Source organism: Phoenix dactylifera, unplaced genomic scaffold (genome assembly GCF_009389715.1).
Source record: "Phoenix dactylifera cultivar Barhee BC4 unplaced genomic scaffold, palm_55x_up_171113_PBpolish2nd_filt_p 000612F, whole genome shotgun sequence".
Taxonomy (NCBI): domain Eukaryota; kingdom Viridiplantae; phylum Streptophyta; class Magnoliopsida; order Arecales; family Arecaceae; genus Phoenix; species Phoenix dactylifera.
Genome location: NW_024068008.1, coordinates 170132 through 242220, shown reverse-complemented (window position 1 = coordinate 242220; position 72089 = coordinate 170132). Strand labels below are relative to the sequence as shown.

Here is a 72089-nt window from a genome sequence, read left to right as displayed (position 1 = left end):
ATAAAATACTTAATAGATTGGGCAAAAAATCTTAAATGAACAAGCTTTCATACTTATTATTGAAGAGAGGTTAGATTTCCATTCGTGTTTTCCTTGAATATCATTTGTGGTACTTCTTGAATTAATTTAAGAAAGATTCCACCTACACTTGATTAGAAAACTATCTGTGGTATCAAATTAGAAAACTTCTTGAAATCACATTCGATGTGTTCTGCTCTGAAATTATCTTAATTGGCTCTGATCTATGCTCATTAATCTGATTCTAATATTATTGCCTTGAGTTATATGATTCATATCCTCGCAATAATTTGACATGCAAATCAGAGTACAATAAGAAAAAGAAATATATGAGCATTCTGATCTTTGTGCTTTATGTTTCACTATCTTTTTGATGTTGTCAAAAAGGGGGAGAAATATCTAAGTATATGCTCATAATGCTTTGTGTTTTGAATTGAATACAAATCAGCTTAAATTGAAATATGTTGATTGTGTTAAGATGATTAAATCTAAAGCAACTTAGCTATGTATTACTTCTAGAACACAATATATTTTATATTGCATATACTCCAAGTTTTGTCATCATCAAAAAGGGGGAGACTGATGACCCAAAGATATTGATTTTGATGATCACAAAACCTTGAAGTATAAATACTAATGTTTGTGTTGCAAGGAGAAAGATATTTATTTTGCAAGGAACATAGCAAGTTGAAAGAACACAAGAAGGCCTCCAAAGCTCTCAAGAAAAGTTGGAAGAAAGCTACAATTTATTGGCCCAAGTTTCAAGTTCAAAGGATTCAAATTGGAGGAGCAAATTCAAAGAAAAATTCAAAAGAATAGTCTTCGAGTCGACTCCAGAGTAGAACGAGTCGACTCCAATAACTGGCAAGTCAATTCCTAAGGAAAACAAGGCAAAAGTCAAAGAGCGATTTTCGACCCTGAGATTCGAGTCGACTCCTGTGGAATGCGAGTCGACTCCGATGGTTGGCTGGTCGACTCCAAAGAAAGTGAGAGTCGACTCTCAGTGGTACACAAAGAAAAAAAAATCAGAGAGCAGTTTTTCGGACTCTGAGATCCGAGTCGACTCCCAGACAGCTCGAGTCGACTCCAAGGCAGCGCTACACCAAAATGGCAGAAGGCTGTGTTTCGGAAACTGAGAGCCGAGTCGACTCCGGAACAGTTCGAGTCGACTCCAAGACCAGACGAGCCAAAATACAGAGGATCAGTTTGCGGGCTCTGAGAGCCGAGTCGACTCGAAGATAATCTGAGTCGACTCGAGGAAGAAAATCAGAAAGTATGTCCTCTGGATTTCTGAGAATGAGCCGACCCCCAAGTGGCCGAGTCGTCTCCAGCTATTGGCGAGTCGACTCCAGTTTGGTCCGAGTCGACCCGAGGAAAAGGCATGCACTTTAATTCAAATTTGGAACAGTGGCCGAGTCGTCTCCAGTGAAGCACGAGTCGACTCCTGCAACAGGCGAGTCGACTCCTGATCGCGCGAGTCGACTCCGATCCCAACGGTAATATTGTCAGGAGGTGCAGACTGTGTCCAACGGCTCTATTTTTGTCTCTAACGGCTAGATTCTTGTTTCCACGTCATCTAAAGCTATAAAAACAAGAGGAGAGCTAGAGGAGAAGGTATGGAAGTGGGAGAGAACATTTAGGAAAGAGATTTCAAAGAGATTACAAGGGAAATCTCCCATAAGCACAAAAGGGCCACTCAAAGTGAAATAGAGAGAAGAAGAGCATCCAAGTGCATCCCAAAGCTTCCTCTCCATCCGTGTGCTGCCTCGGTGATCCTCTACTTCGTGCCAAATCAGAAGAGGGTCAAGTAAAGAAGAAGCCGAGCTCCTTCATCTTCAAAACTCGTTTGAGGGCTTCTCTTTACTCTATTTGTTTATATTGTTATATTTGCTTGTTTAAGAAGCTTTGATTTGTTTTAAACTTTGTTTTTAATATCTTGTAACTTGATTCAATCAAGGGATTGAATCAAGGGGTTAAGGTTTGTTGGTGAGCCAAAAGGAAAACCAACGGTGAGAGGTTTGTTGGTGAGCCTAGGTCGAAACCAACGGTGTAAGGGTTTGATTGTGATCCCGGGAAAACAATCGGGGTGGTTCTAGTCGGTGAGCCTGGGAAAACCGACCGAGTTCGTTGTGCGCTCGTAAAACAACAAGTTGGGTTGTGAGCTTGTAAAACAACCGGCTGTAATCTGTAGGATTATAGTGAAATTCCCAAGAGGTCTTGGGGAGTGGATGTAGGTGCTGGGGTGCACCGAACCACTATATATTTGTTGTGTTTGTAATGCCTCTTGTCATTGTCTAACTAACACACTTACTTACTTAGATAAATTGCTTGCTTTACTGTTATCCGCGCATCCTTTAGTTGCAAGCATATTCAATCAAGTCACATTCTATACATCAAACTGTTGACTTTCACTGTGCATCCATACAACTTAGCATAATTAATCAAAAACTTTCAGAAGTAGGTTAAAAGTTTTAAAAGACCCAATTCACCCCCCCCCCCCCCCCCCTCTTGGGTTGTATCTACTGGGCAACACTCACATCCCAAAGGCCCCATTTCCTGAAGCTCTTACTTCACCCTCTCCATTTGGCAAAAAGGGAACTTCACTAGAGGAGATGATGGAGGTTTTCAAACAAGTGAAGATCAACCTTCCACTCCTTGATGCCATCAGACAAGTTCCCTCCTATGCCAAATTTCTCAAAGACCTTTGTACACAAAAGCGAAAATCTAGGACACATGTGCCTAAAAAGGTCTTCCTAACTGAGCAAGTGAGTTCTATTCTCCAACACAACACCCCTCCAAAATTCAAAGATCCTGGTGCTCCCACCATCTCCTGTGTCTTAGGAAATAATTTCATTGATCGAGCACTCTTAGATCTAGGGGCAAGTGTCAACCTTTTACCTTATTCAGTTTATGAGAAACTTGGTTTAGGTGAGTTAAAACCAACCTCGGTATCCCTTCAATTGGCTGATCGATCTGTAAAAACACCACGTGGGATAATTGAAGATGTTCTTGTTAAGGTAGATAAATTCTATTTTCCAGTAGATTTCATTGTCCTTGATATGGAACATGAGCCCAATCCTAATAGACAAATCCCCGTTATCCTTGGGCGGCCCTTTTTAGCAACAGCCAATGCGTGCATCAATTGTAGAACAGGGGTAATGAACATATCATTTGGGAATATGAAGGTAAAATTAAATGTGTTCAATGCGGCCGACCAACCCGCAAGGAAAATTGAGTGTTTTATGATAGACAAAATAGATGACCTCATAGAAGGAGATGCAAAAACTATCTCACTATGTATGGCTGAAGACAATAAACTTAGCGCTTGTTGGGAGGCAACCCAATTCTCTTAGATTATTTCTTAACATTGAGGACAATGTTAGGTTTAGGTTTGGGGGTATTCATCTTGATTTTCGTCAAAAAAATAATAATAATAAAAAAATAAAAAAAATAAAAAATAAATAAAAAATAAAAAATAAAAATATTTTTTTAAATAAAATGTATTTATTTTTATTTTTTATAAAATAATAAAAAAAAGTTATTAAAAAAAAAGTTTTTGTTAAAAAAAAAGCCCTAATTTATATACATTTATGCGAGAATGATGAACACACAAGGTATATAAAATCTAAAAAGCCCAATGACTAGTGGGAAGTAATACAAATTTAAGTTCTTTTTATTAAGTCTCTCTTAGGGAGTTGTAAGCTAATTAATACTTTGAAATTTCACTACACACTGGCCGACTTTTCTAAGGTCTAGGCTCGACATTATGTTGAGAGTATGGTAGCAACCTTGGACCCTGATGAATCATACTTATCTTATCCAAAAAAAAAAAAATAAAAAAAATAAAAAAAAAACAACAACAACAACAACAAATTAATCATAACAATAAATGATATTGAAGTTTGTGGGTATCTTCACTGGAAACCCTCACGAGACTATAACTCGTCCACTAGGGTAACCTAGGGGTTTAAAGCCTTGTTGCATATGGTAAATGCAATCGCGATGCCTGCGAAAGTGAGTTAAAGCTTTTCTTTAATTTCATTTTGCTCGAGGACTAGCAAAACATAGGTTTGGGGGTGTGATAAGTGCTGATTAATCTATAATTTAATATTTTTTTTCCAGCACTTATCAATGTTCTTAAACGGATAACTACTTGTTTTACCATGAAATTGAATAAACAATGAAATAAATTTAAATTATGGTAAGAGGTAAATAATACTTTTCTTAAAACAGACTCTGAATTTGTCTCTCTTCTGGTTGAGATCTTTCATAAAAATATATAAGGAGGAGATTGTGTTGACCCGAATTATTAACCTGATGGAGTTGCAATCAAGCTAAGGGTATAATTCAATGGGCTTTGGTCCTGGTTAGATTGAAAGTTATAATTATATGGAAAAATATTTGATTAACCCTTTTATTAAGTCACGGTCTGATCTGGTTGAGTTCAATCTGAAGCGGTATAGTAAGAATTAAATGTCATTGGGCTCGAGAACAAATTCAAGCAAATCAACAATCATGACCCACCTCAAACCCAAAGTCAATTCCCAACCAATGCCTTGCGTGCCTTCATATAAAATTTATAATTTTAAAATAAAAAAAAATAAAAATAATAATAATAATAAATAATAATAAAATAATAAAATAAATAAAAATAATTTCGGGAAGAATTACTGGAAACACTGTTCATATGAACAGTATCCCGTGAAAACACTGTTCATATGAACAGTGTTTTTACAAATATATATATATATATTTATGTATATATATAAATCAAATAATAAATAAATTAATAAATAATATCCACTGTTTATCTTCTTCTTCCCGATATCCCACTGTTTATCTTCTTTCCCCCCTTCCCCGCAGTGCATCCGGGCCGTTCCGCTTCTTCCCGTTGATCCCGCGTCGATTCGCCGCCCGTGCCAACTCCCAGCAGCCAGCGATGCAAATCCTCCACGCGGTACAGCCGGCGACCAGCTCCTCCGCGATCACCGTGCGTGCAGCCAGCACCCCAGCCCAAGCGCTCGTCCGCGTTCATCACGGATCCCGCATCCATCCGTGGGCCAAAGAAGAAGATGGATCTTCTTCCATCCATGAAGCATTCCTCCCGGCGATCCCGCAGGCCTTCATCTCTCCCATATCCGCTGATTCAAGAAGCCGTTTCAGCCGCCCGTGATTCTCCCCACCTTCCGCATGCGTTCCCCTCTTCCGGATTCGAGAGCCCCTGCATCGCGTCCCCTCCTAGCTCAGCCTCCTTCGCATGATCCGCTCGTCCGCATCACTGCCAGCAGCCCAAGTTCCCATCCGTACTCATCTTCCACGGATCAAGCCTCCACATCCAAGCAATCCCACAAATCAAGCTCCCGAGTCCGCCTCCTTTGAAGCCAGTGATGCATCCCACGCTTCAAGCCTCCGCGTCTGCAAGCACCATGATCCAAGCACCCAGCGGCTCATCCGAGATTGGCTCCTCCTTCCGTTTCCAAATCCCAGCCCCCAAGCAATCGGATCCCCATCGATCAAGCATCTGTTACCCCTCCATCAAAGGATTCGTCGCTGTCCATCAGGGGGTGGGCGACCTATTTAAGGAGAGGAAGAGGGAAGGAGAAGGGGGACTCGGTGGAGAAGAAAATAGGGGAGACCCCCTGTTTCGGTGAAAAAGGAGAAACCAGCCGAGAGAGAAGAAGAGAAAAAGAAATAAAAAAAAAGAAAGAGAAAGGAGGGGGGACTTGAGGCGGATGGCGTGGAGTATCTTAGCAAGCCGATCAAAGTCGCCAAGCATCATGAGCAGCTAAACCTCGGTTTAGGGGTTTGATGAAGCCATAGAGGAGTATTCGTTTCATTTTTGTTGATTTGAGTTTGTATTGTAAGATGGTTGCATGATGAAGAATTTATCAATTGATCTTATGATTTATCCAATTTATGTGAATCATTTATCTTGCATAAAATATTTTACATAGATTGATCTATTTCATCGAATCCAACACCTGTGGTTTGGAGGAGATATTCATGTGACATCGATTTCATGTTTAATGATTTAATTATCAGATGCATCATGCTAGGTTAGACAGATCATGCTTATCGTTAGAGTAGATGGTTTGTGCTAGACTTAGATGATTCATGCTGCGAATTAATCATAATTTTTAATGATTGCTTTGGCTTGTAGTCGGAAGCAATCAAGTCTTACATACAACTCAATTATTGAAAGCGTCACGGATATAAATCTATCGGTGGATTCTAGCCCTAAACATCTCTCTCCATAGATAATTCATACTATTACATCCATATTGATTTTTAGTTTTTATCATTCACTCTAGCTTATACCCTTTGAAGTAATTATTTAATTAGGACAAATAACTTATTCTCCAATCCCTGTGGACCGACACCCGTAATCACTATCCTACAGGATACGTGCTATTGCGTGGTTTATTTTTGAAATTGAAATAACCGATCAGCTCCCCAAAGCGTGGGTCCGATGTCGGGCAAGTGGGCGTGGGTCCGGTTTAGGCCGACGCGTCAAAAAAGCGTCGTCGCTCTATGCCGACGCTTTTAAGCGTCGTTCCGTTTCGAGGTATCCGACGCTTAAAAGCGTCGGCGTACTTTGACCGACGCTTCACACGGATGTTTCTATTGGACTATGCCGATGCTTAAAAGCGCCGGCTTATGCTCCCTGACCGACGCTATAAAGCGTCGTTAAAGGCGTGCAACATTGCTTGGTATTTCCGACGCTAGATAGCGTCGGCAATAGCATTTTTGTTAAAAAAAATTTTTATAAAAGCAATTTTTAATACTCTGTATACATTAATTCCTAACAAAACACATACACTAAATCACATAGATAATAAAATACACATCACAAACAAGAACTTTTCATTCAAAATATTCATATTATTATATTTGATTACATTGTACTTCAAAAATATTCTAAAAACATCCATCTCAAATTTCTAAGTACACAATCTACGATGTATCAAGAGTCGACGGCATCATCATCTCTACGAATAGATGAAGTATCAGCAACCTACAAGAAAAAAAATAGTTTAGAAACTAAAAATACGAAAGTCATCACGCTCATACAAGAATACATTATAATTATATAAAATATTCAAATATATTTAGTTATGTACCGGAGGAGCAAATCTCTGCAAAAAAGATGAAATATGGTCAAGCTGATCCTGCAAAGATTGTATCTTCAACTCTTGGCTCTACTTCAACTCCGCCATATCAGTCATATGACTCTGCCTCATCTCCTCTATCCTTGTCTCATATGACTGCTTTATCTGTGCCATCTCTGTCTTCAAACTACAAACCTCTGCAGTGCTAGTACCTTGTCTGGCATCTTGGGTATATCGGCTCACTGCAGACAGCTGAGTGGGGGTAACTCCGATACCGTAACCCCTCACGCGACCATAACGTTCTGGGCCCATCAATTCGGCATAGACCTGAGCCTCGACGCGACTAGCCGCGTCGGATGATGATGACTCCCCGACGCGCTCTGAAATAAGATTTGTAGCTCTTTCCTATATCTCTCTCAAAAAAATTAACAGTCACATTAATAATTTAAAAGAAGTAAAATTAATAAAAAAATATGATCAAATAAAAAATGAATACATACAACTATATCTTTCAACTCGTCCCGGACAAACTGCCATCTCGGTGAGTGTGGGTCATCTTATAAAACTCTACCTCACCAGGCTCCCTTCCATGCTCTACTATCTACACATACGGAAAGTATATTGGTAAACTATATATCATGATACGTGCTATATGTTAGTAGAGTTTCAAATAGTTTCAAAAGAACTTACGAATTCATTTCTACGTCTCGCATAACTTTTCGAGCCTGAAGTATGAGGAACTGCTTGAGATGCTCGTGCAGCTCTACCAATATTAGAATATGTCTGCCAAAATAAAAGCACACAGTATAATATGATTCAATGTATATATTTGCAATCTATATTAGTAATAAAGATAATAGAAGATATTGAAACAATATACATGACCTGTCCTCTTTCAGAAAACCAGTAGTGAACAAGCTCCCTCCACTGCTGAGGGTATACATCAGGAGGAGTCACACGAGCAACCTCCTCCTCTGTCATACCCTCGCGCTTGAAGTCCGTCTTCAATTTTGCTTTATATTCTTTCCATTTGCGGTTGAGGGACTTTAGCACCCAATCATGGCTCTCTGGAGGGAGTACAAACTTACCCTACTACAAGGTACAGAATGTTATAATAATATTAAACCTCTAAAATAAAATTATGGTACAAAGCAAATTAACATACAGAAGGTGTCGAATTAAAAAGAATAAATTCAATTCATTACCTGTATAAGTCTAAGAAGCTCAACCTTATATGAAGGAAGCATGTCATTCCACTTCGTATAGTTGAGCGGACACAGCTGACCCTTGCGTGCAACCGATCCTAAAAAGCTTGATAGAAGACTTCCAGCTCTATTGATGGGCTGCCCCAATTTGTTGCATCGGATGATGATCTTCTCACCCGGAGGAAGCTTCCACACATCCTTTGCTTGAGTGGGTCCCCGTCTCGTCCTCACCGTCCCTTGTCCATCTATTAAAATTAAATAAAATATGTCTTAAAAAGTTGAAGACAAATATGAACATAAAATATGAACTTTAAATCGAATTACCCTGGATCCGGAGCTCATCCTCCGAGCAATCAGCAGGAGGCTCGTGCTGAGATCCTGACTCGTGCTGCTGGTGCTCACATGGCTGCTGGGACTGTAGGGACTGATCAGAAGTAGATCTCACCTGAGAATGCTGGAACTCCACATCTCTAAATCGTCTCCCCCGGGGCATATTGTTACCTGGTATGCATAAAAAAGAATCAATATTTGGTTAAATGATAAATTTATACTAAATAAAGTTCCATTGCCATGGAGGCATCATCATCTTGCTAGAAATTTTAATGCTTTCATGGTCGTAAACATATTACTGCATGGTTGTAAGACTTGAAAAGAATGACATCAACTTTTGGTTGTTAGACTTTAGGAGGGTAAAGGGTGTGACTCTCATCCTTTAATTTAATATTGGAAGGCCCAACATAGTTCATTATGTGGTCCAAAAATCTTGAATAGGGCTGCTACCAAGATGACGAACCTTGCTAGACATAATTTAGAAGTGATAATCTTTGCATTTCAAAAAGGAATCAGTGGGTGCACCAACAATGTTGAGGATAATTGAAAGGATGAATTGAAGGGACTCAAGTTAAAAGAGTCTTCATGATAATCAATGGGAAAATTCCTTCAAGGTCAAATGAATGAATCAAAGATCATACTGTTTGAGAATATGGTGCATGCAAAAAGGCTTATGGCAGAGTTTTCACAGCCAAAATACATGGGAGATCTATAATCTTTCTTTTTTTTGCTTGTTTTGGAAATCTATGTTCCCAAAAAAAAGGTAAATAGTCCAAGCATAAAGCAAAATCAATTAAAGCATTCCTAGTCAAAACCAGATAGAAAGCAGGAAACTTTTTGATAGATCCTACTCAAAAGAGAACTCAATCACATATACCTAAAGACTGTCAAATTCCAAACTCAACTGGATTAAATATCCATAGAAGGTTGTGTGCTGACCTAAAAAATACATAACTATTAAAAAAGAAACAACATATCTGACATAGCCCAAAAGTAGCCTCTTAAATTAATCCAAAGCCTGCAAATAGTTAAAAAGCATACTGTCTAAACTTTAAAGTCTAAACTGCCCTAACTCTTCAAATTGTGTTGATAAACAGCAGAACTACTCTTTGTTAGGTGGTCAAAATTTGGTCCTTCCATAATTAAATGGAAAACGAATGTAATACCATTACAGAAGAATAAGGTTCAATCTTCAATTTGCCGCCACAAGATAGTCAAAATTTCTATCATTCCTTGATCTGGAAATTTCTATAGCATTACTTGATCCCGTATGTCAATCATCTAGTCTAAATCCTTGAATCTCGAGAGCTGCAGCACCAATCCATTTATATGCAATTGCTTTGGGATTTCTAATTTATGTATATATCTGTTCTTGTGTGGCGGGTGTATGTGTGGGTGTGCAGGGGGTAGTTTCGTGCAATAGGTTTACCTTGCACTGCACCCTTTCTGCTCCGAAAAAAATCCAAAGTGAGACCTACATTATAAAATTGACCCGGTGGACATTTTGTATTACAATATTTCTCTATATCCCTGAAAGAGAATCAGTAAATACCGGACTTGGAAGTGTGAATTTGACATAGTTGCACATCATTTGCTAAAGATTACAAGAATGCATTAAACAAATGTGACAACATCTGAGCTTAAATAACTTGGTTTTCTCCCTTCACAAGAAACATAATTCCTAAAGATAAGCACCAGAATCAGCCATGCTAGTTTAGAGTCCTGAGAGTACAATAGGTTGCAAGATTGACAACTTGTGGGATACTGGACCTTATATGAAAAAAAGAGACGTAATATTAAGTGTACCGAAACTAATGATTCAGTACAGGTTTTTCAGAAATTGCCAAGGTACCAGATGGCAACAAGCATACGTGGAAGAAAGAGGTTCCATCTTAGTGTTTCAATTTGATATTTATAATAATATTCATGCTGGTGCTAATACCAACATTAGGCCTCAATAATATATCAGCACATAAATAAATTAGTCTTAGTATTTCTCCGCTCCCATTCAGATGATACATGTTTATCGGTGAAAATTGGCCACAGTTTCTTTTAGTAGAATTTGTATACAAGAAAGTTCTAACTACTTAATATCCTTTAGATGAATAGTTGGTAATATTACACTCTCAGAATCAACCAGAGTATTACAAGATAACAGAAATGGTTTTATAATTATAACTGGGTTAGTATGGGTGTTAGCATTATTATGTATTATGCTCAATATTAGCATTACCAACATTTGGTATAAAAATCACCAAAGGTATCAGTTTCAGTAATAATCAGAAAAATCTTCAAATTACAACATGATTATTGCTTCTAAATTTCAAATACTTGCAATAATTTTCTACAAACTACTGATCAACATAGAAACTTTCTTATTGTAATTAGATTACAAGTCTTAGCATTAATATTGATATTGGCTGTCTTCATCCTGCCACTGATTCCTTCGTGGCACGGTTCTCTAATCTAGATGCTACAAGAATTATTTTGCAACCAATTTATCTATTAACACCTACATGCATGTATTTTGTTCAGTATGGAATCAAAATGATTTGTTTGAGTACAAAAAATACATCCATATCAGTTAAGAGAAAGAAGGAGTCCGGTGGAGGACTCGATGCTGGGGTCAAGAGGTGGGAGCCTTCCAGGCGGCGGGCCCAGAGGTAGACGGTGGCCTCGAGAGCGTCGGCCCAGCACCGGCCGGAATGGCGGCCGCCCCGGGCGGTGATCGGGATAGAAGCCCCTCCTCATACGCCGGGCCGGATCGGGCGCAACGAAACCCTAAAAATTCTCTTAGGAATTTCGCGAAGAAAGATGGAAGCCGAGAGAGAGAGAGGTCACGACGAGTGGGACTGAAGAGGGAGAGACGGTGGAAAGAACGGAACACGAGGGCTAGCGTTTTACTTGCCGAAAGCGGGAGGGAAACGGTTGAACAGCAACGGTGGGGAGCAGAACAAGCGAGAAGGAGGGAGAGGAGGGAGGAGAAGAAAACTACCTCGGGCGGAGCGGGTTGGGGTCGGTCGGTCGACGCCGGAGAGGAGGGAGGAGGAGAGGAGGTAGGAGTCGGACGATCCGCACCGGAGAGGAGGAATATGGGGGCTAAGGCAACGCCGAGAGGAGGAAGACGAAGGCCGCTGGGTTTGGTGGCTTCAGCGCCGGAGAGGAGGAGAAAGAGGGGGCTCGGGAGTAGCTAGGGCAAGTCTGCGGGCTCGGTGGGTTTTAAGGTGCCTTCGGCGACGCTTATAAGCGTCGTTTTACCGTTTGGATTAACCACGCATATACGCGTCGTCTTAGGCCATCAACAACGACGCTTTAAAGCGTCGTTTGGCTTCAGTCTACGACGACGTTTTTAAGCGTCGTCTAATCCTTCAATTTGCCCACACTCACTAAAAGCATCGGCAAAATTTAGCACGGGACAAGAATTTACCGACGCTTTTCCGTAGCGTCGGCGTTTCCCCCTTTTACTGTAGTGAAAGGACACTTTAAAATTTTTTTGCACAATTTTGTGGGCATGGTTACCTAAGAAGAAACTATGAAACCTGTACGTGCGTTGGCACAAATAACGAGACAGAAGGTGTGCTTGTCATTAAGATGAGGCTATTTTTACAGGTCACTGCGGCTAGTAGTGTCTATCAGCCATAACAAGCAGTTTTAGATAAATGTCAAAGGCTCTATAAACATTTACAGCATCATGCCATCATGCAGCTCAGTGTAAGGATTAATGTCTCCACTTAATTTAAACGATTTGAGTGCTCCCAATAGTACCAATAAGTTTGCAGAATTCAATGACAAAAAATCTCCATGAGGATTAACATGACAGTCAAAATGACAGACGTACGGTTGCCCAAAAGAGAATTTATGACAATTTTGAACTGAAAAATACCTTCCTGTTTCTCCATTGTCAATCAACAAAGCTTATACATTTGGACCTACAATTTGTTAGGGCCTGTTTGGCATCATATTGTTTTTGACTTTTTGTTTCTTCACAAGTTAATGGAATACCTCAAAGAGATTGATGTTGAAGACAGCATATGCTCAAAACTACTGCAATTTGTTTCACAAAAGAAAGATGAAATAGCTGAAAAGATTTTCAATTGCCAAGTGTATTAATTAGAGAGGTCGCACAAAGAAAAACCAAAGAAATGAAAATTACAAGGCTAAGACATTGCTTGGTTTGGCCAGAAAAAAGAAGGTCCAAAAATGTAACATGAGGTGCAAAAAACAGTGCCAATGCGATAGTACAGAATGAAGGCATGGCCTTTAATTCAATTCAGCAAAATGTGATAAACGATCCTTCTAAGATCACACAGTACATAGAAGTGAAGATATAAATGTTCTTATTTGTATGAAGGACAATATATAGCTGTAGTACAACAACACAATAACATGCTGAATACTACAGCGAAGGAAAACAGAAAAGTCGATGTATAAAACCATACAGGGTACCTTACTTTTTGGGGGAAAAAAACACACAGGGTACAGTAAACAACCAGCTGCAGCCAAAGCAAGTTATTTAAGTTCTGATCTCAGAATCAGGAAAGAGGTAACATCTCTAATTATTGAGAAATTTCAATCTCCCACATTGTTTTTCTCCATCCCTCATCTGCATTCTCACTGAAGCATTGCTTCATTTTGAGGACACGTTCAGCTGAAGGCCAGCAAAGTCAAAACAACTTTGGTTAGATAGAACCCCATCTCCTGTCCGAAATCTATTATCTTTTCTCAAGAATTTCAACATAACAAACATGAAGAAATCAATTCACTTAGCGATCAGAGTTTTGATCAATCTAAAATGCATTGCCAAAGACAAGGTCCCAATGCTGGTCATCTTCAAGGATGAGCAGCTGGCTTAAAGGAACAAATTAAAGGCGGACTTAATCATGAAAGCTTCATTCAAAAGAGAAGGCATGCAGGCAGTTCACCAAAGCAAACGATCTACCAGTAATACTAACAACAGAAAACAATAAAAATAAAATAAAACTTTTTAAATGGACAATTGGAGACAAACAAAACACTGTCAGTTTGGGTACTGATTGAAAGTTTGCAGACATTAAAGAAATGATGAAAAATGATTCTGTTATGTTTTTTTGTTTCTCTGATTGTTTCGTATCTTCCTTTGTTTTTTATGCAAAATGTAAACTGCATATAAGACAAAAAGTAATATTGCATGATCTTCTTTCCACCCGTATTCTTAACTCTTCTTCAAGAGCTATGAAGTAATTCATTCTTAATATACATGTAAGGATTTGAAGAATCCTACAATCAAGGAGTGGATTGGATCCTTCAAGTGAAGGAGTGATGTCTTTTTGAGGAGTAATGACAGTGCGACACATCTAAAGTTTTTTTTATGGTGTGCTATACATGATTAAGTATCAAAGGTCAAAAGAAGAAAGCTAGATGGTCATGGGTGACTAAATACATCTTCATTAGATTACAACAGAACTCTAAAGCATCTAAGATCAAATTGTGAGGACCCGTGCGGGCGTGTGTTTAATCCCACATCGATTATTCGCTGAGTAGATCTTGGGTACTTATACAGGATCAAGGAACCCAAATAATACCTTCCTGCTAGCCATTTTGGGTGATGTCCTAGGTTGTTACAAATAGTATCAAAATGGACCCGGCTCATAACCTATGTGGACTAGGGGACACTGCAGCACGGATCCATTGGGGCTAATCATGGGCCAATCGTGGTGTTTGTGATTAGATTTGAATAGATATGAATCCTTAGCCTGACGAGGACGTTAGGGCTTGAACGGGAGGAGTATGTGAGGACCCGTGCGGGCGTGTGTTTAATCCCACATCGGTTATTCGCTGGGTAGATCTTGGGTACTTATACAGGATCAAGGAACCCAAATAATACCTTCTGGCTAGCCATTTTGGGTGATGTTCTGGGTTGTTGCACAAATGTCCACTAGTAATGAAAGTATGAGTTGGGAGAGATGTGATCCTTCGGACATGTTGGTTTGCCTGAAATTGGGCACCTCAAACTAGGATTAGCAAAGACGTTGTCAGTTTGGGCTGATTGGTCAAGGCACAGTTTGGCCAAAAGGAGACTTCCTATGTAGTTCAGCTATTGTAGAATTATTTGCTCATTTGTGCTACTTTATTAGGGACGGTCCAAAGTGCACCTTAACTAAGGCACTTCTAACACTTCCTTGCAACTAAACTTGTCCTTAAGGGCTGTTAGGAGTCTTGTAATTGGAGCCACATGTAGCTCAATTTGCAGGTGCATGCCAACTTACTTTTCTGAATGCTTACATGTCAAATTGCATGGTAAATTGATTTACTCGTTAAATTACAATTCAAAGCTATCATTGTGATAGGTTAATTTGCAACCAAAATGGCAATTGGATGAGTTACAACTCAAGTAGTTATCTTAATTAAAAAAGATTTTCTCTCCTCCTTGTCATCTTCCTTCCCTTCCCCTCTCTTTCCCCACCCCTGCTTTTGAGTCTCACCTCGCCGTCTTCCTCGATGCTAACGTCAGCCCTAGCCACCTTTATAAGGCCCATGGCCATCTTCTCTGCCTCAGACTTCACCATCGTAGGCCTCTCCTCCTCCTTCTTCTTCTTATATCTTTCTCTCCTCTCCAGCCTTGCTCCTCTTCGCCAGCTCCCGTGATGCCCAGAACCATCTCCTCTACCTTAAACATCAAGACACCACCCTCTTCTTCTGCTAGTACCTATCCCTTTTGCCTCTCCTTCACCTTCTCAGCCATCCTTAAGGCCTGCATCATTACCTTCTCCTTCCACATAGATGACTAGGTCTACAACTAGGCCCTCTCTATTGGTAGCTTCGATATAGACCTCTTCATCCAGAACACTCTTCTCTCCATGCACATCGAGTATTTCGACATTGCATCCATTCACAAGGTGTTCAATAGAATGTTTGCTAGAGGCTCCCCTCTTTTCCCCATACTCTCCTTCAAACACAAAAAGTGAGCTTCCTTGTATGTCAATTGCTGCAACTTAAGTTACAATGTGACTTGATTTGTAATACAACGTCAAGGCTCCAAATGCCCCTTAATATAGATGAAAAGTGCTGACAAATTGAAGCAATTATAAAGAAAATTACATAGTATTATGCTCTAACACAGTAGCATAAGCTAGAAAAAGATTGTGATAAATTGCTGCACATCCTAAAAGCCTTAGCTCTATCAGACATATAAAGTTTTCCTACATCTTTTAAATCCACATATGAAATTCCAAAAAAAGTTACTATAATTATATCAGGAATTGGTAAGATTTGGATCGTCTAAAATGCTAACTTAATAATTTCAACATTAATATTATTTAATAATTTTGTAAATATTAAGGTTAATCATTAACAGTCTCTAAATCATCAATAGATAATTCACAATATTTTGTAATACATAAATAACTCAAAATAAGAAGATCCAACTAAACCTTATGCACTCCAGCACACTACCCATAATCCAGCTGCCCCTCAGTATCTTAAAAATAACAAAAAAAAGTAATGAGCTTATAGTCTAGTAAGATACCAACACCTCTAGTTGGATCAAAAAATAATAATATCAGTATTTAGATTAGTGCAGATGTCACTATTAATTCATCAAGGAAGTTGGTTATAAATCAAGATAAGATTTCCATAATTGGTTCACAATGTCAATAACTTAAGCAATTAACCTTTCAAAATAAGAGCAAATACTATGTTTAACATTAACTATCGAGAAACCATAATTTCATAAAATATTCAAGAAATATTTATCAAGATGGCCCCCTCTTAGTCTTTGTGATTACAACAACGATTAGCATCATGACAAGGCCTAAGATCACATTTGGCCCTTAGTGCAGGCCCAAAATCATATTTAGCTCTAGAATGGATGCCTTAAGGAATTAATATCTGAACACATATTTGCCAATGATCAGTCCCATTAGCTAGGCTAGAAGCATAGCTAAAGAGTGACGAAGAGTTTTTCCCAGCAATCCCAAAACTGAATTTTGTACCATAAATATAAGGTTTTGAAATACTCATAAGATTTTTTGATGTATCAATATGAAAATAGTATAATATTGCTACATAATATGCCAATCTAACATGTCCATCTTTAACACACTTACATCATGAAAAATCTGACTAACATAGTTAATAAAAAAATTTATTCTTGATCCATATTTTAAAATTAATTTCTTATATTGGGTTAAATCAAACATAATATATATTTTCAATCATTTTTATAAATAACTCTATAAATTTATTTATTTTCAAGAACTATTGTCATTTCAAGTGATGGATATATATTTGATACTAGGGATGTAAATATGCTGATTGAGACAATTAGAAATCTAGAGCAACAAGGTCCAGAAATATTTTATGGCAAAAGACTATACAAAACCAAAAATACCAACATCGATCATTAGATTTCCTTCCAAACATCCTAAAGTGTAATCCTTAGAATACAATCTTTCCTTTACTTTAGGGTTGTGAGATCCTCTCAGAGCCTCACAACCTAAGGTCTTTTGCGATCAAAAATGGTGATCCTAGATATGTAAACCACTAGCTCTACCTTTGAATAGTAGATTCCTAATATATATAGGTACACATCTATTGGCCTAACATATGATGATCTCTAACAAGTTATTTATCCTTTATAATACAAGAATATCTAATCTAAACATTCACCAACTAGCTCCTATATAAATAATTAAAAAGAGATATTTCTTGGAGATCATGTTCCCTAGCCTATTGATCTAAGAGAGAATGGCGAGATCCTACATATACAAATATAGGGAGATAGAATGGAAAGAGCAATATAGAGATAGAGTGTGGGGAGTAAACTATAGGTTGGCAGTGGCTAGTAGTATAGGGAGACATCTAGCAGCACTGCAAGAGAGATGTCTAGTGCCATCATAGATGAGACATCTAGGGGCATCATAGGGAAGATTATTGTTGGTATCACAGGAGTGACATCTGGCGGCATCACAATGTGGTTCTCAGAGAAGCTTTTAGACAAGGAAGGGAAAGAAGAAATAAGGAGGAAGTAAGGGGGTAAGGGTCAACAGAGAGAGAGAGAGATGTTCGAAAGAGAAGACTTGGAGAAAGCTGAGGGGTGCGAGAGAGAAGATAGAAGAGATGAGGAAGGCATGCTATGTGCATGGGATAAGTAGTAAAGATAGAGAGAGTATCGTTGGTAGGCTAGGAATAGATGCATGGGGTGAAAAAGAACAAGAAAATAGTAGGGATCGCGGGGATACCATATGTGGATTAAAAAAATAAAATTGTGGCACATGGTGATTGCTTGCTTAGGGAGAAGAATAAGAACACAAAGGGAGAGAGATTGTGCAGGGATTAATGCCTTCCGGATTTACTATGTATGGGAAAATAAAATTAAGAAAAGGCGCAGCATCACAAGCAGGCTGGCACGCAGAGTAGGAAGGAAGAGAGGAAGCTTGACTATCTCGATTTGCAAGAATGATGAAGGAAAGTCATTCTGAATCAATATTTGAAAACATGTTTTCAGTTGACTAAGTTTTGGTTTTGGTTGTTTCAACAATTTTGGAAATTCCACCATAAATTTTAAATTTTCAATAAAAAAGTAATAAATAATTTAAAAATAAAGATAAACAACTAAAATTATATTCTACAATAGTTTAGATTGTTTTTATTATATAACTTCTTTATTTATTTAGTTCTATCAATTTCAAGCTGAAACTAATATTGCATATACAAGGGGGGAGCCAGATATCCTTATGAGATGCTATGCCAGCCATCCCTCCCGCATGCATCCCCCGCCAACCCAACCCAAAAAAAAAAAAAACATTCCATGCTATTATTTGCATTCTTATGAAATAACAGAAAATTCACTTAGATCTAACTAATCTCCATGTTTACCCATGGGTCCTATGCACAAACAACCCCTAGTTGGGATGCAAAATTTTGAAAAATAGCCGACTGACCATTTCAATGATCAAAACAAAAATTGCAGTGGTTTTAGCATTTTAGGCTTCCTTGCAATTGTCGACTATAACCAACAACACCTAATTTTGATGCTATATTATTTTGAAAATTGACCAATTAACCAGCTCAAAATTAAATCCAAAATTATGGTGCTTTTGGTATTTTAGGCTTCAGTTATGGGTAGTTTTGGCATTCTAGGCCTCTAGCAATTATAAAAAGATGGATGGAAAAGGAGAAAATTGCGCAAAGGCACATCCTCCTCTTCCTTGCCTCTTTTCTTTCTTATTTTACAGTTTTATAGTTTCCATTTTCTCCTTCTTATTCAAGCATATCTGATTTCCCCTTCTCTTCAAGGGTGCGGCATGAAGGATCCTTGCCACTTTACTAGTCGACAGTCAAACCTATTCTAACCCTTGCACATCATAGGTGGCTCTTGTTATTGTTCTCCATTTTCTTCTTTTTTTATCAAGAAGAATTGATACATGTGATAAATATGATAGCTTTGGTTGTTTATTATTTTTTTTTTCCTCCTTTCATTTAAGTGGATCCAATCTTATTTGCCACATTCCAACTCCAATCTTGTTTGCCACATTCCAACTCCAATTCATATTTGGATCACAAAAAAAAAGACCATCTTTTTTTTTCTCCTTTTTTTGTTGGGAAGAGAGGGAAAAAAAATAGACCATCTTTCTGTTCTTGTTTTTCTAACTTGCATGAGGCCAATCTAACATGCTTTTTCCAAACAAAACTTTAAAACCTCGAAAACTAATGCCAAACCTACTTGAATGTCAAATTAAGTTTTTAAGTTTAATTTGGAAGAAGCCTATAAAATTGGGCATTATGCAAATCAGAAAGAGAAGAATGGGAAGGATGGTCTAATTTTTTTCCATCCCCCAGCAAAAAAAGAAGAAACAAAAATGTTCTTTTTTATGTGATTCAAGTATATATGGATTGGATCTAGGATGTGGCAAACAAGATTCAATCCACTTGAATAAGAGGAAAAGAAAAAAAAACTCAATAAACAATAAAAGCTATCATTTTTATCATATGTATCAATTCTAGTTGATAAAAAGATGCAGAGAGATGACTAGATATGCTTGTGATGAGCTGGTGTTTGAATAGGGCTGATGATCGACTGGCAAGGTGGCAATGATCCTTGATGCAGCACCACTAAAAAGAGCGGAAAAATTAGAAAAGCTTGAATATGAAGAGGAAAATCAAAATTATGAGACTATGAAACAAGCAAAAAAAAAAGTAGAAAAGATGAGGGGGATGTCCCTTTTCAAATTTCCTTCTTTTGCAACCAACTTTTTATAATTGTTGGAAGCCTAGAATGCCAAAACTGCCCATAATTGAAGCCTAAAATACCAAAAACACCACAATGTCAGATTGAATTTTGAGATAGTCAATCGATCATTTTTCAAAATATCACATCACAATTTGGGGTTGTTTATTATAACTTGTAATTGCAAGGAAAAATGCTACAACAACCACAATTTTTGTTCTGAACTTGGAGCTGGTTAGTCAACTATGTACCTTTCAAAATGTTGCATGCCAACTAGGGATTGTTGGTTATGGTCTATAGTTACTACTACTGTCGAAGATGATAATGAGGATTATGTTAATGATGATGATGATGATGATGAAAGAATCCAATTTCCTTGATCATGATTTAAATTTAGAAAGTACATTGTTTAATTTTGATTTAATAGTAACAATACAAACCTATTGATTTAAATTGTTTACTACATAGTTGACAATTAATTATCTTCACCTGATGTCTTGCTCATATCTTATTGTATACTCTTAGTTGCTTTATATTGAATATCTGAAGACAGGGTTTACTAATAAAGTTTATGCATATACAAGGGAAGAAAGGTGCACATGTAAAAAGCAGAAAAATGTTGAAGAGGTGCTTATGGAGACCGAATATATAGTATACTGCGTTCAAGAGTGAAAATATGGGGGTGGTGGTGGAGAGTGAGCGCTCACCACTTTATTTTGTGAAATGAAGGGACAATTTTTGGATTTTGTTTTAGCCAAGGGGGATTTGGGGCTCTATTATTTGACATAAAGGTATTAGACTTTGCCCTCTGCACAAAAATTCTTGCTCTACCCCTATTCATATAAGTGACATTTGAACATTATATACAAATATATATTTTTCATTCATTCTACATAAATATATATTGTTGTTATGAACTATCTTATAAATATTGCTATAATAAGAGTTTTTTTGGAGTCCTTGGCTCGTCAAGAATCACGGGTATTATCATCCTCTTCTTTAATTCGAGAAAACAAGAAACTTGAGGGAAACTTGAGATTATGTAGCTTATCTACCTAAATAGATAGACAAACCCATTATAGTAAATAGCAAAATAAAATATAAAAAAAATATTGAAGATTAGTTTTAGTTATGTTCAGTCAAAACTAGTTGAAACACTTGAAACTAGAGTGAGACTCATCAACTTCTGCCCGCATTTACTAGAACTGCCAAAACTAATTGAAACCCTGATGAGGGAAGGGGGGCAGTTAGTTTTGGTCCAGTCAAGTTTGTCAATCTTATAATGTATCTATACTATTTATCTTTAGTATCTTCTTCTTCCTCTTACAGTCCAACATCAAACCTTGAACCTCTTCACAACAACTTATGCTGGCCAGCTGATTATGTGTTATTAACAATTCTTTGGTGTTCTTCCTTTGCACAAGATATGTTGTTTAAGTGTATTGTTCGTTCCTTTGATAATATTGAGATCAATATTTTCTATTTATATGCTAAGGAGATTTTTTTTCCTTATAAGTGTATTAGGGTTTCTTTGGTGTTATTAACAATTCTTTGGTGTTCTTCCTTTGCACAAAATATGTTGTTTAAGTGTATTGGTCGTTCCTTTGATAATATTGAGATCAATATTTTCTATTTATATGCTAAGGAGATTTTTTTTCCTTATAAGTGTATTAGGGTTTCAATCAAGACCTAACACTTGAGCAGGATCTTAGTAGATGGTTGCCGACCACTAAATCAAATACTTATAATGAGATGGTTTTCTGTTAAACAATTACTAGCGCCATCTACCCATCAGTTACCTTGTATTCCCTTCTGACAGTTACTTCAATATTTCCATCAAATTTCATTAAGATCCATGATTATCATATCATATTCTTGTGCCTGTCGGTCCATATTGTAAACTAGTCAAGCAAATTTGGTGGACGTGGAGTTTCAGAATTCATGCTATATATTTAAGCAAAACTCCACATTATAGATAACTCGACAAAGAAACATAATCAATTTAGGAATAATTAGCACTGAAAAAATAATCAGATAACTCTAAATACCAATTATTCTACACCTTTACCGATCCAATCTGAAAACCAAATTTCACCATAAAAGAGGTCTTACTTTTTTTTTAATGGGAAAAGGAAGTCTTACTTAAATGCTGCAGGATGCCACAAGTCTTGACGAGACTACCTCAATTAGCATATTATGATTTGTACCATAGGTGAGGCCTTCCTAAAGCTTCGTAGTCCTTGAGCAGCTACTATACATTGATGAATCTCTGGAAGTGATGGACCCTTTGAGATGTCGACTATTATCTTTTCCAAAACTTTGGATTTTTCAATCAAAAACCTTAAAAACTCAACTTCATTTTCTTCAGCAGTAAATCCTTCGATCTTCACTGTCTTAAGATGGTTCTGAAGGCAAAGGAATGGCTGTGAGGTTAAAGACTCCCAGAATGCTCGACCATTTAGGACTGTTTCATAGGGATATTCATAATCCTGAAATTTGACATAATTATTCTTAGGTAGCAAGACAAAGTAAAATTAATAAGGGACAAGATTTTCATTAGACTGTTACATTTCAAAAGTCAAATTACTTACTTCGATTTCAGTTTTCTCTCCTAGTTCAATCGTGAGGGTTTCCAAGTCAATATAACTTCTTAGCAAGAAGGCAACTCCTGGTAGTTCATCCTGATGCAATTCTGCTGAAAAAAGATCCAGATGCCTTAGACCATTGATTGGTTCTTGTAACTGGAATTTGCTCACTCCACTAGTTACGACCTTCACATAACATCGACAGCAAAATATCAAATTGTGATTTTTGTCAGACTCAATGCAGTCTACAAGATCTAACGAATAATAGTTTCAGATCAAATGTGATTAATGTACATAGAAAAAACTAATCTCTTATTTACTAATCAAATTATTTCAGATCAGATGTGATCAAATATGTTCATTATACATACTGATTTAAGAACAACAGTCTTACTCAAGGATTAAATTTAATATATTCAATATGGTATATAATCACAAAAATTAAAACAATATTTTCTCATGGAATAACAAGCTCAAATTGCTAAGCATGCAATAAGCAAATTGATTCTCAGTACAATATATTCTCGAAGTTTAGCTTAAATAAAGACATTGAAGCATGAAGAAAAGTTACTATTGGCTGTCGCATAGACAAGTAATTGTATTTAATTGTATAAATCTGCAATACGAAACTATATAATTTGAAACCTAACCTGAAGGAAATAGCTGCATACGGTCAACGATTTGGCATTGCGAACTCCAGGAAGAAGATCATTGCATATAGCATCACCATCAGGTTGGAACGGTGCCCCTGTACTAAAGTTGAACTCTACTTCCTGGAGACTTGGTAGGTCTCTAAATTCGATAGGATCTAAATCTCCAATATAGCTAAATCTGTTTAGTTTCGGTGTTTCAATGATGTATCCCATATTTGATGGCATGCAATCCCGGAAGTACAAGGTAGTTAGTGACTGATTCTTATCTATGATTTTGATAAGACCCGTTACCTTCATCTCCACCAATGATAGGTCTTTCAGACATCGGCTATTTGCCATCAAGACCACAAGTGTCTCTGAGTCTAAATCGACACGTTCTATGTAAAGCATCCTAAGGGCAGTGAATGCGCTAAACCGATCGGGTTGGAACTCACAGCATAATAGTTTCAAGGTGTGTAATGAACGACACATTTCATAGACATCATGGGGAAACTCACCGCGATTAAACCCAGAAGCATCCCAACCAACTTTATCACTGTCCAAAAAATCCACCTCAAGCTCTTCGATATGCCGTTTGGCAATAAATTTGATCCAATTATTAACTTCTAGGTCATACCTGCGAGGTTTAGAGAAATGAAGGCGAAAGCTCTGAATTTTTGGCTCATGGTATCTTGCAAAGAAGCGGCATGCATAGTTGACGAAGGCTTGCCGGCCTGTCTTCTTGATCCCTTTGGCAAGGGAGTGGCGGCCATCACACCTTAACCGGTGGCGCATGTTATCAAGAGTAAAGGCCGTCTCATCGAGTTCAATATTTGAAGAGCATGGCCAGATGCTTCTGTATCTCTTACCAAGGATTGTTGTTCTTGCACCTTCTTTGAAGGGTAGTTTCCCAAATATGAGAGCAAGGATTGGATCAGGCAGATCACCGAGTCTGTCCATCTCCACCATAGGGTTTTCCAAGATTGAAAAGTAGATTGTGAGGTTCTCTTCTTTTTTCTGTGACAATATCCTCTAGAGAAAGGGCGGCTTTAAAACATTAACCCAAAGAGGAATCCCAGCCAAATCTTTCCTTGAGAGAGAGATGGGGTGGGGATTGTAAATGCATGAACCAGTGCGAGAGAGAGAGCACATGCAATGAACCAGAAAATAACACTAAATGCGACCAATCATAAAATGACACTTGTTGATCAAATGCAGCAAATGAGGTTGATGAGTCGGGATTGCCTGTTTTAAGGACATCATTGCACCTTTTCCATCTGCATGTAATCGTACATCGGTGTTTGGGCCCTGTTTTTTGGAACCAGCTTTGGGCTGGTTGCTTGTTCTCTATGCACTTTTTGCCATCTTTTGTCTCCCTTCTCTTTTGTTTCTGTAAGAGCCTATAATGGCATATGTTTGGTCTCATATCGGTAATTTGTCAGAAAGAACTAGGATGCTTATATAGAGCCTAAGAATCCAAATAATACTTTCAACTAGCCTCTTCTTTATGTGAGATACTGGATTGTTACAATTTCTTATACTATTCATAGTGAACATAATACAACTTTTTCTTAGCTAGTCAATAGAAAGTATAATGCTACTCCCACTAGCATGAGCTAGTATGTGACAGATGGCCGCATGCCGTACAGGGTTTGATTGGTAGGAGAAGCACGGTCTAAGAAAAATTCCCTATAGTGTCAGTTGAGGTAAATGAAGATTCTAAATTTCTTAAAATGATAAAAATTCACAAAACAAGATGCAACATTATTTTAAACTTGATCAATGTCGACTACACAGTGTTTTATTTAAAAATAAAAGGATCATTCCTAGGTCCTAGTTCTTTTGCTCATAGCCCAGCGATCCCATCCGTGCTATTAGTCGGCATCTGAAAAGGAACAAGAGAAAATAATGAGCTAAAAGTCTGGTAAGTCTTCTTTACCTCTGGTTCAATCAATCATAATATGCATAGAATATTATTTCTTGTAATATAAGATTTTCAATTATACCTAATTAAAAGCATGCTGAAAATATAAAAATAAATATTTCAAAGATATTTAATGGTTTTTATTAAAAGATATATTTTCAAATTAATGTATCCACACTCTCTCCTAGTCTTTGAAACTATGGCCACAATCGAACTGTGGTAAGTGCAAAATGAGACTAGATTCTGACTATAATATAGCACCCATCAGTATCTGCCAATAATCACCCCACTAGATGCCCAAAAGAAAACTAGCTCTAAAATTATATAGCAAAAATGTTAGCAGTAGCATGTACTAGTGATCGCCCCACAACGTAGCGCAAAAAAAAAACTAGTTTATGATTACAATATGCTCTCAACCAACATGTGCTAGTGATCACCCCACTGGTAAGAATTAACTTGATGCCCCCACCAAGATTCACACTTGGGATCCCTTCCATATGGAGAGCAATGCCAAGTAACTAGATGATTTAAATCTAGTTAGATGTACTTTATTTTTATTTTCTTCTATGTTCATAATAAGAGTATCTAATTGATGATATATGTGTTATCAACATAAGTTGGGAAATTTGATAAATGTTAAAAGATAGGTAAAAAATGAGAGAAACTAGGTAGCCATGTCTTGATTCCTCATGCCATTTTCCATTCCCTAAAAAATCGATGCCTCTCTACCCCCAAAAAAAAAAAGCTTGATGTCCCTAGTTATATTCATCATTTTCATATTATAAGCTTCGTTAATAAGGTTTCTTTGGCTCCTTTGACATGTATCTCTCCACTCTGCCTTGATTCCAAATCACCACCCTTTTTCCTTTGATCTTTGTTGCCCCCATTCTTGCACTCTCTTGCAAAGAAACATCTCCAATCTTAGCTTCCTCCTCTCTTCTATTTATTCTTTGTCATCTTCTCCTCTCTGCTCCAATTATATATGACCAATGAAAATTCTACTCGTAACAACTCAAAACCTCACCCAAAAGACTAGCTAAATAGTATCATTTGGATTCTTTAGCTTTGTATAAGTATCTAAGATATACTCAGTATATAGCTGATGTAGGATTAAAAACATACTAATTGAGCCCTCATATACTCTCCTATTTAAGCCCTACCATCCACATATCCATTCAAATCCAATTATAAATGTCACAAATCTAATGACAAATATCATAATTAGCCAAAAATCAACCTAAATGGACATGTACTCCAGTGTTCCGTAGTCCATATGGGCCATGGATCGGCCCACTTTGATACCGATTGTAATAATCTAAGACCTCATACAAAAAGGCTAGCTGAAAGGTATTATTTAGTTCCCTTAGCCTTGTATAAATGCTCAAAATCTACTGTATGCATAATCGATATTGGACCAAAAACATACCTACATAGGTCCTCACACTACTGTTATTCCATTTCATATTTGATGTCAATATCTATCATAACTAATTGAGACTTTCTAGGCTTCTTCTCCCTTTCTCACTATCTTTTTTCTTTTTGTTTTTTCTTTAAGTCATTGTCCAGTCAATGTTTTGGATTTCATGGACTATGATCATCCTTTATCTAAGAATTTATATTTCAAGTTCCTTTTTTCTTATAAACCCAAAAAGAGGGTTTTTTTCATATATGCCCCTATAAACATCTCATTGCACAATTACCCTCCAAAAATCACTATTTCCTCCTATATTAGATTTTTGTCTAACAATATCAATAAATAACTATTCTAAGTATGAAGAGACATTATTAAATTTTATATTAATAGCCCTAAAAAATGTATAAAAAAGATATAACTCTTTACATATATAGCAGTTGTACAATTTTTTTAAAAAAACATAATACAAAGGAGTGAAAATTATTTTGCATTTAAGATAGTTATTTGTTGATACATTAGTAAAAAATCTAACAAGATGATATCCTTGCAAAAACAAGAAAAATAGAATTGTATAATAGAAAATCCAGACATATTATTTTTTTGATCCTACATTGCTAATTGGAGTTGGACGGTAATAGGGTGGATAGAAAGAGGAAGAAGATTGAAGAAAGATAGCTAGTCAGAGAACCGACCACATTTATCTTGGAAGGAAACATATACAAGAGTAGTGAAAGGATGAGAGAAAGTTGGGGAGCAGAGGAGTTGGTAATACGTAGAAAGAGGAATAGGAAGAAGGTTGGGCAGAGATGGTTGGTAAATTTGAAGTGATTGGATTAATCTAGAAAAAAAGAACACAAAGAAAGGCAATAGATTATCAAGAGAGAAAAGGACCCTAACCATTATGCGACAATAGCTTCACTTCTATCTTTGCCACTATGATGAAGGTTGGTTATTTTTCTCTTTACTTACATGATCGATCTGACTCTCCATCATTGCAACAAAGTATAGTCACCCAAATTAGAGGTAATACTACTACCTTTACTTCAAGAAAAGGAGATAATATGAGTAATCAATGTTAAGATAATATGCATACAAGATAAACCCCAAACTAAATGCAAGAAACAAAAAAAAAAAGGAAGAAGAACAATGTTATACAACTGCCTTCTTATTTTGAAGTATGAGATTCCATATTTCTATTTCTTGATTTCTTTCTCTTTCTCGTTGAAGTTTTGTAGTTATAGGTGTTTGATTGTCAATCAAGAGGTTATGTTTGTTAATTGTCTATAAGTTTCCTGAGATAAAATCACTATTTATTCCCAACCAATTCGTCAAATCCATTAACTATTGATAGAGAAATATAGTTCCTTATTTGAAGGTTTTTAATATCAAAACGAGATTCTAGATCTCTCCAAAAATTTGTTTCTCCTAATTGAAACAAATATGCCTTTATTTTTTCCAGATAACCAAAAAAATTGTAAACATATTCAAAAGGTTCAAAATAAACAAGCTTATTTATTTGTTCTCCAACTTACTTGGGCCAAAAGACATAGTCTCCTTCGCAAATGCCAAAATATCTTGGTTGGTAAAAATAGTTTCCTACTTGGTTATAATAGTCTTTGGAAGGCTGAATTTGCGAATTATCTGATGCCTTGTAAAGTTAATAATAGTACTTTGTTAATAATAGTCTATAGCCATGATAATAAACTCATGGCCTATTGATGAAGGTGGATGGATTTGATTGATCAGGTCTTTTTGCCAGCGTCTGAACACCCACAGTTTGATGATAGGATGTAATTCTTCCATTGAACCCTCTACAACATATCTTGGACATACTTGGCACCCCTTAGCATGTCTTATATAATCTTTCAATATTTTTGGCTAGTAATACTTGTGTCTAGTAATTAGCCATCGTATCTTTGATCCTACTTAATAGGTTCCACATATGTTTTCACCGACTTCACATATTACTAACATGGATTTCTCTTCACTAAGACACCTCAACATCAATCTATCTAACTGCCTCCTATATAGCTTATCACCTAATAGAACGTAATTGATGGCTTTCAGCTTTATCTTTCTTCCGATCCTGGTTGAAGGATTTTAGATACTGAATAATAAGGTACTTCCAGTCATTTTAGCTAACATTTGAAGCATACACTTCATATTGCGAATTGGCATGCCTCTTGAATACAGATGGCAAAAGTCTCTTCTCAGTCATAATGAATTTAATATAGATATTTTTATGAATCTTCACTCTTGATGCTTTTTATGCTAATTCATTCACCTCTTGGTTCTCAGGCCAAGGGATGAACTTCAAAGCCACCTCAGTGAAGTCTTACAATAGCCACAAGGCATTCATGTGTTACCACATAAGTGCTTCACTATTGCACTTGTACGCTCCACAGAGCCGTTTAATCATGACTTGAGTATCATCCTCAGCTTCAACTATTGTGAATCCCATGTCAAGCAGTATCTCTAGGCTAACTATTAAAGCTTCATACTCGATCTAATAATTTGAACACAATTGGAAAAAGAAGGTCGTCCTTTTTCTAATAGGGGATTTAATGATAAGCGCTTGCTCATAGGCTATCAGCTAGATCATTGAGAAGGGGTGTAAACACTATCATAATTCACATGGGCTAATCTCTTGCCACTTATTAGTTGTATCATGCTTAAGAGTCTGATACCTGTAACAATTTCTAACAAACATTATAACAAGCTTGTTCACTTTCCTACAATACGCTTTCTAGATGCTTTATATGATTATAAATCTCCATGCTATTAAACCCAAAAAAAATCCTCTATTTGTGATTTATGAATAAAAATAACATTTTTCTTCATATGTTAAGCACAAAAAAAACACTACTTAGAGAAAGAGAAGAACTAGAAGATGACGTGACAAATAGATCACCAATACTTTTGATAGGATAAAGTAAACCATTAGTAGTAGAAATAGCTTAAAAACTGTATAATCATGTAGGGAATCAAATACCTCCCTATAGATAACAATCAATGATCCAATCATCAATATAAGCAATATCAATCAAATGAGAAGAAGAAGAAGATACCCATGCATGTTGCAATCAAGACAACTAGTATCAACAGTAAAAGTAATGAGAAGCTAACTCTCAGTTCATTTCTCTCTTTCAAGCTTTGAATAGAAGGATATAACATTAGACTATTGAGCTTCACTCTAGAAATTTGAATTTTGCAGCCAAATTTTTCACATCAATGACAATTCCCTTTGAATTTGTATTTTTCTTCTAGGAAGGATTTTTCTCATTCTTGCAATCATCAACCAACCTTTTTTTCATTCTCAAATTGATTCTTTTACTTTTTATTCAGAAAGTTAATGTTTCTTGTTTTGGAGGGCATGTAGTCAAAACACTTATCTATATATTAAGTACTTCTTTGTGTAATTGGTACATCTTTGTGTATTCAAATTGTTTTGGAGGGGATGTAGTCAAAAAGGAGGTTAAGATGGTGTTATGTGCTTGGAGATCCATGCCCATCCTATGGTTGGGGAGGTGGCCGATCCAACCTATATCCAGTTGACCATCTCCAAGTATCTCTGTCTGTATAGATAGATCGATGGATGGATAATGGATTTTGAATCTTAGATCCAGTGATCCATAATATTGAGATCATTAGCTTGAATATTTATTTAATTTTTCAGTCCATTAAATGTTAATTCAGGATTAAACAAAGCTTGAGTCAAGCTTTAACTCAAACTTAAACCAAGCTTGGTTCAAGCTTGAGTTAGTTTCTAGCTTGATTAAAGGTTTTCAAGCTATTCAATTTGTCCCATGTTTGGGTCAGCTCGAAATTAAACTCAAATTGAGCTTAAAATGTAGTAGACATGTCAATCTTGATCTCAACTTTTCAGATTAAAATTAATTTCAAACTAAACTTGATGAAACCAAAGCTCAGTAATTGGCTCCTCCCCATTGCTAGTTCTAAGTGGTACAAAGAGCCTTTGGCCAAAGGTTTGTGATATTCCCGATAGGCCGGATATGGTGAAATATGGATGGCTTGGACGTGAAGACCAAAGTTGGTTTCTATCTATTGGAGATTTTGGATTGTCAGCCTGAATTTATCCACTAATGTTGGTGGCATATTCAGTTATTAGTAGGCAGTTCATATTGACAGAGAAGAAAAGAAATGAAGTAGCTGATCAACTTACAATTTAAGATACTCTCATTTTAGCGAAAAAATGAGCTAAACTCAAGAATCAAGTTTTGGCTAGGATTCCATCTCGTTTCATTTGATGCACCATGTATATAGGGATTTAGGCCCCGTTTGGCAGAGCTTTTGGAGGGGCAGAAAGCTTCGAAAGAACTTTTAAATAGAATAGGGATGTTTGTAAAAAAAATTAAAAAGATGTTTTAGCTTTGCTAGAAAGCTAAAACAGCTTTTTGGAAGAAACTCTATTTTGAAGATTCTCGAAAAAAGCACTTTTTGCCTCGTCGAAAAGCTATTTTGAGTTATAAAATATAATAATTACAGAAAATAATAATATTAATTTATAATTATAATAATTATAATATTTTATACCTTTATTATTGTATTATACTATAAATAAAATATTATATTATATTATATCATAATACATTGATATATTATGTTATATAATATCAAATTATGTTATATTATTATGCTATAGTATACAATATTATACTACTATATTATAATAATATTATATTACATTACAGTAATATTATATTATATTATATATTTATGTATTTATACATATTATATTTTATTATGCTCTGTTTTATAATACTATGCAATGTCCTTTATAGTCATTTTGTTATACCAAAAATACTTTATCAGTTTATTTACCAAACATATATTAAAGTCTCACAACACTTTAGAAATGTAGTTACCAAACAGCAAATAGCTTATTTTAAAAGCTCTACTTCAAAAAGATCTACTGCCAACAACTCTACCAAATGGGGTCTTAGTTTGAGGATGTGTGAGGGAATGTAACAATATACACTACCAGAAAATACGCGTATAGTGACGGAAAATTAGTGACGGACCGTTATCAGTCACTATTTGTGACGGATTAGTGACCGACAGAAATTTGGTCACCGTGGTGTAAACTTAGTGACAGATTAGTGACAGACCGGTCACAGAATGCGCAGGTAGGATGGGCGCCAAAACTTAGTGACCATCATAGTGACGGGATATCTGTCAGCAAAATGATAACCGAAATTGCAACAAGACAGTGACAAATTTAGCCGTCACAAATATCGTAACCCAAGTGTTTATAAATTTTAAAAAATTATTTTTGGCAGTGACGGGTGTTTGACAAAAATTTCCGTCACCAAATTTAATTTTTAATTCTAAAAATATTAAAAATATTATTTTTGAGTAATTTTAAATTTTTAAAAAAATAAAAGGAAGAAAATCCAAAATGAAACTAAGTGTACCCGCCATTCCGCCCAAATTCCTTCAATAACCCAAATTCGGCCATGATCCATTTGCACCCCTACTGCTACTTTCATGCAATGGGATTGGATTTTGGAAGAAGGTGTGGGATTTTTTTTTTGTCCTCATGAGTGGGGAGCTGGGAGACATCAAGTTCCGTCCAATCAGCTTTATAGATAAAAAATAGTTTCATATGAAATTTGGCTTGCAGACGGACTTACCCAGTCCCGATTTGGAGCCAATTCGAAGCACTTCCTATCAGCCCGGTCAGTATAACACATTGGCATCGCCCGATTGGAGGTTTAGGGATTTTGGCATCGCGGCTTCCCCTTTCTTCTCCCCTCTCCTCTCCTCCACCTCCGCCCTCTCCTCTTCGGCTCCCCCTTGCCGACCATTTCTGCCTACCCGTCGACGGCGACCATGGATACATCACGCCCCGCAATCGGCCGATCCAACTCTCACCCGGGACAAGATCATCGCGGCTACATCACCCCGTCGACGCCCCCCTCCTTCTTGCTCATCGGCTAGGATTTTCAGAACCCACATTTGGTTCTTCCCGGAGCGAGGTAATCCCTAACCCTGTTTCCTTTTACCCCATTATAACAAAATAAAAGAAACGAAGAAGAGGAAGAGGAAGGGGGAAGGAACCTACCGAGGGTCTCCGCCTGTGGATCCGGCGCCGCACTTGATCGCCGCCGTGGCCGCAGTTATCGACGGCCGCGCTAGGGTTCTTCTTTCCCTCCTTGAGGGGTTCTTTTCCTTCCCCTGCCGCAGGTAGGCAAGGCAGAGAGGGTTATTCCTCCCCCCTCTGCTGCGGGTAGTCCCTTTTCAAACTTCTCTAACTGGAAGGGGGAAAAAAGAGACAGAGTGACATTGGTTTGTGCTCTGTATCTGATCTGATCTATTGTTGGAAAAAAATGCAAAGACGGTTGACAGGGTTTGTGCTCTATATATTCTTTGCCGATATAGTTGAATATTTTTGTAAATAATACTATAATAAAGATCTTAATTTTCTTTTGGATATATGGTCTTGGACCTAAACCTATTCTAGTTTTAGAAGGAGGTCACTGTTAAATGTCTTGCAGATGCTGGCTTTTTCCTTGATGAGTATGTCTCTAACAATATTTTGTGCACTTTATGACTAATTCTTGCACAGCACTTCATGGCTATCTCTTGCATGCACTATTTTAGAGTGGATTTCTCACGTCTTCTAGTTGGTTACCTTAAGACATTTAAGTTGTCCACCTCAGGGCATCTAAATGCAGGTAGATATTGTGGCTTGTGTAACTTGGACGCATATGCACCTCTCTTTTGAATACATTCCATAGTAACTTTTTGAAGAGTTGAATATTGCATTGTTTATTTATTTCTGTCTGGCCATAGTTGGCCATGGTTGACTGTGACATTATTTTGGTTGGTGATAGTTGACCATATCTAGTCATGTTGGACCTTAACCTCAGAAGGTTACTAAAAGCTGACAATATCACACTACAAAAGAAGGAAGAACTCCCGACGCTTTTTTTTGTCTTTACCGACGCTTATAAGCGTCGGCGAATTCCCAGCCCACGCATCGCAAAGCGTGGGTCAGGCGTCGGGCAGGTGGGAGTGGGTCGGGTTTTTACCGACGCTTTTTCTTAGCGTCGGCAAAAACAGGACTTTCCCGACGCTAATGAAAGCGTCGGAAAAATAGTCAACGCCGACGCTTATAAGCGTCGGCGTTAGCAACCTGTTTTTAAAAAAAAACAGGTGAGGCGCTCCTGTCTTTCCTCCGGCGCCTCCTCTCTTTCCGGCTGGATCTCCTCGGGGTGGCCCAGGGACGGGCCGCGCACGTTCTCGTCCATGGCGAAGAAGTCCGTCCATAGGGGGCTGGACGGCGGAGGCGGTGGAGACGGCGGTGGGGGGTTGGACGGCGGTGGCGGAGGAGGAGACGGAGGCGGGGGACTTCGCCCTGGCCGAACTCGCTGAGGGCGGCGCCAGTGTTCTTAAGGGCGACTGCATAGGCGGAGTGGGCTGCAGCGAAGGCGTTGCGTGCGGTCACCGCCTCCTTCATCCACTGCTTCCGCTCCCGGCATCGGAAGACCGCCTCCTCGTTGTCCACCCGCGACTGCGCGCACCCCATCCCCTTCTCCCTCGGTTCTTCCTCCTCCAAATGCCCCGCTCTTCTAAGAAGAACGGAAGGTGACGGGATCCAGATGGTTGCAGTGTGGTCACCGAGGGTTTCGAGGGGAAGAAGGGTCTAAAGTGGAGGATCTGGTTCCGCAAAAAGCGGCAGAAGCGGCGGCAGAGGCCAGAAGGGAGCGCGTGCCGGCACCCTCGTTGCTTGCCGCCGCGCAACGAGAGTGTGAAAGGAACGGACTCAGAAGAGAGTTTGTGACGGCGATCCGGAGGAGCCCTCGAGTGCCCCTGCTTCGAAGCCCAGGCGGCGGCGGATTAAAAGAAATTAGGGGAGAACGGGTGGGGTATCCGGTGTGGGATTAAAACAAAGAACCTCCGACGACGATGGTGGGGTGGGCGGATGGAGCGGCAGAAAAAAGGAAGGATCGGGGGAGTTGGGCCCTTTTGGCCTCCGACGACGCTTTAAAGCGTCGTCGTATCTTTTGGCCTACGACGACGCTTTAAAGCGTCGTCGTCTCTAAGATCAGGGGGCGCTGGGTGAAGGAGGGATCGGGGGAGTTGGGCCCTTTTGGCCTCCGACGACGCTTTAAAGCGTCGTCGTATCCTTTGGCCTACGACGACGCTTTAAAGCGTCGTCGTATCCAAATTTCACCCAACACTAAAACAAAGCGTCGTCGAGTTTCGACCGCGCTCGTTTTTCGCCGACGCTTTTTGATAGCGTCGGAGGGGAAGAGTCGGGAAAGCTATAATTTTTTGTAGTGTCAGTATTTGTTATTCCTAGATACCCAAAATTTGAATCCACTTTCTAGAAACTAACTTGAGATGAACACATTTTCAGAGCCTACCAGAACTTGACTCTAAGCTTAGTTTTCGTCTTGGTGGCATTCAAATCCTAGAAAATATTAAATAGGGAGACATGCTTGTTTGTTGGATCCAATCTTGTAGTACATGAATTACAGATGTAACTTAATTCAATTATGCTTACTGTTTTTCTATGTGACAGAGTGTTCTTCTTTCTAACTAAAAGTTTATTTTAGTTCAGATAGTGAATATGGGTAACTTCACTCATTCTGTACTTTATGTATATGTATTAATCAAAGCTTGACAAAATATGTTCAGGTTAACCTGCCTAAGTCAAACTATTTGCATTTTGATCTGATTTTGAGTTCCAAATTTTTGAATCATGGAAATTGTCTGTTTCTTTGATCATTTTTCATGAAGAGTTTCAAGATAAAGTGCAAATATTACTGGCCAAATTGATACATCTGAAAATTCAAAGGTGGTGTTTGTGTTCATATTGACTAGATCTACTTTACTTGTTTTTTCCTCTCTTCTTGCAGGATGGATATTAAGAATTTCTTTTCAATTTTGCATTTTTTTTTTCAAATTTTGCCTCGAATTTTCTTTTCAGTGTTTCTTTGCACATGAGATTATTAAGAACATAGACACCCCACTCTTTATTCTCAACCCAGCATACGATGTTTGGCAGGTAATGCTTATCCATTATGCTTTCTTTTGTTTATCAATATGTGTAATTTCTCAAATATCATTTCACAATATGGTTTACAATGTATTCAGATACAACATATATTGGCTCCAGAATCATCTGATACTCAACAATCATGGCAAAGGTGCAAGCTGAACATTCACAATTGTGATTCCAACCAGATTGAATCTCTCCAAGGTCATAACTTGCAAAGTTTCATTTTGCATGATTTTTAACTTTCTATTTCTGTTGGCACTGATGATTGGTACAAAAAAATATCTCCCTTGCATTTTTTATTGGCAGGATTCAGGGTTGCCTTGCTTAATTCCTTGAGTGATTTTCAGCATAACAGGAATGGGGCCATGTTTATAGATTCTTGCTTCATACATTGTCAGACAATAAGCAATATCACATGGCACTCTCCAAATTCTCCAAAAATTAATAATAAGGTAGATATCGTTGCCTTATTTCATTACTTTGTCCACTTGGAAATGCTAATATAACTAATTTTAGACTTATAAATTATAATTGTGCAGACATGAGGAAGAGCAAAGGGAAAGCAACAGGTCCACTGATTGTTCTTTACTTTGATTGGATTTGTTGACATTTATATTGTGAAATAACTATAACTTTTTATTGTTGTGCAGCTATGGCCAAGAAAAAAGGAAAACCAAGAGGTAATGGAAAAGCAGCTTTAATACTGGCTGCTACTCAAGTTCCTCCTCAACCTCCTAGGTTGCCTGAGCGTGTCGAGGAATGTCATGATGATGATGATTACATTCCTGATGGGGACATGAATGAAGAGGTGGATACAAATAAAGAAATAAATGATGAAGAAATGAATGGTGCAGTGCAAAATTATGAAGAAATGGCAAGAGAAGGTTCTTCAAAAGATGAGAGAAGAGATTGGCTTTGGACCAAGGCATCTAGATCAGGGGAGTAATGGTGATTCTGGTTCTGCTGATCATGCTTCATTATGATTGCTTTTGCCTTAGATGATAGGTCTTTGCATTCCTAGGAGGAATGAAATCTCTGTTGATCTCTATGATATATTTTTAGACTTTGATTTTGATGGATTTAGGATATGTTGATGCCTATTTTGAATGATATTTTAAATAACTTTTGCGTAATGTTGAATGCCTTTGCTATTAATGATATTATTATTATTGTTATTATTATTATGAGCCAATCAATGTACCAAATATACCAGGATATTACATTGTGATTAGTGACCAAATTTTTGTTACTAAATTGTTACCAAGTATTGTGACGAGCAGTCATAAACTTAGTGACAGGATTTTGGTTAATAAAAATTAATTTTGCTCAGAGCGTTTGTAACAAATTAGTGACGGTAACCTTATCTTGAGGGTCAGTGACGGGATTAATGATAAATATAGTGACAAAATGTGTGACCATATTTGTGAGGACTAAATCTGTCACTGAAGGTTGTGACAGATCAGTGACCAAACTTGTGACCGCATTTTGTGATAAAATCAGTGATCAAGTTACCTTCGTTACTAACGCCGCAACTGGATAGTGACGGAAAATACGTAATTTTTTAAATATTTAATTCTTGAATTTGTAACGGCTTAGTGACAGCGGTTCTGTCACAGAGGTTAGTGACGGAAATCGTCGTCGTCACTGAGAATTTAGTGACGCGTGTTTTTGTAACCAATTCAGTGACGGAAGCTTCGGTCACAAATTCCGTATTAGTAACCGGAAACACGGTATAGTGACGGAAATCGCCGTCACTATACGCGTGTTTTCTGGTAGTGATAGTTAGTCAATGCAATTACAAAAAACAGAGATAACTTACCCCTCTAGTAATAGGCTATCGTAAATGAAATTTATTAATAGGCTATCGTAAATGAAATTTATTAATACACCGTCAACACTGCACTCTAAGAAAGGTTTCAGCTGAGAATATGCACCACCATCAACTTCCACGATTAGTGCATCATGAAGCAGATGGAACTCATCAATTACGATCAGAATGTTAACAATGAAAAATGTTTATTATGAAACATCGATCGGTAAAAGGCCGTCCGAGATTTTTACGAAACAAAAAGGCCATTCTAGATGAAGTTTATTACATACACCTCAACAGTCCATTCTAAGAAAGGTTTTATTTTAAAAATGCAACTTCATCAGCAGCCATGCATGCTTTATGTTCTCCCCTTTATTAAGAAATCACGATCTGCACAAATGGCGAAGCCTTATAAAGGCTTCGCAGTCCTTGAGCAGCTTTTATATATCGTTCAATATTCACTAACGATGTTGCCTTCGAGACGTCTCTGCTCATTTCTTGGAGAACCGCTGATTTCTCTAGCAAAAACTGCAGGAATGATACCTCGTTTTTCTCTCCCTTGAGATGGCTCTGTAGGCACTGGAAAGGCTGTACTCGTACAGATTCCCAAAATTCTAGCTCCTCTAGAAATTTCTCATCCGCATAATCAGCGTACTGAAATTTGAGAAAAGTTATGGCTTTAGTAAATGATAAACAATAAAATTGTAAAGAGTATGTATTTTATACGCTAAATTCAGTTTATTTACCTCAAGGACGTGCAAATTTCCCATTTCAATTGTTAGGTTTTCCAGTTCTGAGCAACTTCTCAGCAAAAAAGCAATTCCTCGTAGCTCATGACGATGCATCGCTATCTTCTTCATTTTCAGATGCTCAAGTCTATCGATCGGCTCTTCTAAATGTAAAGGATTGGTTCCAGTGTCTATAACCTTTTACATATCAACAGGTGTAAGACATTGATAATAACAGTAAATGCAATCTGGATATCATAGTTAACAGACAGTTTCAAATTGAACACAGCAATGGCAGATTAATAATCAGTAATTGGAATCTTAATTAATCAGCTTAATTATCAAGAGATATATATATATATATATATATGCTATATTAGTCTACTTAGTTCTTCATAACCTAGTAAAAATGTTATCAAGCTAACTCCAATATGATGAACGAGATTATGAAATGGTAGCCCTTGGTCATCTGAGTTGGTCAGTGGATTACAGATGGATGATAGTCAATAATCAAATTGATTCTCAATATAAACATTTCTTCGTATATATATTTAAGGCGTGTTTGGATGAACGGATGGACAGAAGATACATGGTTGGATGCTTGGATAAGAATTTTTAAGGCAGCAGAAGAGGTGGCTTGATACTCTTTATCCCTGAAAACTAGGATAACGCATTCAATTAACGGGCAGGGGTTGTAGCTTTGGAAAGATGTCCCTATAAATTCGGGATAACGAATTCCGCAACCACCTTCCATCATCGTTCAAGTTCCCCATGCAGTAGTTAACTTCGGGAGGTGCGTCCAAACAGGGTCTTAGTATAATCACTACGCTATGAATTAATTCCAAATTAATGCAACACGTTGCAGCATGGAAAGAAAACCAAACTATATATTCAACTGAATCAAATCCAAACCTGAAGTGTAAAACTGCACACGGCCAAGGTCCTTGCACTGGCCACCCGACGCAAAATTTCATTGCATATAACATCACCATCGGGTAAAAATACCCATTCTACACCGAAGTTAAGCTCCACTTCCTCCAAATTCGCAAGCTCTCCAAGCTCAAATTCTTTCAATGCTCCGGAATACTCGAATCGTTTAAGTTTTGGCGCTTCCACCATGACCTCCATGCAGCAATAGCAATTCTTGATGGTCAAGTGTGTGAGCAGCCGATTCTTGTACTCCAAGATCCTTATATCACCAACGAAGGATGAGCTCGCTAGCTTGAGTTCCTCGAGACATCGACAGTTGAACATCAAGTACTCTAGTGAGTATGGACCTAACTAGACCTTTTCAAATGCAATTCTCTTGAGATAAACATATGCACCCAGCCTACTGAGGAAGAACCGATCGACAAGCTGATAGCTTCAACGTGCGCAGGCATCGACAGTGTTCATAAACAAAAGGGTTCGTGTCACCAACAGAAAAATCGAAGGGATCGCAGATATCACTGAAATCAATCTCAAGCTCTTCCACGTCCCTCTCAACAGCAAACTTGATCCATTCCACGATTTCAGCAGCATACTCCTGAGGGTAAGAGAAGTGGAGGCGGAGGTGTTGATCTTTGGCTCTTGGCATCGGGCAATGAAGCGGCGGACGTGGTTTACGAAGGCCACACGGCCAGTTCTCTTGATTCCGTTGGCAAGGGAGTTCCGGGCATTGAGTCGCAGGTAGAGGACCTTACTGTCGAGGGTGAAGTCGGCCTCGTCGAGCACGATGTTCAGGGAGCAGGGCCAGATCCTTCTGTATCTCTTACCAAGGAGGTTCATTCTTGCACCTTCTTTGAAGGGTAACTTGCCGACTATGGTAGCAACAAGAGGATCTGGAAGATCGCTCAACCTGTCCACCATCTGCGTAGGGTTTTCCATGGCAATCGATCGAGAAGTAAAGGAAATGAAAGGAGGAGGAAGAAAGAAACCTCTTGTTGCACTGTCGGTTCTCTTTCTTCCCGGCAACGATTTTACCTCGAGCTACTGCATGGAAGAGGCATGCAACATGCCTTGCAATCCTATCTATAAGCCTATTCCACCAACTTTTATGGATGACTGCATGAATAAGAGAGAAGAATTAAACTTGTCATTCCCTCAACGCTTCTCTTCCATTTCTCAGTCGCAAAAAGGAAGACGGCCCTCCAAAACCCTACCCAGAGTCAGACAGCGGCAAAAGGTGAGAGAGAGAGAGAGAGCGCTTGTGCATAACATGCATTGCACCATAAAACGGTACTTACGGACGGTGGCAATGAATTGCCGAAACTGGGTCCACATAAGCTGTTTTGCTCATAATACAGACAGCTTTTTCACATTCCACTAGAAAGCGACATACCATGTATCAGTTTCTCGTACCCACTCAATGTTGGACACATCAGCTTAAGAAGGAAGTGCTAATTCTGGAGCCCACACTCGTTGTACAGGTGCACGTGGGGACACGGAGATTGCGTCGAATGAGAAGTCTCAGCGAGTCGGGGTTGCATCATTCCCGCCAATCAACCGTTGGATCATCCACTGGTCCCTTTGAGATCTGTGCAGGCGGTGAGTCAGGGAATTCGTAGCGCTTTGAGAGCTGTACGATAGGTGATCGAACGGTGATTCAAGCGAAGGAAGGGGATGCGCAAAGGATGTAGCCCAGATCTCCATTCAGCTGACGGCGCCTCAATGAGGCCAGTCTGACCTTAATTTATGGCTCGGCAATTGGCATGGCTTTAAGGCGCTGTTTGGTTACGTAGTTTTAGTAAAAATATTTTATCAAATCAATATCTGCAGAATTTTATGAATATTTCTAAATAATGTTAGATAATCTAGATATCTTATAATATCAGAAAAATATATTTTATGAGACGCATGACATTTCACGTTTTCTCAAAATGGGATCTCCCAATTTTATTAAAAACTATTTTTCTCCGAAACTCTTAAGTCTTCTGAAAATAATTTTTATAAACCGGCACCCAAACAATATCTAACAGCCAAAGCTAAACCAACTACTCGAATGTGGTCCATACCCGTAAAGTATGAACCAAAGTAGATATTGCTTTTCTGGTTCGAGCGGCTATTGGGTCCACATTTTTTTTTTCAAACGAAGCTATATAAGTCGGATGCATGGAACCGTGCTGCACCGCCGGAGTAGCAGTGGGATGGGGAAGGGGAGGGCAACCAGGCTCGATGCGGCAAGAGTCCCACTCACCGGAGCGTGCTCCACCGGACCGACGAACGCCGCCTCATCACCATGCCCACACGGATGCAACATCGACAAGAGGGGACTAGACAGGGACCGAGGGCCAAGAGCGATTGCTCGACCGGACCGACGAACGCCCCGTCTGGACCATAGCTCACACGCTGACATGGCGAAATCCGAGCACCACCACGCACTAGATAATAGAAGGCAACCAGGGACGATGTATGCACATATCCAAGCAGTACCAAGAGGGTCGTTGGGGGAAAAAGCATGTGCCACCCGATTGGGCACCTCGGAGAGTTGGGGTGGGGGGAGGGAGGTGCAGAGGAGGGGGGCCAATCATGCACTGCGTGGCATGAGTCCCACGCCCGAGAGTGAGCTCGGCCAGACCGACGAATAACGCCATGAGTCTGCACGCAACGGGCACCACCACGCACTAGATAACGGGAGGCAACTAAGGGCGATGTATGTGCACATCTGAAAAGTATCGAAAGGGTCGGGAGGGGCAATCATGTGCCGCGCGATCATGTGGCACTCGGCTGGGAGCAGGCTGAACCCCCAAAACCAACGAAGGGAGGCACGAGACCATCCTAGAGCGGATGAAACTTTGACTGCAGGGGACGGGACGGAGCCCATGGAACATGTGAGGGGGATGGATCGGAATTACAAAGAAGGCCAATCCAGTTCCGCATGCGTGCGGCAGCAAAAACATCATTAGGGTGGGACGAGCCGATGACCTTGGGACTTGAACCATCTCGTGCGTCCCTTTCACACATTTCGCGGGTCTTGGCCCGCACGAGGGCCCGTCGACAATGGAGCACCACCATGCAGTAGATAACCAAAGGCAACAAGGGACAATGTATGCACACATCCGAGCAGCACCGAGAGGGTCGAGGGGGGGCAACCATGTGTCGCGCGACAAGGTGCCATGGCTGGGAGCTGGCTGAACCTGCAAAACCGATGAAGGGCCACACGAGACCGCACTATAGCGGAGTTTGACTGAAGGGGACGTGAAGGACCCCATGGAATATGTGAGGGGGATGGATTGGAGACAAGAAGTCCAATCTAGCTCTGCGCGCGCGGCGGCGAAGGCATCTTGAAAATGGGACGAGACGACGTCCTTGGGACCTGAACCATGCCACACGTCCCGTGCGCATCTCTCACTTAAAATGTCATCCTCTAGAAATCTAGCTTTATTAGATTATACTATTTATGGTATATGAGATGGACAATAGAATGAATATCTTTTTGATCTTTCTGGATAACCAACAAAAAATCCACTAATCATTCTAAGATCAAATAACTTTTCTTACAAGTCGAACACCTTGGCTTCAGTTGGACGTCCCCATAAACATATATATCCCAATCTAGGTGCCTGCCAGTCCATAGCTTATAATTAAGGAGTCTTTTGAATTGCCTTAATAAGGATCTATTTAAGATATACGTAGCTATCTTTATAGCCTCTCCCCACAAGGAAATCCCTAGGGTAGAGTAACTTATCATAGCCCGAACCATCTCTTTAAGCAGCGTTCAATTCCTTTTTTTAGCTATACAATTTTGATCTAGTGTGCCTGGTATTGTGTATTATGATACAATACCATGTTTCTTTAGGAATTTTGTTAATGTCCTAGCCTTTGTTTCATCTATGTGTCTACTGTATTATTTGTCACCTCTATCTGTTTTAACCATTTTAATCACGTTTTCTAATTATCTCTCTACCTCTGTTTTGAATTCTTTAAAGGCCTCAAAAATATCGGCCTTATCAAATAGAATATACAGATATATGTACCATAAATAATCATTAATGATGTGGCAAAATAGTTCTCACCTATTAAACATGGGGAAAAATTCCATCTACATCAGTGTGAATAATTTCCAAAGTTTCTTCACTCCTCCCAGCACCTTTTTTAGATGCATATGTCTAACTTAACTTTATGCAGTCAACAGAGGTCATAAAATTGGTGAAGTTTAATGATCCTAAGACCCCACCCTTCTCTAACTTTTTGACCCTTTCCTCTGAGATATGCCCCAATCTCCGATGCCATAACATAAAGGAGTTTTCATTAATTCTGCTTTTTTTATTGCCAATAGAAGAGTTTAAAAAGAAAGATTGCTCAAGCGAATGATCCAAAAAAAAGTTTATAAAGACCATCACATAACAAACCAGAACCAACAACTATAGAGTCCTTTATTAAATTAAGTATAGTGTTTCCAAAAGAAACATAAAAACTAACTTTGTCCAAAGTAGGAATAGAAACTAAATTTATGAAAAAAAAAGAAGGAACATAAAAGGTCCTATCTAAATCTAGGAAAAATTCAGAATCCACAACTATCCTATAGCATCCAACTACCTTGACATACAAATATGCTTGATTTCCAATGAAAAATAGATCATTCACTTTCAGTTGGAGGCCTTCTTAATAGAAAGCGCTACAAGTCGTTGGCAATACACATAGAGTAAAGGGTACCTTTTTTATGCAACCATTATTCATACTTTATGCAGTTTTTCTTTAGGTATCCCTGCTTTTTGCAGAAAAAGTATTTGATTACCTTATTGCTGACTTCACCTAATGTCACAGCTAATGCTTTCTTCCATTTTGCTTTGGATGCATCTTTTTCTTTACCTGCTCCTCCACTAACTTGATGTGAAGCAAAATTTACATTCTCTGTCTTCTTCCCACTCAATCTCTCCTCCTCTTGCACTCATTGGTTTAGTAGTTCATTAACTGTCCAATCCTCATTATGTATATTATAGTAGAGCTTAAAGAGATCGCACTTAGATTGGAGACAACTGAGAATAAAGTGGGCCAAGAATGCATCAGATATGTAAACCTTAATATCATTTAACTACGATGCAATATCCCTCATATCCATAATATGCTCACGTATACCAATTTTACTTGTACATAAAGACTAATCTCATCATTAGGATGTTGGCCTTGGTCTTATCAGAGCTTATAAATTGCTACTCCACAACATCCAAAAATTCACATGCCTTGTCACATGAAGGGATGGATCCCCCTAATATACCTCTTCATGTTGGATTTCATGGTGCAAATTGGAGCGCTCCTATTTCTCAAAAAAGTTTTTCTGCTCTGGTGTGCTTTCATCCCTAAATGATGAAGGTTCATCCACTCAGAACACCAGGTGAAGGTCAACACATCCTAATGTGAGCATTATTCTTTTTTCCATTCCCAAAAATTTGATCCATTAAGAAAAAAAATTCTTCCTACGCTGCTATCAATAATTGTTGAAATAACTGTTGGACATAATACATGCTCACATTATCATCAAATAATGAGACTAAATGACAATTAAACTATCTAAAGTAAATTCAATTTCTTTATATTTAACTTTAGTGGGCAACCAAATGCATCATTATGTTTCTCCTTTGGGCTAGTGCCATAACATGCTAATGGCTATACTTGATTAGTGATATATCAACATCATTGGTGAATATAGCAAGATATGCACATTGAGTATAAGCAAACATCACACTTTTAGGCATTAAAGTGCGACTCAATCCAATGCACACTCTTGCGGTCTCACCCATTTAAGCATCAAACATTGCGGTCTCACCCATTTAAGCATCAAATAGGAAGATGCTCTTTTGGGGACGACTCAATATTTAAATAGTTTAGACACAATTATGATAGTATTAAAACTTTCTTGGATCAATTATATTTACCCATCATTATATATTATAGAAATTTTTGTTTATTTAAAAATGATTCAAGGCCCAAAAAAACTCCTTTACTATGGCCATGGAGACTAGAAACGGTTCTTCGGCCATGGAGTCTGGGAATGGTTCCTTAGATGTACCATGAGGCCAAGATGGCTAGTCGCGGGTCTATATCTATAAAAGGAGCTTTCATGCCTTACAACTCCTAAGCTCTGATACCACAATATTAAACTATATGGGGCAATAAATTTTACATGAAGACAAAGTCATTGATGCTTTGACCTTTGAAACCAGCCTGCAATTACCCCTGCCGCCCACAAATAGCATGTTGATTTTCCAAACCCAACTCCAAGTATTTCCAATTAGGAGGACCTCACAAGCACTCTTGTATGACTTAGAGGCTAAGTTCCGTAGGATATCCTTTTATAATGTGCCTCACCCATCAGAAACATATTAGAACAAGTTACGGAGACTAAGATGGGCACTATCTCCACTATGGTTGTGTAGAATTTAACTTTATTGCAACCACCACAAAATATATTCCATATAGGCTTATCTTGAATCAGACTTCAAATCAAATTAAAACAATTAAAACAAATCCCGATGTATGTTAGTGTGGGCCACATTCGGATGGGCTCAATCAGATAAATTCCAACAATAACCTCCTAGTCTTTAAAAGAAAAGTGCCTAATTAATGTATTTTTTTCATGGTAATCCATTCATTTTGATTAGAAATCTTATATTAAAAAAAGTAATCGTCAACAACATAGTTTCATGGCATAATTAGATACAAAGAATGGAGGGGTGGCTTGGGGATGCTTGTCACAGCCACCACCATCATATCTCCAAATTGAGGCCATGTTGCACCCATTATCTACAAGCTTGGACGGAGGTGAGAGTGGATTGGTGATGGTGAATGCTTGACTACTTGCCTTGCCCGAATGCAATGTCATCACATATCAGGATGCGGCAGAGAAAACTTCCTACAATATCCTGTGCACACTACAGGAAATATGGGTTTTAACGACGCTTTTTTGCCGACGCTTGTTCTAAGCGTCGGCAATTTTCCAACTACCGCCGAAAATAACCGACGCTTTTTTTTCAAGCGTCGGCTAATTACGACGCTTATTAACGTCGTCGTAGAGTTGGGATAAGACGACGCTTATTCGCGTCGTTGAAAACCAAATCTCTTTGAGGAGTTCACTAAAATGGCTGCAGGAAGAGCCATCCACCAGCTACGCAGGGAGGAGAAGAAAAAGGGTAGAGAGACAGGGAGGGAGAGGGGCGGAGAGGCATTCAGGCAGCTCCGTGTCTCTCTCGCGCGTGCTCTCTTCCCAGTCCCCATACTCTCTTTTCTTTCGAAGCCCACAAGTAGAGTAACCCTCGTCTCCTCGGTTTCGACGTGCGACTCCGTTCGATTCCGGCAGCTCCTCCGCTGTCTCGGGGATCCAATCCTCCGTCGGAGCTCGGTACTTAGCTCTCTACACCTCGTTTTCGATCTTGTTCCTTTTTTGTTGTTTCTGATTTTCCCCATCTATACGAATGCTTATGGAAAGTGATCCGCTGGATTACCTGATTGTTGATGGATTTGATCGGACTTTAGGGCTTTGTTCTGAATGCTTTGTCTTCGTCGATCGGAATTGGTTTCTGGTTAAATGCCATCGATTTCTATGATCTTGATCGATATGGTTTTTGATGAATGCGGCATGCGCGGTCTAGATTTGTTTCTTGTCTGGTTGAGTTTGCTCTCAACTCACATTCTTCGTTTATTCTCCTTTATGGAATGCTAGGTTTTGGATTTTTTGTGTTCGTGCCCCCGTAGAGTTTGGTTGGGATCTAATGGACCAGGTTAGAAGTAATGTGCTTTCCCTTCTTCTGGTAGTAGAATGTGATGTTTTGAGTGATAATATGAGGATTTTGGTCGCAGTACGAGAAGGTGGAGAAGATTGGGGAAGGGACCTACGGAGTGGTGTACAAGGCTCGAGACCGTCTGACCAATGAGATGATAGCTCTGAAAAAGATTCGCCTGGAGCAAGAAGATGAGGGAGTTCCCAGCACAGCCATAAGAGAGATCTTCCTCCACCCAGGTACTTAATTTTCATTAAGCAAATAGATGAAACTTGTTCTCTGAGCAGTAGGCGAAGAACAAAAATTACTAAGAGCATTGGCATTCCTTGGAGCAGGTTTTTCTGGTATATTGAGCCTGGCTACTTTGGCATCTGCTGATGAAGCTGAGCATGGCCTACCATGTCCAATCTATCCTTGGCCTCACAAAGGCATTCTTAGTTCCTATGACCACGCATCGTAAGTGGAGTACGATCTCTATAATTACTAATTTTTTTCTCATTTCTGTAAGATTCTTATATTCGCTATACTGATTTAATTATATATTACATGAGTTTGAATGAATTTATGCTTTGAGATCTGCTGCATCAACTTTGAAGAGATCTCTTGTTATCATTTAATGGCTAACCTGAGTAGCTTAGTAGCTTGGCTGCAAAAAAAGGTTGTCCGTTTTAGATAACTAACATTTTGTTCATCTACACAACGAAATAAGCAAAGCTGTATACTAGTTTTAATGTGGATGTACAATGATTGAAATACTAATTATAATGAACTTGAGCAGAATTCGGCGCGGTCACCAAGTTTACCAACAAGTTTGTGCTTCTTGCCATTCAATGTCTCTGGTTTCATATCGAGATCTTGTTGGTGTAGCATACACTGAAGAGGAGACAAAGGCTATGGTAGCTGAGGTTGAGGTGGTTGATGGGCCAAATGATGAAGGTGAAATGTTCACACGTCCTGGTAAATTAAGCGATCGTTTCCCTCAGCCATATCCAAATGAACAAGCAGCAAGATTTGCCAATGGAGGAGCATATCCTCCAGACTTAAGCATTATCACCAAGGTAGTATCACTGAAAATTTGGACTCAGATTTGCATCAATGTCTGTCTGGTTCTTTTACTAATGTTGTCCTGCATATTCCTCCAGGCACGACACAATGGCCAAAACTATGTTTTTGCCCTACTCACAGGATATTGTGATCCTCCTGCAGGTGTTTTGGTAATGTTTTTTCTCTGTTCTTTAAGTATTTATTGCGACATTTTTTCCATGTCCATCACAGTTCTTGTCTCACTTTGTTTGGATGATAATTTTTGGCATATCTGATAAATTAAATGGAGCTATGGCTAAATAAAAATTTACATATTATCAATTATGATGTATAAGTTAATGTATCCCATTTTTACAAATATCTAAGGTTTCTCTTTTTTGTTTTTTTTGTAGATTCCTGATACTTCAAATGCTCGTAGAGATGATGATGATGGAGCTGAATTCCGTCCCTGATACTTTGTAGATTGTTTTTTATGGAGTTTGATATGTAAAACTACATTGTAATTCATAACTTTTTATGTAAATTTATATTTTGAATGATCTAAATGTTTATGTCAATATCAATGTAATTTGAATGTTTGGTTCATATTGTATAATGTGTGTTTTATGATTTATGTAAATTTATGGAGTTTGAAATCTAGTGGAATTTACTAGAATTGATTGGGATATGCCACTTAGGATTGATTTTGGTGCAGGAGACTGAGCAAAGGTGTGGAATATTTGGTTGAAGCCTCGGCAGCAGAGGCTGAGGCAATTAGTGCTACTCTGTTTTTTAAAAAAAAATAGGTGGCTAACGCCGACGCTTATAAGCGGCGGCTTTGAGTCTTTTAGCGACGCTTTTAGGCGTCGCTAAAAAGCGTCGTTCAAAACTGATCTTTTCGCGACGCTTATAAGCGTCGGCTTTGAGTCTTTTAGCGACGCTTTTATTAGCGTCGGGAAAGCTCTGTTTTTGCCGACGCTTTCTCTTAGCGTCGGCAAAAACCGGACCCACGCCCACCTGCCCGACGTCTGACCCACGCTTTGTGGTGCGTGGGCTGGAAATTCGCCGACGCTTAAAAGCGTCGGTAGAGACCAAAAAAACCGCCGGAAGATATCCTTTTTTTTGTAGTGGCAAGGGCCCCATCCTCTCACCTCTAGCGAACTATACAACTATCAGCTCATCATCCTTACTTTTCCTAATAACTTTCTTCTTGTATCTCCATCAAAAGAGTAAAACTATCTTCTTTTATCTATTTCTAATGAAGGTAAAACATTGGAGTGATATTATCTAGAGCCTGCTCTAAACTAATAGAGCAATGATATAAAAAACCATCATAGAATTTAATAATATATCTATTATCTATTATATATATTTCAAATAAAGTCTCAGCTCATGCAAAGTTCGTTATTTGCTATAAGGACGCCTGTCACAGCCACCACCATCACATCTCCAAATTGAGGCCGTGTCAGTTGTCACACCATTTATCTACGAGCTTGGGCGGAGGTGAGAGTGGATTGGTGGTGGTGAATGCTTGCCTTGCCCGAATGCAACGTCATCACTTATCAAGATGTGGCAGAGGAAACTTCCTACAATATCCCGTGCAAAGGGCCCACCCTCCCACCTCTTGTCAGCTGTACAACTATCAGCTCATCATTCTTGCTTTTTCTGATAACTTTATTCCAGTGTCTCCATCAAAAGAGAAAAACTATCTTCTTTTATCCATTTCTAATGAAGGTAAAACATTGGAGCAATATTATCTAAAGCCTGCTCTAAACTAACAGAGCAATGATTTGAAAAACCATCACCACAATTTATTATAATATATCTATTATCTATTATATATATTTCAAATAAAGGCTCTTCATTTGCCATAAGGATGCTGACAGTAATAATACTAATATTAAGGTATTGATTAACATTAAATTTATTGTTTAACATGCAAAAAATATTTTTAACACCGGCATTAATGTACTCAACCTATTATTAAATTTTATTATTTAATGTGCAATAAAAATTTAGCTATTGAAATCTTTTATTTATTATAATTTGTTATATTGTTATATTGCATTTTAAGAATAGTTAAAAAAAGAGAAAAAAAAGGCATCTCATATATCGCATGAGAACGGTATTAATAATGGACATTTCTGTATTAAAGAACAACTTGTGAAGAGTTCATTCACTATGTGGACCCTGGCACTAATAGCGAGAGTTTCTGCTCATCTACTAAGAGTTCTCAATTCATAATTTAGATGCTGACATTAATATGTTGACCATCATTAAATTTATTTTTTAATGTGCAACAAAAAGTTTGCTTTAAAGCTTTCTATTGATTATAATTTGTTATATTATTATATTATTTTAAAAATAGTTGCAAAAAGAACAAAAAAAAGCTATATCTTGCCCTTCACGTAGAATTATTATTAATGACGGGGATTTCTAAATAAAAACTTAGTTTGTGCAAAGTTCTCTGTTCAGCATATGAATGCTGATATCAATGACATTGGTACTAATGACTGAAGTTCCTACTTGGCTACCATTAAAATTCATTGCTTAACATACAATAGAAATTTGGCTATTAATACCTTCTATATATTATAATTGGTTACATTGTTGGCAGCTAGTTGCCCTCAAGGACCTGAATTATGAACATCAGGATATGGCACATAATTTCAATCTGCCAAAACAAATGGTATGCTGAAAAAACAAAATAGATCAACATTTACAGCTTTGGATAAATGCTTTAAGACAATCATTTTGCTCATGCCAAAGAATAATGGCTCTACATAGTTGAGGAATGATGCCTATGGTGCCAACTGCCAATAGAAGCGCAGAAGACTTCTAAAAAGCTCTTCAATTTGACAGGTTAAAACACGATAGCTAAGTAGATTTTTACAAGAGAGTTGCAAACTGAAATACACCCTCGAGATTCCCATTGTCAATCAAGAGGTCACATACATTAGAATTAACAATTCCTTTCCTTGATTTTCCAATCTTCATACTTTGAGTAGTTCACAATTTCTATGCAATAATCGCACAAAAAGGGCAAGGGAGGATGACATTTTTTAATTCTCAGATGGATTGGGAGATGGCCCAAGCAAACACCTCAAGAAATGGAAATCAAGGGCAAAAGATAATTAGTTTGGCCAAGTTAAATAACAGTAGAAGAGAGAAACTTCAATGCCAAAGTGGACAGTCAAGTAAAGCAAAACGTGATGACGAAATCTGATGGAGGCGGCAAAACTGTTGGATCAACTAGAACAAGGCAATAAAAGAAACAACTATGGTCAAATGGGTACCTGAAAAACTGATAGAAGATATTATTTTCACTTCAATTTCGCAAGCTTCAGATCTCTGAAATGGTGTTCCTGCTTAGATGTAGCACAGCAACAAACTGAATTCACCAGACAAAGGGAACGACAGATATTTATCTATAAAAGCCATAAGAGTTATCATACAAAATAAACTGCAGCACATCCAAATTTCTATCTGTGCACATTTAGGCACTCATCTAAGAAAAAACAAAGGAGCGAGCATCTCTATTTATGCACAAAAACAGAGACCGCGAGCATGCTAACTCCAATGAAAATCTAGATGCAGAAATATACATGGGGCCACTCTCAAAACTGGCTTCAGTTGTTATGGCGACAAGCTGACGCCATCATTAGCAAGTAGAATATGGCCGAGCCATCAGGATCCAGGCATCATACTAGCTCCTGTCTATTCCACTTTTGCTAGTTCATCTTATCTTTGCTTCAGTTTAAGTACATTTACACCCTCAATTGAAGGTTAACAAAACAAAAATCGCCTTCCCATGAATGTACTCCATCTCCTCTCTGAAACCTCATTATATCCGGATTCTGTATCAAGTAGTTCAACATAACAAACATGTAGGAAGACTCCAATGTACATAGTGAGCAGGGTTCTGAACAATCCAACTTATATTGCCGAAGGACAGGTACCAAATCTGGTCATCTTCAAGGATTGGAATTTGCCTTAAAGCAAAATTAGAAGATGGAACCAAATATAATCAGGAAAAGGTATACAGTGATGACAAGCAGTCACCAAAGCAAATGATCTAACAACAATGTTAATCATGTATAACAATAAACAAACAAAATGCTTAGATATAAAAAAATAAAAATGCCCAGAAAACCATTAGTTTGGGTATAATTGAAAAATATGTAGATAATGGAAATTTTTTGCTCCGAGTTTGAAGTTTCAACTACAAAAAGTGATTATTCATCATATTGTGTGATGTTGTTTCTTCCCATATTCTCAATAATTCTTCAGCTGCTATAAAGTGATTATTCATCATATTCTGGTTCTCGTGTGTAAAGATTTTACTCCCTACCATGACAACTCTTTTGTATATAACACAACTCCTCAAAGGTGAGTGAAGCTGCAGTACAACTATGATCTTCTATAAATTAACTTCCATTTTAAGATCACAGAAATACACCTCTTCTGATCCATCATAATTATAACTTCAGGAAAGATACAAAGAGTATATCAATTGGGCGGAATTAAAAGAGAAACTCTGATAACTTCCAATCTCAAACATGCTGATGGGTGATGGCTTCATGGCCATCCATCAAATACATCCTCATGAATCATTCATGTTCGTCACCCATGCTATTTCATAATCTAGAAGTGGGAAAGAAGGATAGGAAGAAAAAGCCTAATTTCAAACATGTTATCAAACATCAGATCACCATCATTCATGATATACTCCACTTGAATAACTGATGTCGATTGCATTTCATGGGACAGAAAAATAGAACATGTTGAACATAGTAGAAACAAGAAATTTGGAATCTTTTCTGATAAAATTGGGAAAGATAGGATGACCAATGGGTATTTGAAGGGACTGTAAGAGCTGTAGCAACTGAGAAAATGTTATAAAGAATCAACTTAGTATATGCATGTACAACGAAGATTTGAGTGCACTCAAGCGAGGTGGAACCTTAATCCTTCCTGAAGGATATAGGAAGAGGCGAGGAAGACCTAAGGTATAATAAAATAAAGGCATGAAATGACATCAGAGGTAGCACTGAACCATTCATATTAGAGGAGGTTCTGGGTTTGAATCCTGGTTGCAGAGATAAGGATCAAATGAGGGATTCATGAAGTTGATTGCAAATAGTTGGGACAAGACTTGACGGGTATGTTGTGGTTATGATCGATGATCCAAAGCCATCTATCAGATACTCCCTCATGTGGCAGTCACCCAAGTGCTAAATAAGTCAAATAAAAGAACTATACCAAAAAAATACATTTAAAAAAAAAAAAAACTAGGCAGCATTTCACTGTTTAATTGTATGATAGCCATTTCCCAAATATCTTTTCTTTAAGGATTAGTGTAAATTGCGCATGCCAAATTCTAGTCTTTGTATAAGTCAAATCAGCACTTTACATACTAGGCAGAAAATAAAAATCACAAACTTACCGTGATTTCTAGTTATCAAAATTTGGAATTCTGAATTTTCGCTTAATTCAGCTCAAAAAAAGCTACTCCTAGCTTGAACTCCCATCCTGATGCCGCTGTAACCTTCGTGGATCGGTGTACTTTTCTTCATATATAGCTATGCATGAAATCCCTCAATGAAGCCCAATAATCTGAAGATGATTGTTTCAATTGTTAAACTGGCTCCATATAACCAGATCAGCAGTTATATGGACTCATCACCCCTCAGTTTAAACTCCACATTCCCAACAATAACAATATTTGCCATGGTTTACAAGTGGATGAACTTCATTTGAGTGTGATTTCATATCCAAGACAGCTACCTCTAAACTCTGAGCATGAGTTGGCTTCTGATAATCATTATTATTCCCAGCATTAAGAGGTTCCATCCAGTTATGTATGGGTTAAAGTTAGAGAAAAGCCCTCGTTTTGCTTTCAAATCAGAGGGTAGAAGACCTTACCCTGTTATTTTCATCCTTCCATTGGTTTCCCTGTGAAACACTTCTAGTTCACAGTTCATTCTAATGAACGTGCGCGGTGTGCTAGACTAGCTTGGGGCAGTCAAAACCATAATATATTGACTATATACGTAAGGTGATGTGGGGTCGATGCCCCAATAAAGTGGACAAGGGGTTGATTTGGGATCAAAAAAAATAGAAACCAGAGAGAAAGAAAAAAGATGTTGGGGAACGGAAGGTGCATAAAGAAATCATAATCATTATGTAGGTACACCTCGATACAAGATTGATTCAATCTCTTCAAGAAAGAAGCAAGATGGGTATCGCTCCTTTCTACGTTCCATGCACAAGCAATTGTCATCCGCTTTGTCAGGAGGATGGAAGCCACACTGAATGGCAGGATGAATTCCACCGAAAAAAAAGACACGAAACTCCATGCTCAAACAACCTAGATGTCCATTCTTTCAGCAAAATTCGAGCCAAGGTCGGTTGAACCAACTCGAACCACCTGGTTTTGGGTGTACTGACCTGAACTAGCATGGTATCGGGTCGGTTTGGGGTTCGGCTCAATAAAAGGTCCAAACCGGGGTGGTTCCACTCAGTTCAGGTCAGTTTGGCCTTTTGGAGCCTTCCCCTTTTTTTTCCGTCTCCTTATTTTTATTTCCCTTTTCCTTCCTACCTTTTTCTCTCCCTTCCTTTCTTTTTTCTTTTTTCATCTTCTTTCTTTCCTTCCTTTCTTTTTTTTTCTTCTCCTCCCCCTTCTTTCTTTCCTTTTTCTTCTCCTTCCCTTCCTTTCTTTCCTTTTCTTCTTTCTTTTCTTTTTTCCCCATTTTCTTCTTCTTTCCTTCATTTCTTTCTTTCCTTTTTTTTCCCCTTTTCTTCTTCTTTCTTCATTTCTTTCTTTCCTTTTCTTCTTCTTTCCTTCATTTCTTTCTTTCCTTTTCTTCTTCTTTCCTTCATTTCTTTCTTTTGTTTTTCTTCTTCTTTCCTTCATTTCTTTCTTTCCTTTTTTTCTTTTTCTCTTCCTTTCTTTCCTTTTTCTTCTTCTCACAGACACTATTTGAGCAGCCATCGCTCAAAAACTTCAAACCAAGATTCGCCGTCTTGGTACCGGACCCTGTACCAGTGTCGCACTAGTACAGTGTCAGTACAATATGGTACGGAATTTTTTTTGCCGTATTGAGTGTCGGTAGACCGCCCGTACCGGATACCGGTACTAAACCAGTACAGTACGGTACGCCCCGTACCGACCAGTTCAAGCCGGTACAGCATACCATTCTTCAAATAATCATAAATCATAATGATCTAAATGCATCATGTACTCTGATCGATCTATAAAGATAATATTACAAATTTGAGCATCTAATGATGTAACAATAAACACAAAACTTTTGGACTTTAATGTTCCAAATTACTGCAGATGTCGCACCATTTGTTTTTCTTTTATATATATAGGTTGTTATATTAAAAGATCTAGTATGTATGCATTTTGTGCTTTCAAGTGGTTTTATCTCTAATAGTATTTTTTGCTAATTCTATTGCAACTCTTCGAGGATTAATAGTTGTAACTTGAAAACACTATTGAGAATGATCAAAGTGCATGATGACACATAAATCAAGTTTTACCAAGTCTAATTTTTATTTTCATTTATTTCTGAAGGAGACATCATGGATCAGTACTGCTTAAGTCCCTTTAGACAATGTCGACAAAAAACCTTGGAGCTTTTAAAGCTTAATGATTTTTCTTCATATTTATTAGCATGGTTGATCATGTACTCTAAGAGTTAATATAGTATTACTTTTGGGTTGTTCTTAAAAGCTTTAGATGCCATCTATATACAATTGCAGTTTGAATAGTACATATATATATAATAACATAAAGTGTACCTTAGAATTTCTAATTACTACTATTGTTTTCAAATTTCAAATTTTTAAAATGCCTAAATTTTCTAATAGGACATTTATTAAGCACTTCAAACATTCATAAAACCTTAATTGGGTACTTTGAACAGTAATTGAGGCATAATTTAGTACTTTAGAAGTACAATCCTTAAAAAATGAAAAAAAAGCCAAAAAGTGTTGTATTGGTATCAAGAGTGTCGGCATAGTATAGTACCATAACATGCCATAGCAGTCACGAACCAATACGACATTCGATATCAAAATAGCGGATTTTGATTCATGTTACTCCCCAAAAGGCAAGACACGCATCTGTCATCAAGTCTTGATCCTTAACTCTACTGTCAAATGTGATAAGATGCTCCCACCCAAGGTACGGCGAACTGGGATACCAGTCGGCGTACCGGTGGTGACCCGGACCGAGTCGGTACCGCTTCGAGCTGTACCAAACCGGTACCAACACTACAAAAAAAGAAGCAAAGCCGACTCTTAAATGCCGAAGCTAGGGAAAAGCATCGGCAAATTTGTCTCCCGCGCCAAATTTTGCCGACGCTTCTAATGAGCATCAGCAATTTAAAAGAATCAACGACGCTTAAAAGCGTCGTCATAGTCCTCAATTGAAAACACGCTGGGAAGCGTGGGAACTGGACCTAGGACGACGTTTTTACGCGTCATTGTTCTCCCCGACCTACAACGACGATTATAAGCATCGGGCTAACACGACGCGTATGAGCGTCGATCTTAGACGATGCTTATAAGCATCGTCGAAGGCGAGGACACCTCCCAACCCAGCGCCCGACCCCGATCGAGCCCTCATTCTGCCCTTATTTCTCCTCTCCGACGCTGCCCTAGCTTCCGTCTTGCTCCTCTCCGGCGCTGCCCTAGCTTCCGTCTTGCTCCTCTCCGGCGCTACCCTAGCCCCCCCGTCTTCCTCCTCTCTGGTGCCGGTTGTCCGACTCCAACCTCCTCTCCGGCACCGACCGACCCCAACCCCCTCCGCCCGAGGTATTTTTCTTCTCCTCCCTCTGCTCCCTCCTCGCTTGTTCTCCTTCTCCGCCTCCTCTTGTTCGTGTGTTCGTGGGTGTTTTTTCCTTTTTTTACTGATTCTCTAGCTTCGCCTCCACCCAAGGATCTCCTTCTCCTCCCTCCTCTCCAGCACCGTCCGAGCAGCCCTCAAGCCTCGATCGAGCGGTACCCCTCCTGTCCGGAGACCGACGTCGACCGACCGGCCTGAAGCAACGAGGTAATGCATTATGCTCTTGTACTGTTCTTTCTATGTGTGTTTCTGTTGGATTTAAATTTTGTTATTTGAGAAAGGATTAGACATCCATATTACAGATCTATTATCTAGTTATCAAGAGCTGTAATGGGACCCAAATCAAGAAATATTGTCCTTTGTTGGTTGCTGTCTTTTCTTTTCCCTAGGACTATTCAATTATACACAAACACACATATGTACAAATACATATGTGTGTATTTCTATCTTCTTGGATTCCAGACTCTGGACAATGTGAACTATAACCCGCTCTCATTTTATGCTGCCTTTCGGTTTCTCTTTGATCAGGGGGTTTGTAGTTTTCCTGTAAGCGGTGTGTGTGTGTGTACAGACCTGCAGTCCTTGGTCCTCAGAGCATGGACATGGTTCAATCTCATAATTGAGATCTTCAATTCATGTCTCTCCTGCATTGGGTTCGTATGGTCTATGGTTATGGTGATCTGAATTTTATGACTGCAAGACCTTAAAATGATTCAATTGATATGGTACTGCTTAGATATCTTGTGAATCTCTTCATTGAAAAATCTAGGCAAAATAAGATTAATGAGCCCGGCCTCGAGATTGATGGGATGCATGTCTCTGTGCCATTCATTATTCACTGTTGCCAACTCATACTATAAGAAAGCTAATTGTCGTAGTATCATCATCTCTTATGGATCCACTTATGATGTCTCTATCATTTTAATGTCTATGGGGTAGACAAGATTGGAGGGATCAATTAGAGAGCCAATGGCATGTCTTGAGAACATGGGCGAAGGCACTGTATCTTTTGAGGCCCTCATCATGACCCCCTTCTTGTGTAGGCCATCCCCTTTATTTTTAGATGTGAAGACAGAATCTTCTCCTTGAATACATGTTGTTCATAGCTTTGTCTAGCCAAGTTGGAGAGGAACATGCCCTTTGGAGATTCGGCACTTGCCAAGAAATTAAGAAAGGCCTCTTATAACTTTGATAAATTTGAAAAAGGTATGTTCTGACCCCTTTTTGTGTAACAAGATTATAGGGTGCGTTGTTTCCCCAAGTTCTCCTAGCCTTGAGTTCCTCCAATGCACATGTTGTCTACCAAGTGTTGTTGTATGTCTACGCTACACCTTGGACACTTCACATCTTAAGTGCGGTTCAACTTTCCACATTTGTGTTTCGGCTGGCAATATTTGGAGCATAATTTCTCATTTTTCTTAAAGAAAACTATAATTTTAGGCCCCTTTGAAATTCTCATATCCTTTGTCAGAAAATTCTAAGCTGATTTTAAAATGACCATCCAGAGTAACATTCTTTTTGAAGCAATAATCTTAATCAAGAGCATTCCTTATCATTATTTGGATTTGGGCGAAACAACCATGCAAGCAATTGAGTTCTGGCTCCTTATCATTATTTGTGAGCATTTTCCCCAACAAATTCTCTTCCATGTTAATCTGAATCAGTAGGCCTAACAGTTTAGTAGTCCCGCATTATTTGGAATGTTACGACACCCAGCGGATAGTCCCGCATAGAAAGCATATGATGATAGGCATCCCGAATTTGCTTCTGATGTTCGCAATGTTAGGCTAGGTTTAGCTACTGATGGTTTAATCCATTCCGAACGATGAGCTCAACATATAGCACTTGGCCAATTGTTTTGATTCCATATAATTTGCCACCATGGATATGTATGAAACAGTCTTCAGTAATTCTGTCAATGGTTATTCCAGATGACAAGGGCCCAGATAATGATATTGATGTTACATGCGGGACCCGATCCGCTGCGGGAGCGCGCGCCCACGCGGTTCCCAATACATGCGGGTGCGCTGCCCCGCGTGCAGGACGCAGTTCTCCGCGCTTCCACAAGCGAGGCCACGCACCCAGGCGTGCTTCACTGCGCATTTGCCCGTGCGTGCATTGCCTAAAGCGCGAGGCGTGCTGCTCCGCGTGCGGGAGCGCTTCCCCGCGGGATGCCGCACGCACGTGCGCACTTCCCCGCATGTTTCCCTGCACATAGATGCATTTCTCCGCTCGTTTCACTGCACACGGGCGCATTTCCCAGCGATACCCCTCCTTTTCCTTCTCTTCTTCCTTCTTCCCAAAGCTTCTCCTTCCTTCTCCTTTCTCCTCTCTTCTTCTCTCTTTCCCCCCTCTCCTATGAGCAAGGAAGGGCGAACGAAGCTCTTGGGAGGGGGTGATCCTTGTCGGGGTGTTCGGGAGGGGGTCGACCCGAGGCCCGGCCTCCCTTCTTCTTCTCTTCTTCTTCTCCTCTTTCTCTTCTTCTTCCTCTTCTTTCTTCCTTTTTCTTCCTCTTCTTTCCTCTTCTTCCTCTTCTTCTTCCCCGCGTGTACCGGTGTGAACCGGTCCGGTTTGCACCGATACAATATGGTACCGGTCCGAACCGGTCCGGTTCGCACCGGTACGCTGCGTGAACCGGTCGATTTCAACCCCCAAAAAGCCGAAACCATTTTCTATGGCGGAGCCGGACCAGTCAGGGATCGGACCGATCAAGTCCAGTACGTGCTGAACCGGCCGACACGGGCTAGTTCAGCATACCATGCTCCCACCATCTCTGTAGAAGACAAACGCATCTTGAAGTAGTAATGTCATCTGATGTGTTGAGAGAGTGTCTTATAACTGCTCGTCAAACCCTTTTATACTATGAGAACACTTTTCTCGCCTTCTATGCAATCAACTGCTACAATCTCATTGTTGGGCAATGGGGCATAATCACATTGTCCAGTTAGTTTTTTAGTTAGTTCTATTGGTTCATTTTCCTAGCTTTGGTGAGTCACAAAATTAACATCTATGTTTCATTTCCTGAGGCTTCTGAGTCAAGTGACTTTGTCCGGACAATATGATTCACGACAAAGTCATCTCCTGACATCATATGCGTAGCACAAGTCACTCATGAATCTTTAAGTACTATAATTTGAAAACAAGTAATCTCTATTTTTTCTTTGTTTAAGAGTACTGCATTCAGACAATGAGATAGGGTACCTATGGAAAATTATAAAAAACATGGCGCAATGGTAAGTTACCCCACTGTGACCTGGATGTCACAGGTTTAAAATATGGAAATAACCTCTCTGCACACGAGGATAAGGCTGCGCACATCTGACCCTCGCAGACCCTGCAGTAATGGGATCCTTGTGCACTAGAATGACTATGGTAAATTATAAAGTTCAATGCCAAATGGAAGTGAAGCTGAGCCGGTCCAATTCAACCACTTTAGTCTCACCTAGATTATCAAGCATAACCACCTGCTACACCACTAAATGCCCTAAACCACTATACGCCCTAAATAGGATCACATGCAACATGTTACCCATTCCAAGCAACCTTTCACCTCTCGCACTTGTGCCTCTACCTTCAATGTCACTATAGATAGAAAAGAGTCGTTGCCTAATAATCTAATCTCTAATCATTATGTCTATGCCGAGAGACTAAAGAGGTATATGATATATGCAGTAAAGATATAATGGAAAAACCAACCTGATATAGGTCAACTTGTCTCCTGTTAAGCATCATTGACTGAAACTAACAGCAGGACATTATATGTAAACAAAATATAGAATGGAGTTATTATCAAAAAAACATGGGATACATAACAGTCAGCATTGTTACAGGGTTGTAAAATCTCAGAAGTCTATACATCTCTAAAGTCAAACTGCATCCTGGTAACATGTGCCCCAATAAAATAGTAAAAGAGTAAGTATCTTCCATTATTAGAAGGTGATTTTAAAATAATATATTGATGTATAGGCATGTATAAGCACTTAAGCAACCACATATATTATACAATATGGAGAGCAGCATCTGATCAATACCAATCAATGATAGTAGTATTTCCATAACCAATATAGGCAAATTTTATCACCAGCGTTAAAATATCAACCCTTCCCCTTCGTCTATAGACATCAACATTTTTGTATCTTTAGATCTAAATGTTATCTGACTGCTAGACTTTTTAGCCTGCTTGTATAGTCAACTACTGCTTTTTAAGATCTCAAACTATAACACAAGAATAGCTAGGGCAGATTTTCTCAACTGTCGATGCTTTTTGTCTGTTTATTATACCTTTAGCTATAATGTTTTCCCAGTGTCGCACAATAGAATGAAGGAAACAATATAAAGGACCAACAATATCAGTAAATTCCAAAAAATCAACATCATATATTAATATGACTACAAAAACTTACTAACATAATAAGTTTTACACAAAACCTGCTATACAAAAATAAGCTACCACGTTGTAGGTTTACCTTAAGGTTAACAAAAGGGACTTCTTAGGTCTCATACTCAATAGACTAGTTTTATTCTCAATCCTAGCTATGGTTGCATAGCAATCAACTCGTCATCTTTACATTTTCTAACATCAATCTTCATAACCGTGTCAGTGGAGGAAGGTAAAACATCACAGCATTGTCGTCTTGGAGCCTACAGCATACAAGCAGAATAATGGCATGAGAAACCACCACTCAATCTATAATACAAGATCTAAAATTCAATGGACCAAACAATGTATACTCCAAACCATATGTCACAATACCTGCCAAATATCATGATTAAGTTGCTGTGAGGACACTCTGATCTGTTGCAAATTCTTTGTTGAGCTCATGCCTTGCAGACAATCATTAGTAACATGCCTGCTGTAATTGCTGTTGATTCTATGTCTACCAGAAAACACTCTCTCCAAAAAGAAAATAGCCGGTCTTTTACATGGGTCCCTTGGAAACTCCCTTGTATTAAATATATAAAAACCAGAAGCGATATTGCGGTTTCTTCTCCATGGAGCAAAAGTCTGTTGCAAAGAGAGAAGGTCAGGAAGAAGTTGATTGCCTTCAAACACCTGAACCGTATAACCCCAGGAAACTGAAACGGTAAGCATTTTCAAGCGGTCATAACAAACAGTCTGCTGTAAAATCCTGGCTGGATCCACATTTACAGCTTCAAATAAATGCTTCAAGGCCATTGTACGATTCATGCTAGGGAACAATGGCTCCACATTGTCCAAATGATGAAGTGATACCAAAGGGGCCAATGGATGTGCAGACAACACCCCCAGAAGGTCTCCACGAAGGTCAACCTGGTACGTATGAAAATGACTCAATAGAGCATCCACCAAAATGATGCAAACTTAAAAATGCTATTCTTTATTCTTTTCCCAATCAACAGAGCCCAAACATTCAAAGTAGAAACCTTCTTTTCTTAATGTCATCCCTTAGTTTTCCAATATTTCCTTAATTTTGGGTGGTTTAAAATTTCTAGATGTATCTGGAATCTGCAAAAGAAAAAAAAAAGGAAAAATAGAAATATCTAGTTGCCAGGAGGATACATGTATAGAGATGACCTAAAAAGAAATGTTGACAATAACAAAGGAGTGATAAGTTTTTTATATAGTATGGCCAGCAAAGTAGGTCCAAGCATGCAAGACTAGCGATGCAGAGATGACAATGATATAATGACCGTGTAGCAGGGGTAGAGAGCGATCATTGAATATGTTAAAGGACGCATAAATTCTGCACCAATCAAGGACAAAGTGGTAGTGAACCAGCTAATATTTTCCAGGAATAGAGGACAGCGAACACAAGCATATCATATTTATTCTCTATTTTCTTCAATCGACAGTATATTGCGTCTCGGCTGAGCTGTTGATTCCTTTTTCAACCATTAAAGATAGAGTTACAAGAGAACTGCAAAATTTCCCATATCTCAATCGAAAGCCCCATCAGAAACACTTTGTTATTTCTCAATCAACAAAAATTATAATAAGAAACTAAGTTACATACAAGCTTAAGATCACACATCAAATAGTGAGAACTTTGAAATACTAGAGAACTCAATAACAAAATCTAATATTGACAAGGCCACAGAACCCCCATTAAAAAGGAAAAAATTAAAAGCTAAGACACAGATGGACAAAGATTTAGCATCCAGAACCACAAAGTTTTGGATAGATAAGAACTCAAACAAGTTGGGTTTGGAAATTACCTGATGGAATCCGGGCTCATAAGTCAGGCCGACCCCTAGTTCGGTTATGCAGGCAAAAATCCTAGCATCGCTGCCATATAAATGGGCATACCTCACAAGGCAAGAATCCAAAACCTTCGCCAAAGCCCTCGCCAATGGGTAGCTGATCGCAATCCCCCCTCCCCCGAATGCCATCCCGAAAGAATGCGCCATGTTCTGCGTCAAGCCCTCCGACCGACCCCCGACGTAGTACAACCGCTCCCAGTCGTACTTCGCTAGCGTTCCGGCGAGATTCTCCGGGAAGAACACCGTGTCGTCGTCCCCGAGCACGATCCACCTCACGTCGCCAGGGGCGAAGCGGCCATCGACAGCCTCGACGAGCTCCTTGGCGATCCGGGCCACGCGGACGGCCGATCGTAGGCCGCCCTTGAAGGAATAGGGGAAGCGGGAAGCATCGGCGGAGACGCGAGTCGGAGGGAGGGTCGGATCGTCGCCTACGCCGCCGCCGACGCCGGAGTCGAGGAAGACGAAGCCGCGCATGAGGGCGGGGCGCCACCAGAGGCGGAGGTAGTCCCGGCGGCGGGGCCAAGCGCGGGCGGAGGAGGCTATGCCAAATAGTAAGTGGTGGACGGACGTAGCGCCGGCGGTGGCGAGGGTGGGGGCGGCGGTGGCGAGGGTGGGGGCGGCGGAGGAGGAGGATGCGGCCGGGGGGCGGAGTAGGGGGTTGGGGAAGAGGAGGAGGTAGAGGAGGAAGATGGTCATGGAGAGAAAGAGGAGGGAGCGGAGGAGGGAGGAGGAGAGGGATCGGACGGAGAGAGGAATGCAGGGCATCCTCTTCCCGGGCTCGGAGGGTGGCGGCGGGAGGACTGGAGGGCGGCGAGACCGCCGGTAAGCAAAACAAGCGGTGGTCGGATCCAGTTTTTATTCTTTTACCAAGGAAAGTTAAGCGGTCCACGAGCGCGGACAAAACTTTAAGAACGCTTTAGTGGAGTGGTTTCTGCCACCAGCCTGTGAGTTCACCACACTCTTGTATTGCATGGGGTGGCAAAATAGCCATTTAAATTGAGTTCAAACTTGGATGGTGCACCTACCTAACACAGAAGAGAGGAGTGCAATGCTCGATGAATATTCTGGACTTCCGCTTAGGACAAGCATATTTATGTTTATATAATATATTATATACATTAGGTTATTGGATTTAAACTTTTAATTATTATTATTTTTTATCAATGAAATGTGAATTTAGAACCAAACCATGTTTTGAATATTTAAGCTCCAATTAATTTTGTTATGAAAGAAAATATCGAGCCGATCAATTAAGCACAGTTCAATTTGATTTAAAATCAAGCTCCAATTGAACCTGAAATAATACTTAATAAATCAAGTTTGAACAAAGCTGGAAATTAATTTCAAATCAAATTTAATCATGTCCAAGCTCAAACAAGCCCATTTCAGTTTCAATTCTAGTCATAGCAAGCCCTATATATCTATAATCTATGCATAACATTGAGGGTTGGATTGGGCTTGGCCAAATTGGATTTCCTACTACTGGGGTGGTGGTGGAGGCCAATGGAGGAGGAGGTAGAAATAGAGAGAGATGGGAGCTAGGGTGAGGCTGCAAGTGAAAGGGAGGAGGTAGTGTTAATTGATAGAGGAGGTAGAGATCAAGATTTCTCTCCATCCCGCTTTTCTTTATTTTCTTATTTTAAATTTTGCTAAAATATGCATAATATTACTTTCTAAAATGTTGCATAAAAGTTTGATATTCCTAATCAGACTAATTTTAAGAAGTAGCAAGCTCGGCTTTGGCTCAATGTCAAATTGGCACAATTGATTTGACCAAAAATCTCAATTAAAACCTAATAAAAATTGGATGAGCTAGGCCAATTAGGGTTAAACTGTACAAAGCTAATTTTGAATAGGTCTACATGAGGTCTATTTTGATATACCAAAAATGGAAATATACATTTTGACTCCTCTAACTTTTAGTGAAAAACACTTTGCCCCCAAAACTTTCAATTAACACCATGAAGATATTTTTTTTCAATTGCAATGTGATCCAATCATCATCTATAGCCTCACAATATTAATGACGCAAAAGGACTAAAATGCCCTTATTTTTTCATAAAACAGTTAATAATGTCAAGAGTCAAGATGAAACAAAAGGGTTCTCAATATTCCTCCCTACCCTACCTAAGTCCTAAATTGATGCCAAAAGGGACCTAATCAAAGGAAAATTTGTTGGAATAGGAACTTGGAAATCTTCCAACAAGCAATGATTTCTATGCTTGAGCCCTAGACAGCCATTTTCTAGATCACCGGCCTGTCCAATAAAAGGCAAGTGCTCTTTTTGCCTAAAATGTTGTTTCTCCTTTCAATCTAATGCACCAACCCTCACATAATGTAGTTCTTGCTTGTCTTAAGGCTTTGATTTAAGAATATGCCTTCTTTTCTCAATTATGCTTAGAATGTTGGTTGTGAGGATATGTGTTTCCTGTCTATGCTATTTATCCTGGGATTATCAGTAGATTAGCCTATACTAGGTCCAATTTAAGGATTTAGTAGCAACATACACATGTAATGCACAATAGAAATAAAATAACATAAAAGTTCAAAAAAAAAGGGATAAAAGAGATAACTAATATGGATTAGATAATGTTTGTTTTTATATAGATAAAAGATCTTTTATAATATTTTTCTCTTGTTTAATGATGTAGAATAGATATGTTATAATATTCTCATCAAGCTTGCATTGTTGTTTATGGTGTACCATTTTTTTTCGAGATTATGTTTATGATGTATATTGTGATGTGCTCTTCTTTGTCATACTATTTCAGACCATGTGTTGTCTGCATGCCTTGGGTTGTGGTTAACTTGCAATTGAAATACTTTGTGTGTTGTGCCTATGGTTCTTGTTGTGATTATAGATGTGGTCTCTGACTATTGTTTTGCTAATTCCTTTGTTATTATTCGATAGGCAGAAATACTCTTCTCTTTGTTGTTTAGTGATTCCTTGATTATTCTATCCTCAGAAAGTAGTTTATCGAATCATGCTTAGTGATAATGTAATGCGGTCTCTATTTTTCTGTTAAGTAGGTTATTATTTAGTGATAATGCGAAGCTAACATATGGTTTTGTGTACCCTATTTCAAATTTTGCACTGGTAGCAATATAAGATGGTCAATTACCTTTTTACTCTGCGGTTATATCATGGAGGCTCCATTATATTCCTGTCCACAATGCACCACAGTGGTGGTTTTGTAGTAGATGAGATGAGCTTAATTAAGGTAGAAATGGTCAGCAATGATTTGGGGTATAGCAACTAGATGCAATTCTGCTACTTAGAGCTAAGGAAGGTATTCGAAGAGGAATTGCAAACCTTAAATGATGACAGGGATGTAATTAAGATGTTAAATGATATGAAGGTTATGGGAATGCTCAGTGTAACAATCTATATAAAGCATAGGGGTGGATGATGTGGAGCTATGTCACCAAGTAGAGGCACTTGCAGTCCCATTGAAGATGGTATGGATGGTGAGCTTATTCAAGTGTTCATTGAAATGATTTAGCCTAATAAAGGTGTAGCACGTAATGGTGTCAAGAAGACCAAGGGAAGAAAGCATTGGAAGCGGGTTAGGGGCCTGATGTCATTGTTGAGCAAACAAGTACAAGAGGGTGATCAATTAGGAAAGGGGAAAAAAAGTTTTGAGATAAGGAGATCTAATCTAACTATATAGGAGTATGAAGGAGGAGGTAAAGGAGGAAGAAAGGCACAGGAAGAGCTCTATGGAAACAGAATCAGGAGGGCATGAAGAAGGTGAAGATTATGGTGGTAGTGATACTAGTGGTAGTTCAAATTTGAGTGGCTTCACTGATTGATGAAGAGGATGACGATATTTTTGAGCATGATGAGGAGGAGGATGATATGTTTTAGCAGTACATTGATGAAGCTATTGTTCAGAGTGAATTAAGAAGTTGGGTTGAGGAAACTGTAAACCAAGCCAGAGGGATTGACATTGAAGAAGTTGAGTCAATTGGAAAGGAGACAGAACTGGATAGAGTGATGAATTTAGTAGTCTAGATGGCTCAAATGCTAATGAGGAAGGGGTAGAGAAGGTGAAATATCCTTACTTCAATTATCCCTCAAACTTCAAGAAGCCTATGGAGCTGAAAGTTGGAATGGTATGCACTTCTGTTGCAATGTTCAGGAAAGCACTGAGGCAAGTATTCAATTGAACAATCTTTGATTTTATATATAAGGATAATGAAATAACAAGGGTGACAACTATTCATAAGAAGGGATATGGATGGAGGATACATGCCCCTCCCATGCAAACTTGAAATGTTCTGGATAAAAATATTTCAGCCTAAACACAATTGTGTTGGGCATTTTATGAATCAACTCTAGGCAATTTAATTATCACATGCTTACATAGAAAATGTTACCTGAGTGATGTGAAGTGGAGTATCAAGGGTTTCATGACAAGGGTGAAAAGGGATGCTAAATTTGAGATCTTAAAGGTACAAATCTATAGGGAAAAGAGAAAGGCCTTGCATGCCATTTAGGGACGCCAAAGAGGAAAATATTTCAAATTGTGAGACTATTATGTAGTGCTCGGGAAGACAAACCTAGCAGTATCACTATCATAAAAGTGGACAGGCTTATGAAGACTATGAAGCCTTTGTTTTAGAGACCGTATGTGTGTTCTGATGCATGTAACATGGGCTTTTGTCTGGATGCAGATTTTGGTGTTGATGGATGTTATCTTAAAGGAGTCAGGAATGGTAGCTACTAGTAGTCATTGGAAGGGATAACAATGATGACATATTCCGCATAGCTTGGGATGTTATTGAATACAAAATCAAGGACCGTTGGACTGACTTCCTTACTAGCCCCATTAAGGACATTGGTTACAAGCCCATTAGAAGACTTTGGGTTAATTAGTAGCAGAGAAAGGATGGACTTTCATGTCGGACAAGCATAAGGTAATTTAAGTAAGGATTTTACTGCTATTTTTGGAATGTTCACAATATTTTATATTGTATCAAACTTAATTATTAAATATGCTATTTATTCTTCATATGGGGTTTAATTGAGACCCTTGAAGCAATCAAGATGCGAATCACTGTTTTTGTGCAAGGAGCATGCATGGGAATTTCAAAAAGATGTGTAAGGGTAAAGCATTTAAGGATACATTATCAGATATGTTGGAAAAAATATTGGACACCTTGACCTCAGACCAAACCTATCCCTTTTATGTCGGACGTAGACCGAGGAGAAAACCTTGGCGCTAGCCAAGCAGCTAACCAACTGAAGTGAGCTACCTCGGCCCCAGCCAAAGAGCCGATCAGCCAAGGAACCAGCAACCGGAGAATAATCAGCACGTGTCGACAAGAACTGACAGTCCCAATAACCAACAATTCTGGTAGCCTGCAGTCATGGCAACGCTGCAGTCGGCACCCCACCAGCACTGCTGGCTGCCCACGCGGATTGGCACCCATGCCTCAGCTGTGCTATCGGCCATTTTCTGGCCATCATTGCATGCCACATCAGACCAGGTAGCGACAAAGTAGACTCCTCTATATAAAGAGATAGCTCGGGGGACCTTAAGTACATATGGAACATTATTCATAAAGATCACGCTCCATTAAAATTCTCTTCCTCCTACGTTGTTTCTTTCTTATTCTGACTTAGACAGTAGAGGGTCTCCTATCAGAAACTCTTCAGCAAGCGGATTTCTTGTAAGCCATCTCCGAAGGAACCCAACACCCGAAGTGTCAACCGGCTTGCTTAACCCGCCTCCAGCCGACCTTAGGGTCGTCTGAGCTGCACTCTCACCTCGGTCCAGATTCGATAATAATAGATTGGTCTGCCTCCGCAACCCTCTCCTCAGTACGAATGGCCTCCTCTTTGGCCTTGGAAGCCTTCTGCTCGGCTTGGACTAGCTTCTCAGAGAGCTCTACGGCCTTCTGCTCGGCAACACGATAGACCTCCTTGGTCGTGGATAGTTGCCTATCTATGATCATGGCCTAGATCCACATGGCCGAAGCATGGGCTTCTACTGACTCAACTATATCTTAGGTTGCCTTCGCCCTCAGTTCGGCCTGATGGGCCCACTCCTTGGCCACTTTCACCCTCATTTTGGCTTTTCGAGTCTACTCCTTGGCAGCTCCACCCCCCGTCTCGGCTAGACAATTGTGCTCCTCGGCAGTCTCTGCCCTCACCTTATACTTCGAGATGCTCCTCGAGATTATCTTGATCCTCTCATGCATGCAGCCAACCTTGAGGCATGCTGAAAAAAAGAGGGAGAATTAGTCCCCGAGGAAAGCAATTTAATAAAGATTTACGAAACTTACTCGAATGATCGTGGAGAAAACTCCATCGAAGAACTCGACGATGATTTTTGATGATTCTGGTAGCGAAAATTATAGGAGGGGAAAGGAATTAAATAGGCAAGATATCCGAGTTCGATTCGAACTCATATTACCCTTAGGAAGCCTTCTTTTCCACCAGAAATTAGGGAGGAAGAAGACTCGTCTCGGAATCTTCTTCTCTGCTTCATCATGCCACATGCACAATCAGGTTGGGCCTGGCCCCCCTTTGGGCTGCCCCACTAGCTCATGAAACTAGGTTGGTCATGGGTCGGGCTAGGCCTGGCCACTCCGAGCTAGCCCACGAGCCCTAAATCTTTTTTTTCCGGTTAAGGCCCAGATTTAATTGAGCCAATCAAATAGACCAGGCCCAATTCGTCAAAGAGTTGGGTCTTACATTCCCCCTCCTTAAAATAACTTCTTAAGCCTCAAACTTTAAAAGTATGCAACCATCAAATCGTCCTCGAGCTCCTAAACCGTCTCTCTCTCAAAATGCAAGCTCACAAGATTTTGAAAAAAATCATGGCATCTCAAAATTTGATCCTTTCCATCTATGATACATGGCAGGTTCTTTTGATCTCTTTCGAAAGAAGACTAGGCTTCCAATCTTAGACTTAAATGCCATAATTCTTTGCTCAAGAAATTAATTGCTCTTGATTAATTTCACAGAGAAATCAGAATCGGCTTAACAGAAATAGGTACAATCCTCTTTCTTCTCTTAACTTTGCTCATAATTGACCAATCTATCACAAGATTAGATCATAAACAACTTCAATCCACCGCTAATAGAATATTCATCAAGGTCGATAGATAACCTCAATCTCTTTCAATCCAATAGAGGGTCGATATTAATTGAAATAGTACAAGCTTTAGATTTAGGAAGAAGGAGATTTACAACAATATATTCCAGATCCAAGATCAAAAATCGATGATATATTAATTTTAGTTTTAAGATGCTAAGAATTTCTTTAGCATGACATAAAATTGGAGAACTTAGGATAGTGCAGCGACATCCAAAAAAATTTAAAATATTTTTGTTTTTGTTTGTCAAGAAAATCTTACTACACAAGAAAATAGATTAAGTCTTTTTTTATTAAAAACTTGCCGAATCAAAGAGATAATATTTCTGACCAACTTAGAAAAATAATTTAGCCCACTATATTTTTGCTGTGCACTCTGATTCAAACTACCAAAATTCTTTGGATTCACTAATAACTTTTGATCAAAATACTACTTTGTATTATGAATTAAAGAAATCCAAAATTTTAATTTCTAGGTAAAGCCCGAAAAGAAACCTTTGATTCTCGTCCCTTAATTTACCTCGAGCACATCCATCTAAATTAACCCTCGAGTCAACTGATACACTCAAAACTATGATATACTATAATTCAAAATGAATTGAATCTTAATTCTCTTATCAATTCAACTGGACGATTCCAAGTCAAACTCCTACAAGAAAAAATAACTAGAAGAATTTTCTTAATGCTTCTCCAAATTAGGAGGCTTTTTAAATCAACACAAATGAGTAAAACCGACTCAGTCATCTCTCTTAGAGTTTTCTTTATCTAGATCTTTAGCATTGGTCAAAAATCTTCCATCATAACCATGTAAGCCTCAAAAATTCAAATTCTTCATGCAAATCTAGATTTCATAAGCAATCTCAACTATATTGACAAAAGATCCTAAATCAACTTATAAATCCAAACTTTGAATTGAAGTTTCATATGCATCACATAGTCTCCAATAGATAAAAATAAGATCTATTATTTGGATCCAAAGATGATAATTAAAATTATTAATGATTCCACCAAGATGAGTATTTTACAATCTCCAATAAAATTAATTCTTCAATAAGAAAATAGACCTATTTACAATATCCCGAAGTATATTTTTCTTCTACATAAGAGTTTCATTCATAATCAACATATATGTTCAAACCTCGAAAAATATTCCAACTAGGTATCATAAAAATCTTTCATAGCACAAATCTTAAACAACTTCTTATGAATGGATCCTAACTTGCCACCAAAATAATTAACTTCAAGCTATAATTAATATCACAGTATACCCCCATATCAAAATGAATTTTCAAATTAACTGATAAATAAATAATTACATTGCACAATAATATTCCATGATCAATCCTCATGTACTAAATTTTGGTCAAAATCCAATTAATCATAACCTAAAATATCCATCGAGAGAACTCCCAACCAACTTATTCACACTTGGCTACCAGCACAATCAGGTAGCATTCTGATTAAAATAAGCATCACAAATAGGATTAAGATAAGATACAAAAATGTACCAACAACCAAAGCAAACAAACATCTGTCTCATTCCCAAATTTCTACCCAACTCTCAAACTTTTCGATGGATCTTAATGATCCTAAAACTTAGGACATAATACCTCTATTTCTATCATAATCTCCAGTGATTTTAAATCTGAGCTCTGATATGACTAAATCTGTCATGCCCCAAACCTAGAGCGCACCTTAAACCCAAAGCATGATATACGATGCATACTTGTATAGCGAACCATACAAGCATGCAAGACTATAGATCATATCAAAGCAATAATAATTTCAAAAATATTTATTTAATCAAGAACTTATCCAAATGATTCTTATAATAGTTCCAAAGTGACATAAGTCAACAATTGCTAACTACTAATATAAATCAAATAAAATATTCTAACTAGGTTGACTAAAACTCCAATGACTGAAAGTATCCTCAAAAGAACTAGCGCACTCTCCAAGTCCTGAGCAATCATGCATCCGGATCTGAAACATAAAAAAATATAATAATGAGCTATACTAGCCCAGTAAGCAACATATTACCCCAAAGTGGGGTCAAAATATACCAAATATTTTAGTTAAAAGCATAAAATATTGTTTGAAAAATAAATTATTTCTTGAATAATGCATATTTCTTTTGAAATATGCTATAGTTTTCACAAGAAATGTCAGAAACAG

General features: G+C 38.7%; 4 protein-coding genes and 1 long non-coding RNA gene across 8 annotated transcripts; 2 read left to right on the top strand and 3 right to left on the bottom strand.

Annotated features, from left to right (window-relative positions):
* Nucleotides 1-22208: 22208 nt before the first annotated feature.
* Nucleotides 22209-24045, bottom strand: LOC103699294 (putative F-box protein At3g29830; the record flags this gene model as incomplete). Its single annotated transcript, XM_008781331.2, has 3 exons — nt 23104-24045; nt 22460-22639; nt 22209-22357 (listed from the first exon to the last, which is right to left on the bottom strand). Coding segments are annotated over exons 1-3 (1271 nt in total), but the record flags the coding sequence as incomplete, so codon positions are not given.
* An 11301-nt stretch (nt 24046-35346) lies between these two features.
* On the top strand, nt 35347-36122 carry LOC120106726. The gene is made up of 5 exons (XR_005508777.1): nt 35347-35460; nt 35550-35655; nt 35761-35906; nt 35994-36023; nt 36105-36122. It is a non-coding gene; the product is annotated as an uncharacterized LOC120106726 (long non-coding RNA).
* A 1517-nt stretch (nt 36123-37639) lies between these two features.
* LOC120106725 lies at nt 37640-39840 on the bottom strand. The gene is made up of 4 exons (XM_039119768.1): nt 39516-39840; nt 38905-39254; nt 38011-38190; nt 37640-37918 (listed from the first exon to the last, which is right to left on the bottom strand). Exons 1-4 carry the CDS (start codon nt 39838-39840, stop codon nt 37640-37642), a joined length of 1134 nt encoding a protein of 377 aa, XP_038975696.1.
* A 6226-nt stretch (nt 39841-46066) lies between these two features.
* Nucleotides 46067-48346, top strand: LOC103700669 (cytochrome c1-2, heme protein, mitochondrial-like). Of its 2 annotated transcripts, XM_039119780.1 has the most exons (7): nt 46067-46309; nt 46631-46688; nt 46768-46927; nt 47024-47144; nt 47467-47746; nt 47831-47902; nt 48125-48346. In XM_039119780.1, exons 2-7 carry the CDS (start codon nt 46680-46682, stop codon nt 48182-48184), a joined length of 702 nt encoding a protein of 233 aa, XP_038975708.1. In that variant the 5' UTR covers nt 46067-46309; nt 46631-46679; the 3' UTR covers nt 48185-48346. The 2 variants fall into 2 exon arrangements, with proteins under 2 accessions (XP_038975708.1, XP_038975709.1); XM_039119781.1 differs by lacking the exon at nt 48125-48346 and having other exon boundaries at nt 46221-46309; nt 47831-48069.
* A 2761-nt stretch (nt 48347-51107) lies between these two features.
* LOC103696507 lies at nt 51108-63762 on the bottom strand. Of its 3 annotated transcripts, XR_005508784.1 has the most exons (4): nt 62764-63746; nt 61322-61858; nt 61035-61209; nt 51108-51703 (listed from the first exon to the last, which is right to left on the bottom strand). XR_005508784.1 is itself a non-coding variant. In XM_039119779.1 (3 exons), the coding sequence occupies exons 1-3, from the start codon at nt 63571-63573 to the stop codon at nt 51686-51688; spliced, it is 1365 nt and encodes a 454-aa protein (XP_038975707.1). In that variant the 5' UTR covers nt 63574-63762; the 3' UTR covers nt 51108-51685. The 3 variants fall into 3 exon arrangements, 2 of the variants coding, with proteins under 2 accessions (XP_038975707.1, XP_008776386.2); XM_039119779.1 differs by lacking the exon at nt 61035-61209 and having other exon boundaries at nt 62764-63762; XM_008778164.4 differs by lacking the exon at nt 51108-51703 and having other exon boundaries at nt 60906-61209.
* Nucleotides 63763-72089: the final 8327 nt, after the last annotated feature.

What these genes read in the sequence shown, in the direction of transcription:
- LOC120106725 (XM_039119768.1), bottom strand. Translation starts at nt 39,840, where the DNA reads ATGGTGGACAGGTTGAGCGATCTTCCAGATCCTCTTGTTGCTACCATA. An exon ending in CACTTCTCTTACCCTCAGGA is followed by an intron (nt 39,255 to 39,515) that starts GTATGCTGCTGA and finishes CATACTCACTAG; the next exon opens with AGTACTTGATGTTCAACTGT. An exon ending in GAAATTTGCACGTCCTTGAG is followed by an intron (nt 37,919 to 38,010) that starts GTAAATAAACTG and finishes CTCAAATTTCAG; the next exon opens with TACGCTGATTATGCGGATGA.
- LOC103700669 (XM_039119781.1), top strand. An exon ending in AGTTCCTATGACCACGCATC is followed by an intron (nt 47,145 to 47,466) that starts GTAAGTGGAGTA and finishes GAACTTGAGCAG; the next exon opens with AATTCGGCGCGGTCACCAAG. An exon ending in ACTTAAGCATTATCACCAAG is followed by an intron (nt 47,747 to 47,830) that starts GTAGTATCACTG and finishes ATATTCCTCCAG; the next exon opens with GCACGACACAATGGCCAAAA.
- LOC103696507 (XM_008778164.4), bottom strand. Translation starts at nt 63,573, where the DNA reads ATGCCCTGCATTCCTCTCTCCGTCCGATCCCTCTCCTCCTCCCTCCTC. An exon ending in ATGAGCCCGGATTCCATCAG is followed by an intron (nt 61,859 to 62,763) that starts GTAATTTCCAAA and finishes CATACGTACCAG; the next exon opens with GTTGACCTTCGTGGAGACCT. An exon ending in TTAATCATGATATTTGGCAG is followed by an intron (nt 61,210 to 61,321) that starts GTATTGTGACAT and finishes TGTATGCTGTAG; the next exon opens with GCTCCAAGACGACAATGCTG.